The sequence below is a fragment of the Sebastes umbrosus genome, chromosome 3 (genome assembly GCF_015220745.1).
Source record: "Sebastes umbrosus isolate fSebUmb1 chromosome 3, fSebUmb1.pri, whole genome shotgun sequence".
In the NCBI taxonomy this organism is placed as follows: Eukaryota; Metazoa; Chordata; class Actinopteri; order Perciformes; family Sebastidae; genus Sebastes; species Sebastes umbrosus.
The window spans coordinates 3,860,946-3,933,034 of NC_051271.1; the positions used below are offsets into that span (position 1 = coordinate 3,860,946).

Genomic DNA, 72,089 nt, shown 5'->3' on the forward strand with positions numbered 1-72,089 from the left:
ACGGCCGTTTCCTAGCCCTAACTAAGTGCTTGTGTTGCCTTGATCTAACTTCCTGTTAAAACTGACGTTTATTTTGAAAGGACACTTAGCATGTACTGTAACAAGCGTATATAGCATGGATGTATTAAGAGAACTGGATACAGCGTTGGAGGCGGGGACCCGTTCATTCCTATGAAAGTTGCTCTGTGGCGCATGAAGACAAAATGGCTCGACTTCCGCCTGGAAAATTACCCGGATCTTGGGCACATGGAACATGCTCAGTAGCGTCCGCTCACGGGGTCCCAACGTCACGCTGTCGCCACGGCTTGCACTCCAGCCTTGATCTGGGTCTCATTCACATGAACGGCGGAAGGGAAATAACTCTGGATTCGGCTGTTAGTGCATTTTACAACTTTAAAACCTAATGATTTAAATAAGGGCTATAAGAATGTTCGCACTGGGAAGTTGATTTGAAAAATTATCCGCTGAGTTACAGACGTCTCTTTCCCAATGTTAGTCTATGGGAAAAAGTCTTTTTGGGCCCAATTGGCATCACGTGACGGACACGGAAGTTGTAGTACCGCCATTTGGTCACTACGAAAGTTGGGATCAACGACCGGCGCTCTTCCTGAGGGCTTGGTATATTGCCACGCCTTCCCTGGTCCGTCCAAAAGTAACTCAAGAGGGGTACCCCGTGCGTCGGTCTCCGATGCAGAGGGGCACTGACCAATGTGTTGACCCAAGACCTATAAACATACTTTGATGTTTGAAATCGATGGAGTAACATTCACTCCAAGGCCGACAGAGATAACTGAAGTGCAGACACAACTTTTGCATTACAAGTAATGTGACAAATAAACGGGGGGTATGAACAGCGATCTCCTGGGCGAAAATCCGGTGTTTTTGGAATCAACCCATCCACCCGCTCTCTATACTTCCTGGTTCATGATTACATAGATAACTTTCAAATTGATTTTGTGGGATATATTTGAATTACAGTGCATTACTTTTCATAGGTATAGCTACGAACGGTGGATGAGAGCCTGCAGTGCTAGCCTCAAAATTAACCCCACATCACCTAAATAGCTAAAAATGTCCATAATAGGGAAATTAATTAATTTGATTGATTTCTGAACATGTTTGTATCCGTGCAGGACTACATGTGTGTGTGTGTGTGTGTGTGTGTGTGTGTGTGTGTGGAAACTTCAGGGTCAGGATGTCTAACGGAGGGCTAAAACCCCAACAGCAGGATCCACCCAGAGAGACTCACGCAAGCCTATCAATGGAGCCATTGATACATGAAAGACCAGCGATGGATGGAGGGAGTGTGTGAGAGCGCCAGTGTGTGAGTGTGTTAGAGTGAGTGTGTGTCTGAGTGTGTGAGGGGGAAGAGATTTACGAGAACAAATCCGCCAGATGCAGAGTGTGAAGCAAGCTTCAGACATTCATGTTTGCCCGGGTCACGACCTGAGAGAGAGTTTGATTTTTCCATGACCTGCAGACATCAGGCGAATGTTTTCCTGCTGCCAAAACCATTTAACCCTCTTTCTTTTCCTTGACCCCTCCTCTAACTTTCATCCTTTTTATTTAGCCTCATTCACTTCAAGTTACTCAGGTGGACAACAAACTTTTAGGTTCTTCATGTATTCATAATGACCAATATCACAGTGAAACCCATGGAAAAAAGCTTGTTGTGTTTTGACTCACACACCTGAGGCTGGCAGGCAAACTCAACCGTGATAAATTAAACTATTAGCAAACGTTGCAAGAACTTCACCGTGTCTCAGCAGTTTCTGAAACACTCTTGTTAAAAGTGAAGGGAGCCCTTTAGAGTTTAACGACATGTTGCAAGTGAAGTTAACGCCATTCATTTGTGCCTCAAGTGCAATATAAAAATGAAGCACCAATTTAAATTCAACAGGATAGCTGACGTTCATTCATTATATAAATTCTCACATAAAAGCCATGGACTGTTTTTAAGAAGTGGACGTAGTCACCGTGACGGACTGCCGTTTTGAATCCTCAAGTTCAGCCTTTTGGCCGTCCCCATCTTGTTTTTTTGTCCGCCACCATCCCCTGCTTTAAGGTCTATTTGACTCTAAATGGAACCATAATTTACTAAATGAACATCATGCTGTATTGAAGAAGACTTGAAACTAGCGATTGAGACCATTAACTCATGTTTACAATGTTTACTGAGGTAATAAATCAAGTGAGAAGTAGGCTCATTTTCTCATAGACTTCTATACAATCAGACTTCTTTTTGCAACCAGAGGAGTCGCCCCCTGCTGACTGTTAGAAAGAATGCAAGTTTGAGGCACTTCAGCGTTGGCTTCACTTCTCAGACCCGGAGGTTGACCACTGATAAAAGCCGGTCTTTAATAAAGGGTAACTTTGCCAATTTTCAATCGTCAATGTAGCATATACCATCAAATGTGGATGGTATGTGCAAATGAATGATGTTTGGCTTCCATCTTCACAAACGTCACTAACATAACTTACAAAACAAAACATCGGCCTCCTTGTTGAAAGTCCTGTGTTCGTCACTATTTATTCTACGTCACTAGATCTGAGCATAGCATATTCATGTGGATGCGTTTACATTGCACTCAGTACAGACTACATGATGTACACATGACACGCCATAAAGCAAAAACACTGCTCTTATTGCACGCTTTTGCCTTTGTGCATTATTGTGTCACGCTTTTTTATGCGACCGGGGTGCAACATTTCATGCAGATGTTTCAAATTAAAAGATGTTAACGGTTGTATTTCTTCTAGAAGCATCGACACATGTCACTTTCTGTGTGCCAGGAAAGACAGACCTGACACAGAGTGTTTATAATGGCTGATTTACTGTAACTTAACTTTCAAGACATGGATCACCTGGGCTGAATAGATGAATCATTATTATGTCACTTTTGTATGTATCAGCAATAGATAGTTATGAAAAGATTGTGGTTAATCCGATTAAAGACCATTCAAACATGTTATTTTACCGCCACCACCGCGATCAATGACAATGCATCAGGTAGGTTTACAGTTGCTCTTTTTCTGAAGTCTTTCCTGCCCGTCTGTCACCTCTTCCTATCTGTCTCATCTGTGTTTCTGTTTGTCTATAGCTGCTAACTCTTACACAGTCAACTCTATCCATCCAGTCTGTGTGTGCGAGCAGCTGTCCATGTTTTGATTTTCACTTGTTGCTCCATGTTTCAGTGCTACCTGAACTGTGGCTGACACTCTCTCACACACACACATACACACACACACACACACACACACACACACACACACACACACATACAAAGAGATATGGAGGTGAAAATGCTGCCAGCGCTCATAAACATCACTGACGCTCCACATAAAAGAAGAAAAGGCAATAAGATAAATGTCAGCTGAGACTTCTCTGCATATGTCTGAGCCTGTTTTATCATCTCTAAATCTGGAAATACAGTAAACGGCATCAAGGATCTATCTGTGCAGTGTGTGTATTGTGTGTATTATGTGTGTAAAATAGGCGTTGAACAGTGTGTGTGTTCATGAAAGTTTCCTCATATTGCAGGTAATGAGAGAGAGAATTTAGTTTTGCTCCCAGTAGCCGTGTTAAGCCGTGTAAAGTTTGTTTGCTAGCACTGTACTGAAAATTGACTAAGGATGGATGGATGAAGTCATGGAGACATGTTGAATTAACACTTGTGTTGTTGCCACAAATCAATAAGTTGGCCCTCCATTTCTGAGCTCCATCTTACTACTACTATGTTTCACGTTTTGCATTAGCTCATGCATTAGCCGCGGCCTCCATGACAGGGTTGTGTCTAGAAGGGAGCCCACAAATTGCTAAATCAGATCGGAGAGCTGCAAAAACTTGCAAAAAACTCTTGCAAGACTCGCTGCCCGACGAACCTATCCTAACCTTAACCATTCAAGATCAACGCCTAACCTTAACTATCTTGCAAGAGTTTCCCCAGTCTGCTGGTTCCCTTCTAGCCACTACTACCCCATGACGGTGGTGGCTCTCCTTCCTTCTTCAGTCAGCTTGGTTCTCTATTGGCTATCATTCTTTCCCACGTGACGGCGTCATCGGCTGTCCTCGGGGTTCCCCACACACAACAGGATATCCCATCGTAAATACTGAACGTGTTTAATATTTATGATTTGAAATCGGTGCTGCCAGGATGGACTTCCGAGCCGGTTGGTGATGTAATAAACACTCTTAACATACCTCACACCACAGGAACATCTGGAGAGATCATCTTTAGAACCATCAAACAATCAGGGCTTTACCGACGATTACCAGAAGGAGGAATCAGACCCAGAATCAGCTTGATTCTCGTGTAGTGTGTACCCGGCATTAGCAGAGACTGTCTGTTGCAGAAAAATAACAACACTTTTAACAACCGAGGCCTGATACTGATACTACTAATTAAGTAACAGAGAGAAATACTTTATACGTAATACGCGGCTCTGCTCACTTATAGCTATTGATGGAGACAATAAGAGAAAGACAGAAGAAGAACAGACTGGGTTTACAAAAAAACAACAGTCATGGAGGAAGCGGGAGGGGAGGCAGGGGTTAACCCTTCATCTGAAGGCTATGGTCCAGATGTGTGTGTGTGTGTGTGTGTATGTGTGTGTGTGTGATTAGTAAACAAAATTACAGTTTGTGTCCATATGTGTGTATGTGGGGAATGATAATAGAGGCTCACTCAACATCAAACAGCGGGGTCTTTGGCCACCACAACAAACTACATAAACCTTTTTTAAGGCCTTTATTCACAACATTAGAGGTAAGGTGAAACTTTAATGATCCTCATAGAGGAATTAGGCTGCTGCAACAGCAAACACAACCAGGCTACATCAAAGTGCATTCGATATTATACTGTATACAGTAAGACCACAGCCAGAGAGGGTAATTTCAACATATATCAGTTTCAACATTACTACAGATTAAGGAACAATCCTGATGCTCTTAATCCTTTCTTTCTTTCTTTCTTTCTAATCACCCCGTCTATAAGCACCCATTTCAACGGTTATTTATTTTTATCAAAATATTGAGGATAATTATTTCACATTACCTGTGTTTCCATCAACATATATTTATGCACATTTTGAAGTATCGCATTAGAAAAGCTGTATGGAAACGGCAAAATTTGATAAAACTAAAAGTTTTTACGCTCCCTCGAGGTGGTTTTTGCCTTTGTCGAAAAAAGAGTTGATGCGTTGAATGAATTAAGGAAACGTCAGCTGCTGTCCCCATACTTGTCAACTTTGAGAACTCAAAACTAGGGAGGATTTCAAAACCAAAGTGAGGGGGTCCTCCCCCAGAAACATTAGAGTTTCAGAGACTTTATTTCCTGCATTCTGGAGACTTTTAAAGAATGACCATAACAAAATAATAAATACACTACAATCACACTTTTATGTTAAACAGGCCTACTTTTAATTTTACTTTTAATTCTCCGGAAAGAAAACTGAATAATTCGTCCCTCTGACGTGAATCTCTGGTATAAACTAATATAATAGTATAGTAATAGTATTTCTGTCTCTTAGTACTCTCCATTTCTCTCGGGACAACGGCACCACTGCGCTCTGAAACCCGTTATTTCGAATGTCTTGCACCATGCCACATCAACTTTGCTGATGCTGTGATGTGCGGCTTTTCATGGGTTTAGTTTCTATTGCCGTCCGGGTGGAAACAGTAAGGCTTATACACGCTGTACAGTGCCAGAAAGATGTTGAGATAACATTAAGGAAAAAGAAGGTGTGAAAAACTGACATAAATCGGGAGAAATGCGGGAGAATTGTGACCCTGGGGGGGAAACCGCGGGAGGGCCATGAAAAACGAGAGTCTCCCGGGAAAATGGAGAGGGTTGGCAAGTATGTCTGTCCCCTCTTTCCGGTACTGCATACCAGCACTGAATCTTTTAGTGGTGCAGAGTACCGGACCGTTCTGGCCTACTTTCTTAAAGACAGCTTCCTCAAATTGACCTTAGAGGTCAACGCTGTTTAGACAGGTCGGGTCAACAGCAGAGAGAAACCAACACAACCCCGACATGAAAGGTTTGTATGAACTTATTCCTGGTTCTCCTCCACCAGCTGGAGGAGAACCAGATGGTGGAGGATGGTTAATATGTAAACTGTGATAAACACTCCAGTGAGTTGACGAGGTCCGAGGAGTGGCCCGGCCTAAAATCCAACTTCAGCACACAACATGGACAGGTTCAAAACGTCCAAAAATGACAAAACTCTTTTAGGATTCAAGCCGAGCAGCTCACTGATGACGGGAGAAATGGGAATAGACGGTGGGATGGATGGTGTGATGTCAGCGCGGGTCAGGGATTAGGTTAGCGGAGTGAAGGATTTCCAGACGAGAGAGTAATCTAGACGTGTCGATATTCATCCTCTAAGGGGGAAAAAAATACCGGGCCGAGGAGATTATCCTGATGGTGATTGCGTAATCTCGGTGTGTGTTCGCGTGTGTGTGAGTTATGGTGAGCAGACGGCACAATTAGTCATTCACTCAGTCGTGCCCTCGGGCTGCGACCAGACACACACACACACACGTCACATCAGGCATGCAGCTACAGAGCTGCTGCTGCATGAACACTTTTACACACAGCAACGCGGTGATGAAAGAGCTGCGGTGTTACTTTCTCAGCTGAGGTTTGATGGGGAACTTGGATTTTCCCCTTTTCACTCCCTTCCTCTCACTTCGCCCCCTTTTTTTAATTCCTTCGCTTCCTTGTGCCTTCTTTCCTTCCCTCTCTCTCTCTCTCTCTCTCTCTCTCTCGCGCTCCCTTCTTCTTCTGTCCTTTCCCTAGTTGCTCCCTCTCCTCTTTCTACCATTGGTGTATTAAGAGAACTGGGTACAGCGTTGGAAGCGGGGCTCCGTTCATTCCTATGAAAGTTGCTCAGTGGCGCATGAAGCCAAAATGGCTCCACTTCCGAGTGGAAAAGTACCCGGATCTTCCGGCGATCTTCCGCATCCATTGGGCCCGTGGAGCAGACGAAGTCGCGTCTGCTCGATCAGGGGGTCACAGCCGTCACGCAGTCGTCACGGCCTGCTAACTCCGCCTCTCAGCCCTCGCTCCAGCCTCGGTCTGGGTCTCATTCACATGAACGGAGGAAGAGAAATAACTCTGGATTCAGCTATTAGTGCATTTTACAACTTTTAGGACCTAATGATTTAAATAAGAGATATTCAAGTGTTCGTTCTGGTCAGTTGATTCACCTCTGAGTTACAGACGTCTCTTTCCCAATGTAAGTCTACGGGAAAAAGTTTTTTTGGGCCCAATGGCATCAGGTGACGGACACGGAAGTTGTAGTACCGCCGTTTGGCCACTACGAACATTGGCGACCAATCAATGACCGGCGCTCTTCCTGGGGGCTTGCTCTCTACTTCTTTTCCTCAGTCCTCTTCACTGCTTTCATCCATCCCTCCATCTTTTTTCCTTCCTCTTCCTTCTTTCATTCCCTCTCAGCTCCTTCTCATCTTCCTTCATCCTTCCTACCTCGTTCCTTTCCTTTGCACGCTGTCCTACCACCATCTTTCTTTTTTTAATTACTTGCTTCTTCGCTCTTTCCATCCATTATTCTCTTTACCTATTCTCAATCCCCTCTTCTTGATGATTCCCTTCTTACTTTTGTATCAGCAATCCTTCCTCTCCCTTCGTCTTCTTCCCTCTAGTCCTTCCTTCTCCTGGCTCCTTTTCCCTTCTTTCATGCTTCACTCATCCTCCTCTTCTTTCCTCAGTTCTTCCATCTCTGCAATCCCTTTTTCCGTAATTCCAAAACCAGTCTTAACTTCAACCACTACAATCCCATTAAGGGAATTATCACATTATCCTGCTTGAGTCATGATGTCATTGCTTTTAAACATCTCTTTCCCAGTATTCCTCCTCCTCCTCCTCCTTCTCTCCTTCGTTCACACACTTCTCAGAGGTTTAGTTAGTGATGTCAGTGCGTTTGAATCCCTCCTTTTCTTCCATTGTCTCAGTGCTGTAAATTCCCCCCATCTGTTATGTTGAAAGTCTTTTCCATCACCTACAATGGGCCATTAAACACTAGAGTCTGTATGAGTGTAATATGAGAGGACTCTTTGGGAAAGAAATGACCTTATCATCCAGATGTATGTGTGTGATACTAAGTCAGACTTGCAGAAAAAATGTCCTTGTAAACTTTGTTAAATGTTTATGACATTGAAAACTTTTGGGAAAAATCCTGCCTTGTTTTTATGCTTTTAATTGAGTCGGGAAACATTCACATAAAATACAAATACAGTTCCCCATATTTCAGTAAAAGGATCATAACAAAGTGTAACTTTTAATGTCTTTAATGACTCGTCTGTCATCCTTCATCTCCTGGCAACCCGTTCTCACTCCCAACTCGTCAAATACCGCCGTTTGGTCAGCGCCCCTCTGCATCTGAAACCGATGCAGGGAGTCACCTTTTAGCAACAGTATGTGACGAACCGGGCTTTCAACTAACTCAATGTAAACCCACCCGCAGCGTTATTCGACGGTCGGAGCAAGTGACGTAGGATTAGTAGCGTGAGAGTCTGTTCAGCCCGGGGGGAGGGGTGATGGATGGGTCAAACAAACACAAGATTTTCAACTAATAGTTTGTGTCTCGTGTGAAACTAAAAGTAACATTGACTTATTTTGTCAATTAATGTCTTTAGTCTTTAGTCAAGTCACTCATCATTATTGTCAGTCACGTTAATTGCTGGTCAGTGAAGTTAACACTAACCACGGCTGTTTCCCTAATTAACAGCTCTCTCAAAGACGATAGTGAAACTATCACAACATGAGATATGAATCTACTGGCATCAAAACAGGGAAGGAAGTGATAACGTAGTAAAGCCCACCCCTTCTTGACTTGATTGGCTGCTTGGGCGAAGTGTGACATTGACAAGCTCTGTGCCTGGCGCTGATAAGTTGAGACTACTTTTACGCGCGTCTAAAAAAACGTTAGAATAACGCAGCGCAAGGCTGCGTTAGGGCTGCACCATGGATGTATTAAGAGAACTGGATACAGCGTTGGAGGCGGGGCTCCGTTCATTCCTATGAAAGTTGGTCAGTGGCGCATGAAGCCAAAATGGCTCCACTTCTCAGTGGAAAAGTACCCGGATCTTCTGGTGATCTTCTGCATCCATTGGACCCATGGAGCAGGCGCAGTAGATTCGGATGTTAGTGCATTTTACAACTTTTAGGACCTAATGAATTTTATGTAGATCCTTGCTTGTGTTGTACGAACTCTCAGATGTACCTCGCTTTGGACAAAACGTCCGCTAAATGATATTGTAGAATTGTAGAATAGTAGATAATTAAGTAATGGTTTAAATAAGGGCTATTCCAGTGTTCATACTGGGAAGTTGATTCACCTCAAATAAAATTATCCTCTGAGTTACAGACGTCTCTTTCCCAATGTAAGTCTATGGGAAAAAGTATTTTTGGGCCCAATGGCATCACGTGACGGACATGGAAGTTGCAGTACCGCTGTTTGGCCACAGAGAAAATTGGCATCAGTGTCCGGCACTTCCTGAGGAATTGGGCTGCACAACAGTGCTTTGAGCTAAATGCTCCCATCAGCCCCCACATCTCTTACTGGACTAACTGGTACAGATACAGTATGTGTTACTTAATGTGTGTGTGTGTGTGTGTGTACCTCTCTGCTAATCTGTACACAGCTGCTCCATTGATCTTGATGGGATCGTATGAAGATCGGGATTACCATTATTATTGGATTTAGAAGATTAGCACACACCTGCATAGCAGGACATTAGAGAGCTCCTACAGTGGTGTTTCTGTGTGTGTGTGTGTGTGTGTGTGTGTGTGTGTTTATGTGTATTACACACTAAACCATCTTGAAAGGGAGGGAGATGAAAGAAAATTTGGCCATTTGAGCCGCCATTTCAACGTTCAGCTTCCTGCTATTACGCTCCACCATCGATCAGTTCCTTCAAAGGGACAAAAGAGCAGAAAAGAGGCCAGCATTACTTTATTCATTCATCTGCCTCTATGTGGAGAGAAAAAGAAGAAGGCAGGACTGGTCTGTGGCCGTTTGGTGTGTTGTCGACGTTCAGAGGAAGTCGTCTCATGTAAACAGGAAACAGTGAGGACAGTGGATGTGACAGCGACGGGAGGAGTGTAAGTCAATCCAACATCAAACATCAAACACACTCATCCAAACAGAAATCAAAAAAGTTGAAGTGAAATTTGATTTCTCTACACTAACCCACTGTTTATGAAACATCAAAAATACTTTAACACATAGACGCATCCGGCGACCACTTTGTGTTCCGCCATCTAGCGCCCAGAAATGAGTCAGCATTTTAGTACTTCCTGTTCACTCGTCTGGAAGTCAATGGGTTTTTAGTTAGATGCCTGAAATAAGGACTGTGGTTAACACCAGCTGAAGAGATTTTATAGTTTTGTTCTACAACATAAAATACATCAATAAATACCTCACTCATGAATTTTGAAGCTTTTATGTGTCTTAAAAAAGGCAGTTGCTAACAAGTGGCTAAATGAGACTATTAAACGTCATCACACCGACTCGTCCTCCTTTACAGCCTCGTTGTGTTTATACTTCAAAAATCATCTTATTTTCTGCAATAATCCAAAACCCAATGAAACAATCCAGTTGGGTTTTTGTGGAGGGAACCTGGGCGATGCTAACTTCCTGGCTGGCCTACAGAAATACGTCATCCCTGGAGCCCTCTATTGGTAAGTGAGATCCAATAACACAACTGCATTTACTGCTTATCGTCATAGGTGCCACCAAAGAGAACGAAACAGAGATCTTTGAGATTGTAACTCCAATACATCCGTCCCGTTACAACATTCAACATTTGGCAGAAGTCATCAAGCCGAATGTTTGTATTTCTCTCGGAAAGTGGAAGCTAGTTAGCCAAGCTTGCTAAAGTTTGCACAAATTCCCACTGACCAAAAAGAAACATTTGTTTGTTATTTCCATGTTCTGCCAAACCTCCTTTAACACTTATAGAAAGCCTACAGAAACACATCAATCGTAACATTATATATAATTAATATCGGGCCAACATCAGGTGGCTGAGAACTGCTCAGGTTCTTCCTGAACTCCAAGACATCGTTGTCAAAAGTAACCTCACAAAGAAAGTAAAGGTAGAAAATTAACGTACAAGTGTCAAATAAATCGTGCACCAGGTAGCAGAGGAAAAAAAGAAATGCAGCAATAGAAATACACACACAGAGACACACCTTGGTGCTGGATTGACGTTTATAAAGTGTATATGGTTTCTGGCATGAGTACACACACACACACATGAAGCAGCACGCACCAGGAGGTATTAATATCAAAGAATGGAGGGAGCAGGGAGAGGAAGTCCCCTAAATCAGATAGTGTTTGTGGAGAAAGAGTGGAAACCCAATGCCCCTATTACCTTATCACATACTGTAGCACTGGGTTAGCTTATCACCGTGAGTGTGTGTGTGTGTGTGTGTGTGTGTTGCCTGGTTAGACTTTAAGTGAAGGTGCATTCCAGAAATAGTTTTACCTCGCAGTCATTTTCTCCTTCAGTCTCTCTCTCTCTTGTTCTTTCCTTCCTCCATCCCTCCATCTCCCCTCTTACATCTTTTATTAACCCCCTCACCTTCCTTACAGTTCTGACCCATATATATATATTTTTGTATCTTCCCTCTCTTTCCAGGACTCAAAAGAACGCTCCAAGTTTGGTGATTTAATTTTTTTCTGTGCCACCACAGTTAATAAAACCTTTTCCAACCAAGCTTAGTACAAGTTTTGGAGTTACATAATAATGATAATAAATAACGCAATTTCAGGTAAACACAGGTGTAATTGATCAAATGAATTATGGTCCCGTTCTATTTAGTGTGTCACGGCCATTTCAGTCAGCCAGCATGCACAATACCAGAGTTCTGACCCACCTAATGGAACAGGGTCATAATTAATGTTATTAATTACATCTGTGTTTATCCATGGATATATAAAGAGAACTGGATACAGCGTTGGAGGTGAGGCCCCGTTCATTCTTATGAAAGTTGCTCATTGGCGCATGAAGCCAAAATGGCTCGACTTCCGACTGGAAAAGTACCCGGATCTTTTGGCGATCTTCCGCATCCATTCGATAGAACGCAAATATCACGTGCCAAAAAAGCAACGTTCTTTATTTTTTGGAACGAGGTTGATTTTTCTGAGCTTTCGCACCACAAATAAAAGCATAGTCCATAGTCCGAACCAAGACGGCAAACTTCATTACTCCTTTCAATCTTCAGTTCCTACCTTTCACAATAAAAGCCCTAGACATATATATATTCGCAGGCGATCATTTGGCATTGTCGTGTCGTTTAAGGCCTTGAGAGTCTGCAGCCATCCTGGCTCTGTGAGGTTGTAGTTAGGCACAGTGTTGCTATAAGCTAAATGCTAATGTCAGCATGCTAATATTGTGGATGTTTAGCAGGTAATCTTTGCCATCTTAGTTAAGCGTGTTAGCATACTAACATTTGCTAATAAGCACTAAACCTAAAGTACAGCTGAGGGATGATGGGAATGTTATTAGTTCTGCAGGAATTTGGTCACAAACCAAAGAATTGGGCAGTTAAAATTTTACCTGCAGACAGGGTCTTAAATTAACACCCGCCACCCGCCAAATGCGGGTAAATTGTTGGCAGTGGCAGATAAACTCACTTTGGCAGGCAGAGAAAACACTACAGACGTCCTGTCGTCCCAGGGTCGAAAAAAATATGATCTGGGAGAATGAAAATTAATTTTTGGGGCGAATTTGGGACGAGAGTTGAAAGAAAACTACCCGGTACATTAGAATGAACGGTGATGAAAATGACTGCACGTTTGGTGTAGCTCGGTCTAATAATGAAATATGCAAGACCAGCCTGTTGCTGTCCTTCATTTGGTCTTGTTCATTAGAGAATCTTAACTGAATCACATCTCAGGTCTTAAATTTGCGGCTCCTGGACGAACACCATTCAGATTGTTCAGTGTAAAAAGATCGCTGCATGTTTGGAAGACAACCTACTTTAGCAGCTTTTCAGTATTCACCTGTTTTCTCAGTGTGAACTATATTCAAAATGGTAAGACAATGACCCTGACTATACGGGGTCACACAGACGCAGTGCACTGTAGTGTGTGTGTGAATGAATGAGTCTGTCCTGAGAGGTTAGTATTCCTCCTCTGCTGACGCATTTCCTCTGCTCCACATGTCCGTATAGACTTTTCTTAGAATCGCTGCAAAAACCACAACTGTGCAAATTTACACAGGAAAACCACCAAAACTTCCCCAGATGGCAAGTTTGGAGAAGTGGCTTTCCTTACGAGCGTGTGTGATTTGTGTATTTGCGTCTGGCATACGTGCTTTTCGAGCCCCGGCCGTGTGCTCATCTTTCTCACACCAGCTTGTGCTTTTTCTGTGACACTTATGACGCTTTGTTCCAAAATTAAGAACCCGAGTCCGAGTTCGTTTTTGTCTGTTTGCCCTCGTGTCGGGAAAGCAAAACCCCCGGCTGGAAAGAGCTGTGGTCGCGCCTCACTGAAAGTCGTTCAACTCTAAAGGTTAACTGCTGGAGCCGGAGACATGGGGAACACAGGTGCAGGAAAGTTTTGAGTTATTTCAGATCTCTGGATCTCTGAGTGCTGCAGTCTTTCTCATTTTAAACTGTGAAGAATAAGGAGAGGAAAGAAACAGCAGTTTTCAGATGGACGTACCGTACGGCTTCTTCTACATGACTGCAGCACAGATTGCACCTGTGACATTTCGGTTACACAACAGTCTCTCTAACCACAACCCCGTCACCTTATCTTAACCCTGATTCTTGCTACGAAAGTGTTTGGTATTACAGGATAATATGGGGTTCAATTTCCTAAATGCATCTTTGCAAAGACACATCTTTGTTCTGTGCACTGGTCCCCACATTTAACATTAAATAAAAGTAAAACTTGAAAACTGTGTTCTAATCGTGCATTTCTTATTTAAGGCTGTCGAAGTTAACGCGATGATAACACGTAAATGCAAATTTGTTTTAATGTCACTAATTTCTTTAACACATTAATGCAACTTGTGAATTTTAGGTTGTAGCGGGAAGATACTTTCCTCATATGAAACTAAAAAACCTGATGAATCCATCGGTACCAACCATGTCATACTAGCTTCTCGAGAAGGAGGTTAATTAACGTTCCAAATTTATGCTAAATTTTGGAGAGGAAAAACTGTCATGGCCATTTTCAAAGGTGTCCCTTGACCTCTGACCTTAAGATATGAGACTGAAAATGGGTTCTATGGGTACCCACGAGTCTCCCCTTTACAGACATGCCCACTTTATGATAATCACATGCAGTTTGAGGTAAGTCATAGTCAAGACAGCACACTGACACACTGACAGCTGTTGTTGCCTGTTGGGCTTTAGTCTGCCATGTTATGATTTGAGCATATTTTTATGCTAAATGCAGTACCTGTGAGGGTTTCTGGACAATATTTGTCATTGTTTTGTGTTGTTAATTGATTTCCAGTAATAAATATATAAATACATTTGTATAAATCAAGCATATTTACCCATACTTGCCAACCTTGAGACCTCTAAAATAGTTAGGCCCAGAGAAATTAGAGTTTCAGAGACTGTTTCCTGCATTCTGGTGACTTTTAAAGAATGAAAATAACAAAATAATAAGTACACTGCAACAGCATTTTTATGTTAAATAGGCCTATTTTAAATTTTACTTTTAATTCTCAGGAAAGAAAAATGAATAAGTCACTGCTCTGGCGTGAACTTGGCGCATGAATCTCTGGCATAAACTATTATTCATCAGTTTTTATTCATTTTTTGCTCCTGCTTGAGTATTTCTTTCTCTTAGTTCTCTTCATTTCTCTCTCTGTCTCTCACTCACTAAAGGTCCTTTCAGACACAATGCGACAACGGCACCACTGCGCTCTGAAACACGTTATTTCCAACGGCTTTTTGCTGCGCCACAACAGCTTTTCGCTGCGTGAATAAAAGCTCAACTTGGGCGCTGCATGCTGAGATGTGCGGCGAGCGCAGCTCAAATCGCGTTGTCAGGAATGACATTTGGTGTAGCTTTGTTGTCGTATAAGTGGACAGAAGAAGGGCTTATACATGCTCTAGTGTATAAGATGTGAAAAATGTTAATGAATTAATTTGCAATTAATCGCGATCAAATATTTTAAAAGGGGAAGCCAGTGCAGGTGGAGTGTGCATAATTTTGAAAGGGGATTTATTTTTCCACATTTTAATTTTGTTGGTTACTTGTGCATCCTCCAATCCTCATGTTGTTGTGAGGAAAGTCTTAAACCAGAGCAGAAAATTAAAACGTTCCCCCTGAGGGGAGCAGAGAGGTAGGTGGGCCTGGGTGAAGGAGCTGCTTCCCCCGTTTCAGGGCCATCATTTGCTTTTACAACGGAAAATCCTGTCAAAGCTCCGCCGCGCTAATTCACAGACAACGTAAACCAACATTGCTCCACACTCCAATGAAAGTCTCAAATCAATACTTCTTTTTTAAAATCTTGAAAGATGGAGGAGAAAGAAAGAAACCCTCATTCACGCCCTCCTTCTTCCTATAAGCTCTTGTCAGCAACACAGTGAACATGTCATGAAGGGCCTGTTTGATGTGTGACACCGAGACCTTATAGGAGACCTATGGAAAACGCTTGGTGGCCCGGTTGTGAAGGGATCACAGGGCGACGAACAACGGGAGGATTGAGAGTGGGTGGAAGAGGAGGAGGAGGTGGAGGAGGAGGAGAGGAAGAAAAAAGGGAGCGAGGAAGAGGAGGAGGAGTGTGCAAGGCTTCCAACCCCAAAGGGCAACCATCGTGAAGCTTCAGAAGACTTGGAGGAAGAAGAAATAGAGGATTATTTTATTTTTTTTGGAAGGTAGAGGAAGAGGACCCTCCTTCAGCAATACAAGGGGAAATTCCCACCACTTGAACGAACCACCCCTCAGATCAAAGTGTGTGTGTATGTGTGTGTATGTGTGTGTGTGTGTGTTTGTGTGTGTGTGTGAAGACGTGTTACACCTGTGAGCAGAGCCACCCGCACCTTAACAGGCGAGGAAAAGAGGAGCTCAAAGGTGGGAAGGAATGCAGGCTTTAAAAACTGTTCGTAAATATGACGCTGTCATGTTGCAGCACAACCAAGCAGACCCAGACTCTGTTTTCATGGTAATAACACACACGTTTACATACTGGATACACCTGTGTCTGTCTGAGCAGTGACTTCACCAGCAATTTCAACAGTTTTATAGACGGGTTTCTTGTATACAAACATTAACTGGGAGCGTGCGGCGCATTCAGGGGGCAAAAACCGCTCTGGCAGCCGCTGTAATCGACATAGATTTCTATACTAGACCCCTGCAGAGTCCGACTACCAGATACCATTATCATATAACGTATTAGTATGAGATTTGTTTATTATTATCACCTGTTATGAAATGGGTAACGTTAGATCAGACAGAAGTGTGATTTGGGAAACGATGGCGTCCTCTCCTCATTTTATTCTCATTGTTGCTTTGTGTCATGAGCATGCGCCAGAAACAACAACAAAGATGGCGGACTACTGGCTTTTTTACGTTTTGTTAGCACTGCTCGGACTAATTACTACTTTATATCTGAAAAATGTCCCAGTCACAGGAGGACAAAACAGGGACACATTAAACATTTTGAGGCCGAATGGCAATTGAAGGCGAGGTTTGGAGCACTCAGAAGGGCGATGGACAGAAACCTGAATGACCTCCCTTTCCTCATTTATGCATGTAAAGAGACAGTTCATGACAGGAATCCCAGCCCCCCCCCCCCACCAACAATAACTCTTATCCAACTGAATGTAATGAAGCCGAAGGAAAAGGGAGTGAGAAGGGTTGTAACACAATTCCTTGACCCTTAACTTGTGATCTCACTTGTGGCAACGTAAATATCACGGCGAGCATTTTGAGTCGTTTTGGCATTCGAGTTTGGACGGACATATTTTGTAAAACGAAGGTTGTGTGGTATATATATATATATATACCACACAACCTTTGTGATCCATATATATACATATATATATATGGAGGGGAAAATATCTGTTTTTAAAAATATCTGTATTCGTGTAGACGGGGCCTAAAACTCATGGATAATTTCTGTGGTGTATCTTTTTCTCTGATTTTCAAACCCTCTAAAACAACAGTGAGCATCCACCTTCACCTCATTAACACCAGATTGTCGCTCCCACAATTAACACAGTGTGTCAGAGTTGCATGTTCTCCCTGCAGTTCTTCATGCATCGTACTCTGTTGTTGTCTCTCCTTAACTCTATTTAAATATCAGTTGAGTTTATAAGACCGGCGGCGGCAGCACTGTATCTGCTTTGGGACACTCACTTATTATTGGCGTGTGTGCTCGTATGTGCATGTGTTTGCATATGTGGGTGGTGTCGGGAGGCGCTGTCTTCCTAATGTGTGTCAGGTCCTTTTCCTCTTTCATGTCAGATGTTATGAGACACTAAAGGAGGTCAAAAGTCAAATATTTTCAGTCTCTCTTTATTCTCTCTCTTCCAACAGTCATGAAACGCTGGCGAGTCCTTAACTCTTCTTGTGTGACGATAACGTTGGAATGTTTACTTTACTTATTCAGATGATGCAAATATGCTACGACATGCAACAGCAAAAACTCCTGCAACGTCTGAGTTATGATATGCTATTCTCCTCCAGGTATTAAATTGCTCATTTTAAAGCACCACCTGTGATCCCTACACTCAAGATTCAGTCCTGAAGTAGAGGGACTGGATCATACATGAACATGCTGAACTTGCAGAGAAGTGGCTTGTGCTTGGAGAGGGTCACAGACCTGAATCAAGTTTAATGAGTTAAATGAGCAGTCACCAAATTTGTCAGAGTTTAGGACTGATGCTTGCTGATCAATAAGTGTAAGGGATTGTCTTGTAATAGCGGGCATAGCTCAGTGGTAGAGCATTTGACTGCAGATCAAGAGGTCCCCAGTTCAACTCTGAGTGTCCTCTAGACTGTCTTTGTTATTAAAAAGCTCTTTGGTGGACAGGAAGTGACAGTTTTGATATCCGCATTCAAGCATGACTGTTCCTAAAGATTGTGCAATTTGGTAAAACACACATTTTTATTCAGTCAGGTCAGTTTAAGGGCTACGATCGTACGCAGGAACCAAAGACTGTGCTGACACCAGCACCAAACGAGCATCAACATGTGAGAATTATAGTTACATGTTTCATAGTCAAAATCTAGTTGTAAAAAGGACAGTTGATGGCCTCATTCGGAGTGGTGATCGTCTTTTAGCGGGAGCCCTATACGTGCTGTCTGGGTATTCTGTTGTGCTATTGTGAAATCTACACAGCTGGCCCAGTCAGCCCAGCTCGGAAGTCATGCTTGAATGAGGATATTAAAGCTGTCACTTCCTGTCCACCGAAAGAGCTTTTTTAAATAACAAAGGCAATCTAGGGGGCACCCAGAGTTGAACTGGGGACCTCTTGATCTGCAGTCAAATGCTCTACCGCTGAGCTATACCCCCACATTCATGGAAATAATCACCGCTATATGTGTCAGCAAAGCATTGATGACTATTGGCAAAACACGCTCAGTTCATATAACCCAATTCATTCCATATGCTTCAACATCGGGAGAGTTTACACTTTAAAGAAAAGGTAAAAGTAGCCACACCACCAGATCAGATTTGAACTGGAGACCTCTTGCCGTAAAATGCTCCACAAACTGAGCTGTACCCTCTGATAGTGAGGGGCTATTATGCTTATCGATCAACAGCATTGATCACTGAATCTAAAACTGTTGTACCCGTCATTTACCCAGGGATTAAAAAGTAACCCAACCGAGTAAAAGCATCAACTATGAATATGAATGAAGGAAGGATCCAGGACATTATTTGGTAAAGGATGAACAAACCTCAGACTTTAAGAGCCATGTTTGAATATGCTGCTGGGATCAGTGACGGCATTTTATGATGAATGATCGACCCCATGCTAGAAAGAAACGCTGCAAAAGTGCCCTCTTTGATGCCCGTATGGTAGATTAAATATGATACAGTGCTTCCCAACCTATTTTCCTTGAAGCCCCCCCTTACTCGTATCGTATCGTATTTTACAGCTAAACCGTGCACTACAAGATGTTTCTGAAAACATCTGAGGAGAGAAATAGGCATTAACGTAACATAATATTGATTCATATTTGATCAGCGCTGCCTAGTTTGACCGCTTGGTCGGAGTTCGTGAGTGATTGACAGCCGGCTCTCATAGACGGCAGCTGGACAGCAGACCTCAGATCAGCTCTGAATGCTTGAGCACCGGAGGACACAGAGGAACATGATTTTTTCCAGGTTACCTGTTTCTTGTACTACTGTCAGGATACAGCAACCGTTTTATAAAAACAACGTTTTTAAATCATGTTTGCTAATCTCGCCTACTTCAGCTTTAAATTAATATTCTTAAATGAATATAACTTGTCAGCTAAACGCCGACAAATATGGATATTTTGTTAGATAACAACATGATTTTTTAAAATCTTTTTTCATCAAATTTGGACTTTTGGACTTTACAACACTCTTGAGTTATAGGAAATGCTTAAATCACACGAGTTGGAAACATTCCTACGCAGCCACTACCGGAATCTAATTCTACTAATAGTAAAATATGAATAATATTAGTGTAGCCTGATCTTTGTCTGCTACAGTGCAGGAATACCAGGCTTAAACATAACGCGGTCTACTAAGTAGCAAATAAATATATTTTTTAATAGTTTTATATACAGACTTTTGTATAAATTATCCAGTAAAGAAAAAAACTTTAAAAAGTTATTGTGATTTTAGTTACACATTTTGACAACCACAGAGCAGACAAATCCTGGCGCACCCCGAGATCTTTGGCGCCCTCCTAAGGGGGGCCCTGACCCCAGGTTGGGAACCACTGCTCCAGAGTGCCCTTCCAGTGGAGAAAACGTGATGCAGTTCCATGTATACATGCTAGAAAGGTTTCTGAACGCTGGTGCCCCACCGCATGCAGCTGGTGTCCTCTCAGAGTCCTCCACTGGTACAGGTACACCTTAAATTGTACTATAAAACAACCGTTTCTCATTTAAGGTGCAATTTTCAGGGGGTTGCTCCACATTTTGCGACGGTTCACACCAGGTGTCAGATTATTTAAGGGATAAATAAACAGACTACAATATATTAAAGGGATTTAATTGGTTATTTCCATTTAAGATTTTTTTTTAAATTCTCAAAAAATATATATTTTTCTGTCATTTAATTTGAGCTAATCATATTTTTCCTACTAAGGGTATTTCAAAGGATTATCTGCATGTTTAAAGCTTGCAGCAAAAGTGCCTTCTTTGATGCCCGTATGGTTGATAAAATATGATAAAGTGCTCTCTACTGTGGCCCAAAGTGCAAGAAAACTTGCCCTTCTAGTCACGCCAAACGTGATGCTGAGCCATATCGGCATGAATACATGCTAGAAAGGTTTCTTGGCTCTGGTGCTCCACCACATGCAGCTAGTGACCTTTTTATATTTTTGTGCCCCTCAGACAACCTCTGGAGTCCACCTCTGAAAGACGGTGACGTACTGCTCAGCCTCCTGTTCTGGAAACTGTTGGTACTCATGCTGCAGTCAGGTGTTGTTGATAACAGAGTCCTTTATATATATGTCAGTACAGATGAAGTTGTTGTTGTCCAGTCATGCTGTCATGTGTTTATCACTAACTGAGTCATGGTACTGTACAGGTCCATATAAAGTCACAACAACTGCATCCGCTGTTGCCACGGTAATGAGGAAAAAACGTCTGCTGCATTTCTTCCTGTTTTCTCCAGCGGCCAAGAGGTCCAATTCCCTCATGAGCTGGACAGGGGGAAACCGGACACACACACACACACACACACACACACACACACACACACGCACACACACACACACACACATAGGGGATATACCAGTGCTACGTAATGTCACAATAGCTGAGGTACTGCACAAGAAGTCTAGACGTTTCCTATTATTCACGGGTCCTGGGCATACTTTCACAAGTGATTTACATCCATTGCGTCTAAAAGTGTGTGGAAGCAAATGATATGTTATGTAATAAATCTTCTTATATCTGTCACATGAATTCAGACGGGTGGTTTTCAAAGTAAAATATTTCAGCGTATTAAATTTAATGGTATTTACTTTTCAAGAATACGTTTTCAGTAGTGATTAAATTCTACAATCAGGTATTCAGCTGCTTATATGAATCTATGTTTATGGCCATTATTTGCTTCCATTATAAAGACATACCTATATCGTGTGTTTTTATATTTATCACATATAAAAGGGATTTCGTATGTGATATTACATGTGATAGTTTTCAAATGTGATGTCTTACATTCTACACGACACAGTGACATTTTGTAGGTTTCTTAAACGTGCTAAATACGGGATTTGGAGCATTTCTATTGCCTCTCAAGTGTCCTCTTAGTGTAACTTTGTGAAAGTAAAGTTTTGAGTCTGTCGATTATTAGTGTACAGAAATAAATGGAAACCAACGGCTGCTGATGAATGAGCTAAATCATGTAAAGCTGTTCATCCTTATGGAGGACGGAACCTGCCAAAATCAAAAATAAATTTATAAATAAATAAATGACTAAATAAATAAATGTCATTAAATGTAACAAAAAAATTATATAAAAAATAAATGTAGCCATTAATTAATTGATTGATTGTTTCAATTTGCTTCTTTATTTATCTTTGTATTAATACCTTTATTTATTTATGCTTCAGTTTAATTTTCCCCTTTATTTATTTATGTATTTATTTTTATTATTTAAAGAAAATACATAAATATGTAAATAAATACATACATTTTGAAATATATATAAAATAAATAAACATAAATGCAAAAATACATAAATAAAAAATAAATGAATAACTAAAAATAAATGCAAAAATAAATAACTACATTTAAATAAATAATAAAAATAAATACTTAAAAAAATAAACGGAAAATTAAACAAGAGTAAATAAATAAGGGAATTATTACAAGGATAAATAGATAAAGAAGCAAATTAAAAAAGAAATGTCAATTTATGTCACATTTTATCAATTAATTAATGGCTACATTTATTTTTTATATTATTTTTGCTACTTTTAATGACATATTTATTTATTTATCGAGTCATTTATTATTGATTTTGGCAGGTTCCGTCCTCCATATTGTACATCCTGACCCTGACAGAATGTGGTGTTAAAGGTGTGTAAGCATGTGTTGACTGTCTGGATGTGTGGGTGGGGGGGTATCTGAGGAGCAGCGTGTCCTCTCAGTCAGCTCTTCCTGTATTAATTAAAGGCAGTCCTCGGTATAAACCTGGTGACGGCCATGTTCCACAGCTGCTCCTCCACGCTCGCTGCCTCATTGTGCTGTTTGTATATTTAGCTGCTCTGTTCCACTTCCTCTACTGTTGACGTTGGGAAAACACACAACAATACGGCCGTGATTCTCCCTCTCAGCATCCTCCCCCCTTCTTCCTCCCTCACGCCTTCCCGCGACTCTCTCGCTCGACTCTGCTCTGCTCTCCCTCTCATCAAAGCGTCCTTTGAGAAAGAAACTGTGGAGTGATTCACAGAGCCACAACAATGCCAACGGGCAGCCATGTTTTTCCGGATCACACAGAGTGGTTTTATTAACACCAGTTCAAATACAATATGAGGGCCAAAAATGGAATAAGAGGCTGTGAAATCTAAATCAAGACCTGGGAGAGAAACACTGCCAGATATTACTCACAATTTGGCAAAGTTAACTTTACTATTCTTGGTTCCATTGTAACTCCTCCATCCATTAGTGGTCATATCAGCTGGTGGATGGCAAAGCGTACGGCTCACTTTATGGTTTAATAAACTAAGTGATGCTCAGATCACTGACTGATGTTGGATCAATGAGTTTTTGGGATCTCTCAACATCAGAAACCTTCTGCAGAACGGCCCATATGCGATGTAGTGGAAGTAAAACTTCATTGATCTAAGTTCACCCAGCTTACATATAAATTCATGGAATACCTGATTTATGTAATTATTGATGTTCGTCCTTTGCTGATATGATGTTGATAAAGCTCCTCTAGTCTAGACAATGCAGAATGAAACTGTATTTTCTTTGCCCAGCTATTCATTTCATCATACAATTAGGTTTTCTCCATGAATTTATTACCCTTTCACTGTAAAGGCCAGCTGTATCTCAGCCGCCGCCTATTCAGTGTTGAATCGGCGGGGGTGTCTGCATTTTGCAGCTGGTAATCGTGAAAGAATCTCATTAGTCTGACTTTCAGCGAAAAGTACGCAGTGTCTTGTAATCGTGTAAATGCTGTTGATTCAAGAATGAAGTGAATACATGTATTTTTTTGTCTGAAAAATGTAGAATTTTGGCACCAGATCTCATCTAAAGGTCACCGCAGAATAAACGTATCGACAGCAGCAGCCTTCAAACTAAAATGAGCTGAAGTGTCAACACAAAGATACTATAGAACAAATGTCTGAGGAGATTAATGCATATATATCAGATATCAGAATTTCATTACAGCCTATTTTATGCTTCTTAAAATATCTTCTTACTTAAATAACAGCATCTTTATACGGGCACGTTTTTATCCAAAGTGAGAAGTGCATTCATCTCCATTTTTCGAGACATTTTTCGGACATATGTCAGACTTTTCTTCTGCCTTTCTTCAGCCTTAAAGTATCTTGTTGCTTAAATAACAGCATCTTTATACAGGCATGTTTTTATCCAAAGTGAGAAGTGCATTCACCTCCAGAGGAACCAGAGCGAGAAGTCAATAAAAATGATTAGTCCATCATAATCTTGGACCTCTTATGCTTTTGTGCTTTTCCCCTTTCCTTTAGTGGGATATATCATTTTTTTTGTGCATGTAAAAGGTCTGCAAAGTTACATTAGTAACATTAAAACATGTGAACAACCTGGAAATAAGAATAATATGTCCTCTTTAAGAGATTAGATATATGCACTTTCAAAATAAATTGTACTGAGATTTTGTTGTTTTGAAGAAATTCAAAAAATAATGCTTTCCTGAAAATATAATTTATATTTTTGCAAGTTAGTGGTTGTTTGTGGCATGACCACTTATGATAGTTTCCCTGTGTTTTTGTTCATGACATCGCTGGGCTCAAATGTGACTTGGCTGTAAACAAAGTTTAAAATAATAATTGTTTCCCTGCCAAAGTGTTTGGTCAAGTCGAGTGTAAATAAACCGGAGCAGCTCCAACCCAAGCTCCTCTGCTATTGATCCTGTGGGATTTATCAGGGATAATCTGCACTACAGATCTAATATGGCCTGATTCAGACAGACTGGCCGACTAGACGGCAGCAGCATCGTGACCTGCGTTTGAACTCTGGAGGGAGTACAGCGGCTGTTTGCTTCATCCTGCAACTGGCTGCGGTGACAGAAGGAGGAAGCTGGCGAGAGGAGAGAGGAGGAAAGAAACTCACTCTGTTAATTAGATCAGGATACCGGACAGGAAGTTAATTAACACTCTCACACACATGCCCAGTGAGGTTTAAACTGGGAAGCAGTGAAGTGAGAGGAGAAGATGCAGCCTTCAAAGGAACTAAAACAGACAGATAGTCTGACTTGAACTAACCCAATATAACTAAATGTGACCGTCTGAAACCGCCTTCTGTACTGGTTGTCTGGTCAGGAGGAAAATGTGTCTGTTGCTTTAAACTCATTATAGCTTCTGAGAGTAGGTGAGTCTGAAACGATCAGTGCCATCTAAACACACTTACTAAGAGCACGTCCACATTAGGGGTTCAATTGGTAAAAAGCATCTTAAAATGGCGTTAAATGGCTAAAACAGCCTCCTGGAGTGTGTAAATCTTAAAATGTCCATTTTATTTCATCAGAAAATACCTTTTTTGACATTTTTCGGACCTATGTCAGACCTTTCTTCTGCCTTTCTTCTGGCTTTTTAAGGACATTTTTCGGGACATTTTTTCGGAATTTTCTTCGGCCTCCTTTCTGCCTTTTTTTTTAGACATTTTTGGCCTTTCTCAGACATTTTTCTGACTTTTTTCTGACTTTTTTTCGGACATATGTCAGACTTTTCTTTGGCCTTTCTTCTGCCTTCTTTCGGACATTGTCAGACTTTTTTCGTATTAATGTCGGCCTTTTCTTCTGCCTTTCTTCCTCCTTTTTAAGGACATTTTTCAATATTTTTTGGACATTTTTCGGGACATTTTTCAGTCTCAGTAGACAAACAGCGGTCCATGGGCCAAATGTGACTAACGACGTTTACATCAACTTCCATAAATCTACTGCAGATAATTACGTGAACACACGGCTCGCAGGAAAACTCAAAACTTGCGGCTCATGAAAATGACAATGTTGTCGCCTCTGTGCTTCCCACAGCACAAAAATAGTCTACGACATCACACACCTGTGACTCCCAGTGTCACACACAGCTGTGCATTTCACCTGCTCAAACACACACACACACACACACACACACACACACACACACACACACACACATGCACAGTTCATCTCCTTCCTCTCGGACATACTGCGAATTCCATGTTGCACATCGAGGACCGACAGCAAGCAACTCTGTAAACCTGATACCCTTTCAAGTTGTCACTCTCTCACACACACACACACACACACACACACACACACACACACACACACACACACATACTGTACAGTGCATGTACGCTGTTATTGAGATGAGGGGTCGCACTTCATCCTGTCAGTGACAGCAGCGTGTCCTGTCAGTCTGTCATAGCCTACACTGTGTGTGCATGAAGGAAAAAGGTCAGCGTTTACATTGGTACATGTCTGTGTGTGTGTGTGTGTGTGTGTGTGTGTGTGTGTGTAGTCCAGGAATAGCAGCACAGGGGTGCCTGCTTCCTCTGTCTTCCCTCTGCAGGGAGGAAGAATCTACCGTGACCCCCCGGCTTCCATGGCGACCCATCCAGTCCTGACCCTGACATGAAACTCTGGAAAACAGTTGCGGTCTACTTTGGATCTGGTCGGTGATGTCCTCAGTTCAAGACAAAACATATTTATGATGAGACACTTAGTCACAGAGACACACCAGCAAGAAGAGACAGCTAACACACAAAAGCTGTTGATGTTTTGTATGCATGAGGTCACACGTGTGTGTCCACATCTTTCTAACATCTGCACAATAACGTTTACTATACAGACTAATGTATGTTCAGATTATGTAAAGTTTGTCATTAAGGAGGGCTGTTTTCACATTCCTTTGCCCATTTTGTTAGAAATACTGTAACTGTAATGTAACATTAGATCTTTGAGATGTCATGGATAATATGTGGTACTAAAGAACCCTTTGAACCCGAAAAACACTTCTTGAAAGTCTAATAACACTGTCAGAGCTTTTAGACATTCAAAGTGTTGCCATGTTATCCATCAATGCGTCTTAACACAATGACCCTAACTTGCTTCTAACTACAGTCACACATTTTGCAATTAGGGCTGTCAAAGTTAATGCGATAATAACGCATTAACGTTAATTTTAACGCCACTAATTTCTTTAACACATTAACACAACTTGGGATTTTTAGGCTGTGGCAGGCTCAGTTTTAAAGCCAGAGTGAAGATACTGGTATCATATGAAACTAGAAAACCTAAAGAATCCATCGGTGCCAACCATCCCATACTAGGAAAATAACGCTCCAAACTTACGCTACATTTTGGCGAGAAAAAACTGTCATGTTCATTTTCAAAGGGGTCCCTTGACCTCTGACCTTCAGATATGTGAATGTAAATGGGTTCTATGGGTACCCACGAGTCTCCCCTTTACAGACATGCCCACTTTATGATAATCACATGCAGTTTGGGGCAAGTCATAGTCAAGTCAGCACACTGACACACTGACAGCTGTTGTTGCCTGTTGGGCTGCAGTTTGCCATGTTATGACTTGAGCATATTTTTAATGCTAAATGCAGTACCTGTGAGGGTTTCTGGACAGTATGTGTCATTGTTTTGTGTTGTTAATTGATTTATAATAATAAATATATACATACATTTGCATAAAGCAGTATATCTGTCCACTCCAATGTTGATAAGAGTATTAAATATTTGAAAAATCTCCCTTTAAGGTACATTTTGAACGATACAAAATGTATGATTAATTTGCAATTAATTTGGAATTAATCGCGATTAAATATTTTAATTGGTTGACAGCCCTATTGGCAATCCAATTGACTTCTGCATACATAAAACAACTCAACTACACATTACAAGTGACAAAAGAAACAAAACGGCCAGCGTGGCCAACAGCGTGTTGTTAAATAGGACTTGGAACTGGTTACGGCAATTTTTTTTATACGGAACAGAACAGGGTGAAACAAACACATATGATTGGTTGACGCTTCACCACTTTGATTTGTAGCCTTCATGTCACCGGCTTCCATTGAAAATAACTTGCAGCCTGTTGCTGTGTCGCTTATAACGTGAACACAGAATTACTGTAGCAGCAGTGCTGGTGTTTCTCTATTTTCAGATTCATTCTGAAATCCTCACAGGTCGTGTTGAAAACCCATATTGGACAAAGTATGCAGGGTGTTGTCACATCTCTTAAATGTATCTCTTTTTCATCTTAAACTCCTTTGATATTGTTTCTGTGTGGCACCTTTAATGTGTTTGATGTTTGAAAGACGAATCATTTCCGTACGAGACGGGCGGAGTCGACCCCCTGTTTGCACAATAGAAACAGCTGAGTGGTCAGTGAGTGGAGTAAAGTCATTCTCCTCCTCTTTGTTTTGCAACCCCCCCCCCCCACACACACACACACACAAACACACACAAACACACACACACACACACACACACACACACACACACACACACACACAACGTTCAACAACAATAATCCCAGCAGATTACAACAAACGCTAGTGTGTAGTTTTAGGAAAACCATTTGCCTCAGGTCTGACTCATTACTTGGAATTACTGATGATGTAATGCACTTTCTGCATTTTACATAAGAGGGAGAGAAACAGACTAAAATGCATTTTCACAACTAAAATCCACTGAAAGTTCTTAATATTATAATCCAATAGAGATTGCTCTTGTGTTTCTGGTCACAGCCCAGTCGCCAGGAGAAAACTGTTGGCATTGGACGTTTCATTCGGACAGAGCAGGTGACGTAGTTTTAAGAGCAAAAAGAGACACACTGGGCAGGTGGGAGGGGAGGTGGATGGGTCCAACAAACACAAGGCTTTCATCCAGGAGACCGCTGTTCGTGTCACGCTACAATCAGCTGTTCGTTCGTGTCCCGTGTTCACAACGTTCAGTGTCATTTTCCCTGTACAGACGTAGTAGTTTTACCATGTAGTGTGTTGCGTTATTATGTTGCTCGTTATTATTTAAACACATCTTCTTTTTGATCTGTTTCTAACCTTAACATGTAGTTTTGTTGCATAAACCCTAACTAATCGTTTCACAACGTTAACCACGTCGCTTTGTGTTTCTGCTAGCGTGATACAAGGCTGATATGAAATGTATTTATGAAACATATTTTGGTTCAGAAATGTCGCCATTCAACATATCCTGTGTTTTTCAAAACAACGCCAACATTATTTCCGGTGACGGGGTTGCTGATCAACAGTGTATTCAAGGTGACCTCATCTGATTTTAAAGGTGCAATCCATAATCCAAACGTAAACAAAAGGATGACCCCACCATTTTAAATCACCAAACTTCAAATAAAGTTCTTTAATTCACAGAAAAACTCAACTAAATCTAAATGTTTAATGTTTCTGCTAATGGAAAAGGTTTGTTTACTTCATCAATGTCTCTAATTTTTATTTTTTGTCTTTAGTTTAGTTTATGATTACTTGAAAAAAATAAACATTTAATTTATTAAATGATATTTCAGGTTATTATAACGCAGATAGGATTAATCAAACTTTCCCTTTAAGAGCACCCATGGGCGCTCAGGTCTCCTTGCTCCTAATAAGGAGGTGGTGAGTCCTGCCTTCGAGAGGAGAGGAACAGGGGCACAAATATAAGGACCAGAGTCAAGTCAGCCACATGAGAATGTAGACTTCCTGTAAGGAACTTTCAAAGTAAAACTTTAAATCACTTGCGGGCCACATTGTCAGCGTCTTCATGATTACAGAGATATAATGTGAACATAATATCTTAGAAGCAGAGAGTGATACGTGAATGTTTTCTTTTGGTTTCATTTCCAATTTACACAGTTTTATATTATCTTTGGAGTTCGTTTTAATGAAACATATATCTTTTGAATTAATCCATTTTTATTGTCATTAAGCCAACAGTACTTTTTATATTCTATAAATCACTTGAAGTGATGTCAGTCTGATGTAATCACCATACTCGTTTCTCTCATACACATTTAATGTGTTTGCTTACTGCGACAGAGACTCACTTTCACAACATGTTCATGCAAATTCCAATCTATTCTCTTATTTTGTCTTGTGTGGAATCGTTTATCACTGTTGTTGGTGCTGTTTTAATTTAGTGTTATTTATTTATTAGGTATTTATACAAGGAGAACTACTGGAGAGTCATTGGGTTTTTATATATAGCACTTTTAAAGACCTGATGGCTTTTATTCTGCTTTTACTCTGTTAATATCCTGTCGTCCACTTTTGATTGTGCTGCACCATCGCACTTTGTTCACTGTGTTACGTTCTATGTTTGTGATTGTTTTTGTAAGTCTGTCTTTGCACCTTGGTCAACGACATTTCGTTTTAACCGTGTACATTGTATGTGGAAAAATGACAATAAACTTGAACTTGTGTTTGCTACTGTGACTAAGACCCATTTTCACAACATATCCATGCAAATTCCAATCTACTCTTATTTTGAAAGCAAATATCGTCCCGTTTCCGGTATGCATGGGCTTTTCTCCGTGTGACTTGATGTGTGAAACTTCAGGAGGGGAGGCTCTGTTTATGTGTGGATAAAAAGCTGCTCACCGTTCAAAACGCAACCAGAGAGTGAGAAGCAGAAGCAGAAGAACCGGAGAGCAGTGAACAGTGAGACATACAAGGAGGAGCTACCTACCTATAAGAGACACGCTCTTAAATAAGACGGACAGGTTATACTTACAGTCCAGTGAATCGAGAGAGTTTTGCAGCGGAGCGTCCAGACAGAGAATTACGCACAAGCGCGCCGTTCCGTTCCAAGGTGAACCAACTTTTACGCACGGACTAGATTGGAGATGTGAGGAGAATGCTGCATTAGTGATATATTCTACTACGACTCCTGGAGTAAAGTGGATGCATGGAGCACTTTGACACATGTTGATGAATTATTATTATAATATTTTTTTTTAAAATCACACATTTGGAGACATTCTTGGAGTGTATTACCAGAGGCTTATTGGGACGCTGCAGACTTGCGATAATTGCATGGCTGTATTCTGCATTACGCACCTGTCCCACCGTTGACGTCTCTCCTATTGAGAGAGTTTCTTTCCTGGACACAGTCAGACGTCTAGCCTGCGCAGTGAGTCACCAGTGAGCAAACACTCGGACAAGACGCGCTTAAAGGCGGTGACACATTTGGGGATATTTCACAGTGCGTTGACTCGCACGACGACACCGGGACGAGGCTCTCGGTGCAGCCGGAGGGGGGGATTGGACACCGAGCTGCTCAATGCCCAGCCGGTCGCTTGCGGCTCCTCAGGCTGGGCGGCAACATGAGGTCCTGGGTCCTTCTGCTGCTGCTGGCTGCTCTCTCTGCAGCTCGTCTGAGGCTCGGCAGCGCTGAGGTAAGACCAGCAAACACATATGACCTCTAGTCGGTGAGGGGAAACTAACAGGCATGGTTTAAAGGCATGGTTGTACTCAATGACAGGCAATGAAATATTGATTCTAGGATAAAAGCTTTATGATGTAATGGTGGATAAAATGTGGTGCCAAGGTTAATAGTTCACTATCAGAGGAAACACATTTATATAGAATAGAATAGAAAGCTTTATTGTCATTGTATTAAATACAACGAGATTGCCACTTCTGGTCAGTGCTTTAAAACAAATACTTGACAAGACTAAACGAGGTAGATAAAACATATAACAGGTAAAACACACACAGTTATAAAGCAAATAAAAACAGATAAAGTAGATGTAATAAATACATATAAACAGAAGTGTTACACTAGAAGTATAAAATATAAAAATAGATGTAATGTAAACAGAGGTAATTGCACATGAGGTGTATATTGCATCAACGATATTGCATAGACAAATGTATTTTACATTCAGTGTATTAGTATTGCACAGATGTATTGTTTGTTCAGTGTCCGTGTGGCCAAGGGAAAGAAATTGTTAGATCTTGGATATGCTCTTTTACCTCTCTTATGACCCTATGTGAAGACACAACATGTCAATTTTGATCTGCAGCCTCCAATAAATCTCTGTCAGCTCTCTAATAATGAGTGCTGGGCCTCCACGACATCCCTGGACAAGTTGGAGGGAAGATTTCAGTGTGAGAGACAGACTGAAAGAGAAAACTAGAATAGATACTTTGATTAGTCGACTAATTGGTGGTTTTGGTCTTAAGTTGATGAAGATTTCTTTAGTCAATTAGTCGTTTTTTGGTGCCATTTTCATGCTGATTTTCCAATTTCCAAGAAACTTCTGAGCACATCTCTGGTAAACACCAGATTTCAAGTGATGCTTTTGTGTGATTCTTTGTGGAGAAACTCAGTTTTACAGTCGATTAAATCGCTTAGTCGACAAAATCCTATGAGTGTCAGTTGCCTAAGAATTTCTCTGGTAGAGGACTGCCCTACTATGAACCATGAAGTTCAACTGATGGAGATGTTGTTGATCTCTTTCGCTGACCTTTTACTGGCAATAATGAGATCGATTTCCAAAGAACAGAACAACAGGACAAACAGGTTGGAAGTTCATGTTCTGACTCAGATACGTCACACAGACTATGACAGTCATGGGACGATGGAGAACTTCCTTCACTCGTAAGGAGCATTTGACGCACGCCATCCCCCCCACCCTCCCCCCGTGGGGTGGGTTGGTTTGGTGTAACAGTTTAACTGCAGGGCAAAAGACAACGTGTGTGTGTGTGTGTGTGTGTGTGACAGCGTGTACGTCAGTCTATCCAGTTTTCTCTCTGTGACTCTGCAGCTTGTGCCGAATGACGGATCGGTTTCTCTCTGCGGTTCCTTTTCACGTTTCATCACAGTGATTCTCCTGAAGAGTCATAGATAGAGGAGGGAGAGAGGGGGAGGCAGGGCCTTGGCTGTCACACCAGTACATCACACCACACTGAGGTCCTGTTGTCACTCCACCACTGACTGATTTTCTCTGGGATCTATTCTTTCAGCTCACCTTCATGTTTCCACCAGACACTTGTTTCTTTAGCTTGCAGCCAGCAAATGGAAACTTTCAGGTGATCAAATCAACATTAGAAAAGAAAAAAGTCTGCACATTACTCTGTTCATGTGGCTCAAATAATATAATTGTTATGTGCATTTACATTGGTTCTCCTCTGTGCCAATGATGCTTATCCACTTACACCTCATCTAGACACACATGTAACCCACAGTGTTATCTTTCTTAAAAGACACGACTTTTGACATGATGTTGCAAAGTGTCTCACAAGTCCTGCTCGTTCATGTCCCATCTGCAACACTAGTCTGTCATGTTGGTGACGAGCTGTCAGATGACCTCTGTAAAACCCAGCAATGATACAGCATGTTGCGTAGCAATTAGAGCAGCCAGACCTTTAGCCTCTACGGTTAAGATTCAGCAACAAACACGACACAGTTAAGTCTAGATAAAGATAATTACTGGCTCAAAGAAACCAACAGTCTGTTGGTAAGAGATGAGATATGATCCGAGGTCTGTGGTGTCTCACACTTTGTGAGTATGAAAAGTAATGCAGTGTTAGTCGTATATATCGTATTGTATGAAATCCACGTAATCTTGAACCAGGAAGTATAAAGAGTGACAAAGTCTGCGTAGGGAGGCAACGCATCCTCAAACAACAGTTCGTCTGATATGTTACGAAAAAGTTAATCCTCCTTTTTCCTTCATTTTCATACAAATGTCCAGCAACACGTGTCAATTTCCACTCGTTACATGCATACAGTCTTTTCAAAATAATACTTCCGTCTTCACAGGAAACTAGTTAGGTTTAGGCAAGAAAGCTACTTAGTTAGGTTTAGGAAAAGATCGTGGTTTGGGTTAAAATAACTCCGTAAGTGGCGTTACTTAAGTACAAACTTACCTGACAAATAAATCAATGTTGAGTTCTGGTTTCACACGGGACATGAATTACACTCAAATTGATTTTGTGGGATATACACAAATTACAGTGCATTACTTTTAGCTACGAGCGGTGGATGAGACCAGCCTTGAGGAGGTCGGGGTGGATGGGTGGGTCAAAAAACACCTGACTTTCATCCAGGAGACCGCTGTTAGAGTCCCGTTAGGCCTGTTAGTGAAACCACAAGTTTCACACAGTTTGTCATGTAACTTCCGTACTTCAGTTACACCACTTCTGTAGTTATTTTAATCCAAACCATCTTCAATCCACAATCTTTTACTAAACCTAACTATTCCTGTGAAGACAGAAGTTTATTTTGAAAAGACTGTATGCATATAACATGCGGAAATTGACACGTGTTGCTGGACGTTCGTAGGAAAACGCACGAAAAATGAGGAATAACTTTTTGTAAGATATCATACGAACCGTTGTAAGAGGATAAGTGACTCACAGCGTCTCAAAGGCTCCACATCCTGAAGATGGTGGAACTGATGATCGGAGAACTCGTTGACATTCAGACAGTTACATTTCACACAAGATGGTACAAACACTCTGTAGTGTAGCACATTGAGCTGCAGAAGGCAGAAGCTCAGTGCCTTGAACAAGGGCACGTTGGCTGGAAACCGGCTGTTGTTGGAGTTAAACGTGTGTTCCTGAAACCTGCAGGTTATTAATCACGGAGACTCTAGCATGCTCGACTTCATGTGCACGATGAGTTAAACTGCAGCTTACTGTAGCCCGAACATCTTTTGGACAGATGTTTTTATTTAAAACAAAGAACGTATATTGCCAAGAAGTGAAAGTCAATCGATCAGCGCCCAGCAGCAGAGCTATGCTTCCGCCACTTTGGACTGAAAGTGACTACCGGACGCCGGTAATACATCCGCCTACAAAGTGCCGTACAAAAGTAAAACTTAATCATTTTTATTCTCATATTCTAATGAAATGACCTGTGTTGAACAATAAAATAATATAAATATAATAAGCGTTATCAGTCCAAAATGGCAGCAGCAGCTGTTAATAAACACACTGGAGTTTCGTCTCTTTGCTTCTATAGTCTTTGTTTAAAATAACGCTGAGCTGTCATGTGACCTGAGACTCTAATCTTCTTCTTGTCACACGATGTCTAGTCCAGTGACGGAAAAAATGAAGACATCTTTGACGTCTTACTTCTGCCACATCTGTCTGTGGAAAGGTTTGCAGTCACGCTCACACACAGATTATTCAGTAATGTCACTACAGGTTCACTGAGGTTGACATAATCCAGAAAACATGATCATAATTTATTATTTACTGTGCAGCTGCTGCGTCTATGAGCAATCCAATCAAACCTTACTGCTTATACAACGTGTTAACACACACACTCACTCTCTCACACACTCACACGTACACACACACACACACACACACACATACACACACACACACAGTTCATTTTTAAATCCATTTAAACAGATCTGGAGACAGATACAAACACACAAAAGCACTCACACATGAGGTCAGACCTCAACGGTTTCATCATCTGCTGTTCAAATGTTACATCAACACACACTATAACACACACACACACACACACACACATACACACACACACACACAGCTGATTGGTGAGCAGGTTGTAGTCTGACTATTGTCTGTGCGGGTCAGTTTGGATGATGTGCCGCCGACCGGTTTGATCCATTTTACATAAGAACAACAACTAATCTGCCGAGCCGGGGATTTCACAGACTTTGTGTAGCAGTGTGTGTGTCCTTGTGTGTGTGCACACATCTGGGTGCATGGCCGGGTGTAGCTGCGTAAGTGTTAGTGGACATATGTGCTTGTGTTTCTGTGTGTGTGTGCATGTGTGACAGATAGAAAAGCGCAGTGGTGCATAAGAGTATTTGTTAGTAAGCTCCGTGTGGTGCAGTATCAGAGGAAAAATCTATTCAGAGTCCAGTGGACAGTTTGAAATGATGATAATGAGGAATAATAATGAAGAAAGTCATATGGATTGTGGATCACAGTTACTTATTTTTCTAAAAAAGGATAGAAAATAACAAAATCAATAGATGAAAATGATACAGATGTAAAAAAGGTTTGTTAGAATCAGGGCTGTAGAAGTGGAGATTGGTGCTGTCGCTTTATTGTTAGGTTTTAGTTTTTTTAGTTTTAAAACTAATTAAATACTTGCTTATTGTTAAATGCAGAACACAGAAGGGCAACGAGGCACAGCATTGTTTTTCAGCTGCAACGCTTTGGTTGCGTCTGGTCGCTATGAAGGCTGAAGCTCGTATGGAGAGAGGACGGACCCACCGGTCTATCTGTATTCATTTCTCCTCCGTTGTTGTTCAAGACTTGTAGTGACGGTTGGTCTTTGTCCCTCCTCCATTGTGATTGGACGTCCGGGTAAAACGTGACAGTGACGAGCGCAGCATGTTTTCAACTCTCAACCAGAAAAAAAACACCAAACGTGCAGCGGTCAGCGCTGAATAGACACTCAGCGGCTCGTCATGATGCTGGAGTTTATAGCATAAATACACAGCGCTCCCATCGCAAAGAATTTAAAAAGAAAAAACGTGAACACAGCGGTTGCTTGGTCCTTGGCTCGTCAATAGCGCGGTATTGCAATATTGTGGTTATAGCGACAGCCCTAGTGGAAACACAATGTAATATGTGTCAAATGTGTTGCCGTGGTGACATGAATTAAGATAAATCTCATGCACAGTCTGCATGTGAGCATCTCACTGTGTCTGTAAATAAAGACACTTAACGGCTGGAATCAATATCATTTCTGACTTATTTTCAACTTCCTGTAACGCCAAATTACAATAATGATATTCTTAGAAAGCATGGGAAACATTGCAAATGTTTTGCAGATGGTTGACTTGACTTGACAAATATACAATAAATCTAGACCAACTGTTAATGAAGCAGTGAGACTCAAACATGTCTGTGATTGTGCTGCTTCACAGTAAAAGACCTCCAGCGATGCCTCCTCGCATTTAAATTAGACTCCCAGCAGCTGGAAGGCTTTTACTTTGAAGCCCCTGACGATATGGCAGCTAACACTATCAGCTAGCCTGGGATGCTAACTGTTTACTCCAAATGGCCAGTGTTAGTTGAGCCTTTTGGGGCACTTTTGTGATATTGAATCAGTTTGGACTGGACTGTAATATGTTGAAGAGGAAGTCTTACTTAAATGATTATCGAAGTAGTACCAGTTGTTTCAGCTCTTGTGGATCAACGTACATCCTCTTACAACGGTTAGTATGACATCTTACTAAAAGTTATTAATCGTTTTTTGTGCGTTCTCCTACGAAGGTCCAGCAACACGGGTCAATTTCTGCTTGTTACGTGCATACAGTCTTTTCAAAATAAACTTCCGTCTTCACAGGAAACAACTCAGTTAGGTTTAGACAACAAAACTACTCAGTTAGGTTTAGACAACAAAACTACTTAGTTAGGTTTAGGAAAAGATGGCGGTTTGGTTTAAAATAACTACTGAAGTAGCGTTACTTTAGTACAGGAGTTACGTGACAAGTAAATCAACGTTGACTTCTGGTTTCACACGGGACATAAACAGCGGTCTCCTGGTGAAAGTCTGGTGTTTTTTGACACCTCTCTTTATACTTCCTGGTTCACGTGGATTAAATACAAATTGATTCCTTGGGATATATACGAATTACAGTGCATTACTTTTCATGATATAGCTACGAACGTCGAGCTGTGTTTGTGCTTATTGTGGACGTTCACATTGCCGTTATATAGAAGAACTCCCTGAGGGTTTCAGAGCCTTTTGGTGGTGTTACTCCTCACTCAGCCCTCAGACTTCCTCCTCTTTTCTTTCCTCCCGTCTGCTCCTCTCCTCTGTCGTCTTTCCATCCATCATCTGTACCCTCCTCTCTGCAGCCGGGTGGGAATCTATCTGTTCTGCTGGTGTGTGTGTGTGTGTGTGCAGCGCGTTAATGCGACAGTGTGTTGGCCCTCTGCCATGTCTCTGATAAAAGAAGGTGTGTGTTGTGACAGCGGGGCGTGATTGTGAGTCACCCGTCACACATTCAGAGTTTGTGTGCGTTTACTTTTCGAGTCTGCGTCTCTCTTTGATAACATGTTTGTATATTTAAGACTGTGTGTGTGTGTGTGTGTGTGTGTGTGTGTGTGAGAGAGAGTCAGCTGGCCACATAATTACATTCCATTACATTCACCTTTCTCCTCAAACATTCCTTACAATCTCTTTGCCTTCCAGGCTTCCTTCAAGGCCCCATGCTGTGTGTGTTTTTGCACAAGCGTGCGTGTGTGTGTGACCTGCTTGTAGATCGTGACATCCTACCAGACAATCTCGACCCTAAAGAGCTTATAGCTACGCAAACTCACGCAGTGTAAGATATGAAAAATGCCAAACTTTTCATAAAAACATTTACAAGCTTCACAGAGACGGAAAACATCAAAGTTAATGCAAATTTGTTTTAATGCCATTAAATTCTTTGACACATTAATGCAACTTTGGATTTTTAGTTTGCAGCAGGGTCGGTTTTAAAGCTAGAGTGAAGATACTGGCATCATATGAAACTAGAAAACCTAAAGAATGCATTGGTACCAACCGTGTCATACTAGCTTGTCGAGAAGGAGGCTAAATACTAGGGCTGGGACGATTCACCTATCTCCCGATTCGATACTATCACGATACTTGGGTGCCGACTCGATATGTATTGCATTCGATATTACGATTTATTGTGATTTTTATTGTGATTTATTTGTGAAATTTAATTTTCAGCACGTATGTAGTCAGAGATGTCCTGAAGTCTTTTTCATTTCGGCTCATTGTGGTTTGTTTTGGTTGATGAATACAGAACGGATATGACGTCACGTCACTCAGACTACAACAATAAAAGCGCTAACTTCCTTCTACCTTCATTTGACTACTACTGTATTAACGTGGTTGACACAACGTGAGGTTGTATTTATTTATAAACGTGCGACAATTTCAGACGAAAAATACGGACTTGGTGTGCAAAGACGTTCAGATGGCAAATAAGGAACTTGATGTCAGATCCATTCTGGGAGATTCAGCTCTTCTGCTTAAACCACTATTATTAGCTTGTTGTCCAGTTCTTGGGCCTTTTTTTAAACCAGCAGTTTGTTGTTTTGAGGAACTACTTCATGTCTGTGTGCTCCACTCTCTAATTTCTCTAATGTGTGTGTTTCTGCACATGATAATGATAGCATGTTGCTGAGTGAAAACTGTCTCTGTGTGTGAGTGTGTGTGTGCGAGGCTCTCTGGACAAATTGGGCGGACAGTTAAGTGGTTAAGCATCTGTATGTGAACTGGAAAAGAGGGGGCGAGTGTGTGTGTGTGTGTGTGTGTGTGTGTGTTTGCTTAACTAGGTCAGCCAATGGCTCGTGAAAGTCATCCAGGTGTCCTGAGCCGCCGCCGCCGCCGCCCACAAAGCAGACATACAGAGAAGAGGGGAACTAGATGAAAAATTGACTTAGAGACAGACATAAAATGATAATAAAAAGGCTCAACAATAAGGATTGCCCACTTACCCGGGGCAAGTAAAATACCACTTTCTTGCAAAAAAGAAAAATAATTAAACGCATTGTTTTTTCCCGGATCTGATGATGGAAGTAGCTAAGGAGTGAGCCCTCTCGTTTCCTTCTCATCTCCGTTGAGAGATGCACATGCTCAGTACTGATCTGGCGCTCGTGAGAAAATGGCGGCGGGTAAAGACAAAGTTTATGAGCTAAAGCGCAAGCGAGCATTTCAATTATCCTGGAAACAGGAGTTTAGTTGGGTGGCGTCAGAGGATGAAGGCGAAACTCCAGATTCACTAACTTAAATAAAGATAAAACACGACAATTAACTTTGGTCTTTGTTGTTGATAACCACTAATAAATAAAACTATTTCTATAGATAAAATATGAAAATATTAACATTGAACGCTGTTTTAGATCCAAAACCTCCAAAAAATGAACAAAAATAAAATCCTAAAAAATATCCATGTCTTCTGTTTTAAAGATTGCATGTACCATCAGTTTGAAATCTTATGTGTCAGTATAAGAAATTGTATATTGAGATATTCGTAAAGTACATTTTCTGGTGTTCAGAGATCAATCACCACGACATTCCTGTAAATCCTATATTGTCAGACCAGTTTATTGATTGGTTACATCGTCTTATAGTCTATAGTATGTAGTCATATCGCCCGATTACTCTGTGTGGTATTCTTGGTAATGACGAAGAAATGCAGCTGTATCAGATTTTCTCCTAGAATGGTTGTTCCAGAAGAAGTGCATCAAAATTTGTATACATCCCATGAAATCAATGCGTGTTTAATACAAAATACAAAATGCGACAAAGTGCGTGAAGCAGGTGACTAAACATCCAATGAAGTTCCCGCTCCACCGGAGAGACTAAAATTAGCAGCAGACAAAAACATTCGATCTTTGAGGAGCGACAAAGAGACTGTAAATTAAGACATGGAACAAACCTAAATGCCATATGTGCATCTCTTTTTCCACATTGTTTTTGTTCAGTCGACGTTTGACTGACCCTTTTTGAATGATTTAATCTCGTTGCAGCCTCTTCTTCTGCAGTGGTTTAACGGCATGTGACTGGAGATTAGCGGGAAATTGATGCAGGATTAAATGCAGGTGTTGCAGATCATCATTTTAATCTCCATCATGTTATCACATTAACTGAGCCGCGGTTGTCCAGTATAATCGCTCTCATTTATAGCTTGATTTTACCCCTCAGATTATAACGGTAGTAGTGCAGTAGAAACCTAGTTTGAGTGTTACAAGAAAGTAGGTTTGGTTTGGGCTAATATTATACATTTTATATTATATTATTTATTATACAAGTTATATATTCAATCAAACAATCCAGGTATCATAAAACTTGAATGCAGAAAGTGATCAGACTGTTGATGCTCCTGATCATTTTAATGGAAAAATCATGTCAGTAATAGAGTTGGCACATCACACTTTATTTCCCATTAAAATCAAAGGGAGCATCTACAGTGAACTGAAGCCGTTATATCGCTGTCTTCGAAGCCACCAGACTCCATTCACAAAAACAGTAATTTAACCTCTCAGAACACGGGAGTTTCTGGTCTACCGCTGCATCGATCGGTTAGTCTGTTTGTGTTATTGTGTGACTTTATGATCTGAACTAACGTGGCGTCCACAGCAGTATTTTAGCTTAGCTTCCTGTCGGTACTCCTGTCTGCTTCTCCAAACTGGGAGCACGCCGACCGCCATCTAAGTTACTGTATGTAACGTTAATACACTGACTATAAGGATGCATATATATACTGTCAAGTAGCAGCGTCGTCATGCAGAAACCTCCGTCAGGTCACGATGTGGGAAAAAGTTTTTAGAAGACTTGAAGGGAAAATAACATTTTGACGCTAAAACATTATTTGATTGAAATTTGAATGTTTTTATTTGACTATATAAGGAACACCATTGGGAAGACACAGAATGATATAAAAACCTCAAAACACTAAATAATAATGGACCCACCCTTTAAATATATAATTCCTCTGACTAGCTGTAAGATCAACACTTACATGTTGTATCTTGATGGAAGTGAGAAAATGAATGCTTTTACTTTTCTCTCCTTTATCCAAAACTATTTTCTTCTCACATTCTCAACACACCCTAATTTGTTTTGGCCTCCTTCTGGCATGTGGCTATTTTAAATGGTGTTCCAGCCGCTCTGAGATCGTATCAACTAACAGCCAACCAAAGACTACAGGACGCTGAGTAATCTGCCTCTGATCTCCATAAAGAAACCACACGAGTCCTTCCTTAAAACCAAAACACTGGATCCGTAAAGAATCCCTACAACGCCGTTCCTTAAAAGTTCATCAATTATCCTCTTATTTAATAACTGATTTTACAGTTAACTTTTATGTTCTTTGATTGATGATTTCACAATAAATGCTTGACCTAATCTGTGATTCAACACAAGATATTGACCTTTTTCTTGATGTCTGGTGCTAAAACATGTTAAACTGAGAGAATGAGGGTGTGGTAGAGAGAGGCTAGTTTCCTGTATTAACAACGGGAGCAACTGCGGTGTTTGTGGGTAAACAGACGGGGGAGAGAGTGACAACAGCAACAACAAACACCAATCACAACCATCATTTCCTTCCTCTGCAGGAGGCAGTGAAACTGGAGCAAGTGTTGACTGGAGAGAGATGAGATATTATACATCAGCCCGTCTCGCTCCCCCCTTCACACTTTCTCTTTTGATTTTCCAGGATTACATGAACTTTGTAAAAACAAGTCTTGCAAAGATTTATAAAAATATCATTCTGTGCTTATGTAACTTTTAGAGATATTTGCATATCAGTGAATGCATTTGAGCACAAATACAAAAACAATGTGACAATGGAGTTTTTTTTAATTGATGGGGACCACCTGAATGCCCCATCTAACAACAGATGGTGCACAATGGTGCATTTCTTAGACCCTGCCGGTCCATTATGATGTATTTGTTCTAGAAATGCTGATTTAAAGGGGACATATCATGAAAAACTCACTTTTTCAGTGCTTGTTCACGTCCATCTGGGTATCTGGAGTTCCTACCAACCCACAAACTGTGAAATAGGACGATCCTATGTAACATGCAGTCTCATTAGAATATACTGCCCACAGCTTGAGAACTGCCTTTGCACCATATTTTTCTCTCAAGCCAATCAGAGCACACTGGGCTTTTTAAAGAGAACATTAAAGCATGTAAACATGTTCTAGTAGAAACCCAAAATACAAGTATGAACCTGGAAATGAGCACAATATGTCTCCTTTCAGGCTGTTCTCATACACTGTACGAAAAGTAATGCTCTGTAATTGGTATATAAAATGCATCAACTGTTTGTTGATGTGTCTCCACAGGGTGATCCTCTGCCTTCGTCGCTGGTCGACCTGGTGAGGAACTCTCCCATCTCCTCTGTGGACGACCTGAAGCTACTGCTGCAGCTGGAGACCAACGCAATAGGTACTAATGACCACACACAGACATACACACACACAGAGACACACACATACACAGACACACACACATACTAATAACAAAGACGTGGAGGAGGGAAGCGTCTACAGAGGCCTGAAGAGATAGGAATGCAGCAAGGGAGAGCATCAGCAGCCAGGGACCATGTTAAGGCAATATTTACCCGAGACAGCAGCAAGAATGATGAAGCAGCTTTATAATGACGGGTACTCACTACACGAGAGTCAAGCTGATTTTGGGCCTGATTCCTCCCGACCATTGTCAGTAAAGCCCTGATCGTTTGATGGTTCTAAAGATTATCTCTCCAGATATTCCTGTGGTGTGAGGTATCATAAATATTAAACATGTTCAGTATTTACGATGGGATCTCCTGTTGTGTGTGCGGGGAACCCCGAAGACAGCCGATGACGCCGTCACGTGGGAAAGAACGATAGCCAATAGTGCTAAACGTGAAGCATAAAGTAGTAGTAAGATGGAGCTCAGAAATGGAGGACCAACTTATTGATTTGTGGCAACAACACGAGTGTTTATTTAACGTGTCTCCATGACTTCATCCATCCATCCTTCGTCAATTTTCAGTACAAAGTAAGAACTAACATCTCTAATTCTCCCCGCCCGTCGTCCCACATGTTTGTTTACACTAAAGTCACGTTTGATCACGAGAGATTTTGCAAGATTTCTTTCTTAGTGTGTGCTGCTGTTTTGACCAAATCGTTGCTCTCCACACACTACAGGAACAAAATGTCGTTATGTGTGGAGTCTCTCACATTTTCAACATCTGGTAAGATTTGAAAAATCTTTTAGGAGAGAGAGAGTAGCTGTGACCTCGGTGTGTTTTGGACAAACTGAGACAGAGAGAGAGAGAGAGAGAGAGAGAGAAACTTCCAGCTCACAAGGTCACTGCATTGTTCTCCTGCTCTGGATTCCTCTCCAAGTTTTGAAATATGGATGTGTGTGACAGAAACAGACCCCCCCCTTCTCTCTCTACGCCTCCAACCCCAAAACAGAGTCCAAACAAACAGTCAGACGCCTACACAACTAGCTTGGCAGCTTGATTAAAAAATTCATTAATCTTATCCCTCAGAAGAACCAAGTCACACATACATATATTAATAGACAGCCTCTTTGATCACTCCATATGCATAAATCACACGGTGACATAACAGCGACCACAGAGAGGAACCAACAGAGGGAAGGATCCTCAGAAACAGGCCACGAGGAAGTGACTCACACTGGAGTTTTTTTAATCAAGAAACTTTTTGTTTTTTAGTTTCGGTGCAAGTTTATGAAGGGTCTGAGTACGAGGCAGCAGATGAATGATTTATGTGATGGATCTGTGTGTTGTCATCATTAGCGTTCTGTTCGTGGTCATATTTTGTTGCTTGTCATCAGAAATTTAACTTCATCTGTAGTTCATTTGTAGCTTCCTCTACTTGAGATAACTTCTTTTTTGCAATTCTGTCATCTCCCCTGCAGCCCTGCATTGTGTTTTATAACACTCATTTGAAAAGATTTACTGGACATATACTTTAACAGAATTAAATGGGTCACATGTTAATACACGAAAGAGGAAGGAAGGAGTCTCACAAAACATGTTGGCACAGATCAATGCTCAGATGAAATTAGAAAGTAGCTTCTGAGAACAATAAGAGACCGTTCTCTTTCTGCACCATGCAGTTAATTAGGGCCAATAGGCAACCGAATGACACACACGCACGCACGCACGCACGCACGCACGCACGCACGCACGCACGCACGCACGCACGCACGCACGCACGCACGCACGCACGCACGCACGCACGCACGCACACACACACACACACACACACACACACACACACACACACACACACACACACACACACACACAGTGACCAAAAGCAATCTGCACCAGGGATATAATTAGGACTACGGGGCAACCGTATGAAATAACAACATATGTAAGAGTGCAAACACGCACACTCACAGAGTCACACATGAGCTATATTTAACATCTCATATCTCTCCTCAACAGTATTCTTGACAGCGCCGGGACAAATTGCGGCAGAAAATAGCCTAATTGTTTTAGTGGGAGGAGAAAAAAATGGCTTCCTTTGTGCAGTGAACAATGAGCTTTGCTAAAAACTGCCCCAGCAGCCTCATAGGCTTTACACATTTCTGTCATTGCTTGTAGAAGTGCTGCCCTGTTTCAGATAAAAGTTGACTTTATTGACTCTGTGTTTGTGTTTTTGTCCCTCTCCCTTCTAATCTCCACTCCTCCTCTTTTTTTTTCTGCAGAAGAGGAAGAAGACGAGCATGATATTCTCACAAACCACACCCGTGGCCGATACACTAGAAGTCTTGGTAGGTTTCCGCATCTATTTGTGTCCCTTCCTGTGTCTTTTTCTATCCGTCCGCTTCTGCCATCTGTCTCTCAACACTTCTTGTCATTCCGACCAAACTCCCTGTCTCTTATTCTCGTCTCCCTCTCCTCTCCTCCCCTTCCAGTGGAGGCGCAGCCAGCCCAGCAGGCGGCGTGTAAAATTCGGACGGAGGTGATGGAGGTGACGAGGTCCATGCTGGACCGCAGCAACGCCAACTTCATGTTGTGGCCGCCCTGCGTGGAGGTGCAGCGATGTTCGGGCTGCTGCAACACCAGGGTGCTGCAGTGTGTCCCCACCGTCACCTCCAGCAGATACCTGCAGGTACCCGCTGCACACACAGCTGCCATGAAGGAGCTTTAGGCTACATCCACACTAATATGTTTTCATTTTAAAACGCATTACGTTTATGCCTAGCGTCCACACTACTCCGGCGTCCTCAAGCCCGTAAAACGGTGACGTTTAAAAAACGCTGCTGACCCTTTTTTTGTTTTAAAACTCCGGGGTTGTTTCTGAGCACAAAAACTCAGAAGCTTCAAAAAGCTCTGTGTTTTTAATACGATAGCCTCGAGTGATGATCTGCACACTTGGGCAATTGTTGCAAGTGAATATGCAGAACCTGATTCTTTACATGATGTAACTTTGAGAACAAGTACTTCAACGAAAATTACACAGTAGAAGACTTGGCATAAAACAACCAATCAAATTGCTCTGCTGCTTGTTGCAACATGCACAGCAACAGTATGTTCAGTGAAGTGAAACAAAACAATCATCATTGATTATAGTTTGCATGGTTTCTGTGGTATATTTCATCATGTCTGGACCGAGCCCCCAGGAAGAGCGCCACACTTTGTGGCCAAACGGCGGTACGACAACTTCCGTGTCCGTCACGTGATGCTATTGGGCCCAAAAAGGCTTTTCCCCATAGACTTACATCGGGAAAGAGACGTCTGTAAATTCAACCAAACAGGAAGTCAGATATTGTTTGCTGATGTTTTTGTTCTTTCTGCTTCTTCAGGTGATAAAGATCCAGTACATCAACAGGAAAGCCCACTACGACAAAGCCATCATCTCAGTGGATGACCACGTCAGCTGCAGGTGCCAGCCTCCCTCTTCTTCCTCCTCGTCTGTTCCAATCCCTCGCTCCCCCATTCAGAGCAACCCCAACCCACCTCCTCCACCACCTCAGCAGCCACCCCCATCCTCCCACCTTCCCCTGCCCCTCCCCCGGGCCGTCCATCCAGCTCCGCCAAAGACTCACGCTTCCAAGGCCGACCTCCATCGCCACGACGACCTGAAGCACAACCAGCAGCGCTACCACCCCGAGGAGCGTGAGCCGGTGGCGAGGCAGTGGCAGCAGGGCAGCTACACCCAGCTGGTGCACTGGACGCAGCCCAGGGTGCACCAGCCGATCGCCGGGGTGCTTGGGCCAGTCAGCGGCTGGCCGTCTGAAGCGAGGGCGGAGCATAGCGTCATGGGAGGTACACCGCAGGTCGGGCACGGGAGCGGGAATGACGGGAGCAGGGAGGAGAGCGGCGTGCATGTAGCAAACAGCGGTGGGGAAGTGCAACATCCTGATCACATGCAGAGGCAGCAGCAGTTGCTGCAGCATCAGCAAAGACAGCAGTTTCAGCAGCAGTATCAGTTTCATCATCAACCGCGTTATCCACAGCAGGACCAAGAGCTGAGGACACAACATCTGCTCAACACTCCCCAATCAGACAGCGCCTCTCTGCCTGACAGCCCAACCCAGCCAAACCCCACCCCTCCTATGAGCACCCATCAGAAAGACTCAGTGACCAGCCAAAAAATCACAGAGGTCACAAAACACACACAGACTGAGACTGTAACAACCAGTCAGAAAGAAGGGACCGGGAGGGAGGAGAGTGGGTCGGCTATTAGCGGGGACTCGGCCGGGGCAGAGCTGGCCAATCAGAGGAAGGAAAAAGACTCAGAACTGACCAGCGGGGTCAGTCATTTAACGGAGGAGGAGAGGAGACAGAAAGCTCTGGAGATGATACAGAGGGAGACTCATCTTCATCCACATCATCCTCAGCAGAGACCAAAGCCGACCACATTTAAAACAGGTACCGCTCAGCTGTGTGAGAATGTGTGTTAGTGTGAATGAAAGATGGTTCTAAACATTACTTTTGCTGAATGTATTTTTATATCAGGTGGTCCAAAAATGACAGATTGGACCTTTAAGTTATGAAAGAGGCAGTTCAGTGATTTTTCCTTAAACCTGCAGTAGGCAGTATATTTTTGGCATCATTGGGCTTCCATAACAACATTTCAGCATATTTTAATTCAAGAGTTCTGAGAGATAACTAGACTTCTGCACCTCCTCATGGCTCTGTTTTCAGGCTTTAGAAAATCTAGCTTGTGACGGGAGACTTTGACCAATCACAGGTCATTTCAGAGAGAGAGCGCGTTCCTATTGGCTGTGCTCCCGCTGGTGGGCGGCACTTGGTATTTACTTAAATTATCTCAACATGGTCACAAACTTTCTCATTTTACAGCTAAACAATGCACTACAAGATGCTTCTGAACACATCTGAGGAAAGAAATAGACATTACAGTAACAGAATATTGATTCATATTTGATCAGCACTGCCTAGTTTGACCGTTTGGTCTGAGTTCGCCAGTTCAGAGACGGCAAGGCTCCAGCTCAGCTCTGCAACTTGCGATTTGTAGGTTGTAATGGGCTCAGTTTTAAAGCTAGAGTTAAGATACTGGTATCATATGAAACTAAAAAATTGAAGGTATCCATTGGCAACCATGTCATACTAGCTTGTCGCAAAGGAGGCTAAATAACGCTCTAAACTTGCGTTAAATTTTGGCGAGGAAAAACTGGCATGGCCATTTTCAAAATGAGTCCCTTGACCTCTGACCTCCAGATATGTGAATGTAAATGGGTTCTATGGGTACCCACGAGGCTCCCCTTTACAGACATGCCCACTTTATGATAATCACATGCAGTTTGGGGACAAGTCATAGTCAAGTCAGCACACTGACACACTGACAGCTGTTGTTGCCTGTTGGGCTGCAGTTTGCCATGTTATGATTTGAGCATATATTTTATGCTAAATGCAGTACCTGTGAGGGTTTCTGGACAATATTTGTCATCGTTTTGTGTTGTTAATTGATTTCCAATAATAAATACGTACATACATTTGCATAAAGCATCGTATTTGCCCACTCCCATGTTGATAAGAGTTTTAAATACTTGACAAATCTCCCTTTAAGGTATTAATTGCAATTAAATATTTTAATCAATTGACAGACAGAGTAACGTTTCACTAGGCAGACACAAAGCTGACAACCTTGCAGCTAAACTAAATGGTGTGGTGGAGACTTTTACTTGGAAAGTGGCTGCATGTGTCCGGAACAATAAACGCAGCATTGGGCTGCTAACTCTCCCAGACGGGTGAACTGGGGACTCGTTTGTTGTGCTTATACACTGCAGCTGGCGCACTGCTGAATGCAACGCACTAACTTTGTCGGTTAATGGTTATTAATCGGTGAACGAGGGTCGGCCCCTATCTCAAAGCGCTTTACACTACATGTCAGCATTCCCATTCACACATTCAGACACTGATGGCACAGTCTTCGGTAGCAATTTGGGGTTCAGTATCTTGCTCAAGGACACTTCGACATGTGACCGGAGGAGTCGGGGATCAAACCACCGACCCTCCGATTGGTGGACGACCTGCTCTACCCTCTGAGCCACAAATCATTTGTTAATCACTAACAAATACTTAGAATAATATAGTATATAATATGTTATATGCGAGACGGAGGGAGGGGGCAACCACTGCTATGTGTATGTCATGTGTGTACTGTCTCTGTGTTAGAGACATGTCTCCTATTTGAGCTTTTAATATATGAGAGAATCAATGGGCGAGTTTCCCAGACAGGAAGCAGCCCACCGTACACGCATGACTAAACATCATGGCCACATGTGTCCTGCTATTCTTCCTCGGCCCCCCGAGAGCTGAGACTTCCCACTGCTCCATGTTTGACTCAAACCTGCAGGGCTTCATTATGCAGACTTCAAGGTTATCAGCTGCCCTTCAGAGTGCAGTCAGAGCCACTACAGGAGCTATTCCTTCTATCTAGCGTTCTTCTATCCTGCTCTGTGTTTTTGTTGTTTGTTTATGGTCCTCCAGTAACAGTATCGAGTCCTTAAGATGAACTGCTTTCATGATCAATATTGACTGTTGCTATGCAGTGGGACACAAACCTCCTGTGTCTAAGTCAGATGCTTTAGTGTCACACTTCCTCCTGCGCTGCTGCTGCTTTTAGCTGTTTTTGTTGTGAGTTTCCTGAGGACAGTCTTATTATTATTTTTTTGCTAATCTGTCACACATGACAACACTTATCACATTTCAATGTATATTTAGGGAAAGATGTAAAGATGAAAGACTCTGCGTTAACTTTGTTTCCTCTACCTTCTCTTCTGGTTTCTTCCAGCCCTCTCTACTGCGGCTCCCATCTCGCCCGCGGCCCGCCTGGCCCCGTTCCGTCCAGCTTCGCCTCGCCGCAGGAGGAAACACCGCAAACGCATCAGCAAAGCAGCCATCAGAGCCATGATCATGTAGAGCTGCAGGTGAGAGAATGAGAAAAAAATAATTTCTTCATTATGAAAATCATAAAAAATGAATCAACCGCTGATTAAAGTCACTGTTCTCTTAGTCTGACTCACTGGATGTAGTCTGTGGGTATCAGCCTGCCATTGGCCGCCTATTTCATCCGGCATTGTCCTCCTAATCCGCGGTCTATTTTGCACCGTCGCTGCATCCTGTGCTAAGCACCGCTCAAGACGACTGCCAGGGTATTTTCCCCCTCTACCAGACTGATATTCTTAGATATCAATGAAATAGTAAACTGAGTCTTAGATCAGGCCTGGGCGCCTCCCTTGGGAGGTGTTCCAGGCACGACCAGCTGGGAGGAGACCACGGGGAAGACCCAGGACTAGGTGGAGAGATTATATCTCTACTCTGGCCTGGGAACGCCTCGGGATCCCCCAGTCAGAGCTGGTTAATGTGGCCCGGGAAAGGGAAGTTTGGGGTCCCCTGCTGGAGCTGTTGCCCCCGCGACCCAATCCCGGATAAGCGGTTGAAGATGGATGGATGGATGGAGTCTTAGATCCACCTGCAGCTTCACAAATACGTTTCTTCCTGCTGTTAAACTGTGAGGCTGAATGCCAGAATAAGAATATGTGAATTTGCTAGAGTTGCACCGATCCGACTTTTTCAGCCCTGATAGCGATACCTGGGCTTTGGGTATTGGCCGATACCGAGTACCGATCCGATTGTCAGTGTGTCAGTGTGTCAGTGTGCTGACTTGACTATAACTTGCCCCAAACTGCACGTGATTATCATAAAGTGGGCATGTTTGTAAAGGGGAGCCTCGTGGGTACCCATAGAACCCATTTACATTCACATATCTTGAGGTCAGAGGTCAAGGGACCCCTTTGAAAATGGCCATGACCGTTTTTCCTGTCAAGTTTGGAGCGTTATTTAGCCTCCTTTGTGACAAGCTAGTATGACATGGTTGGTACCGATGGATTCCTTTGATTTTTTCTAGTTCCATAGTCTACCAGTATCTTCAGTCTAGCTTTAAAATCTAAAAGGTTGAGGTCAAGGGACCACTTTGAAAATGACTATGACAGGTTTTTCCTCGCCAAAATTTAGCAAAGCCTCCTACAACCTAAAATTTTGCAAGTTGCATTAATGCGTTAAAGGAATTTGTGGCGTTGAAATTAATTTGCGTTAAAAGCCCTAATTGTAAGATTAATTTATTCATGTGTAGACATTAATTGAAAAATAACATATTTATCTTGTGATTTTGTCTTTTTCTCTGACAGGAAATGGTAAAGCTAACCAAAAGCCAGACAAATTGCACCAAAGGAATACGGAGAGACGAGAAACGTGGGACTCCTGAATGTGGGATGATTGACGCTGTGGACGGACACTAACGTTGACGGACAGACAGTGCCACTGGCCTCAACGGACAGCTTCAGAGGAAGTCACCTGTCCTGCTCCAGAGCTGCCCGCAGAGCGTCCAGCTTCATGGATAAAATAAAAGTGCAATCTTATAAACTCTTTGGGACGGAGGATATTTGTCACACTAAGACACTGGATTTGATTTGTAGGAACAACAAATCGAGGGAAGCTTGTCAGACGCTAGACTGGTGGTCTCTTCCTGCAGTTGGCAGCCATTGATTGGTTGCGTACACACTTGTGACTCCTAGCTGAACTACTGATTGGTCCACGAATGGAGAACTTGACTGTGACTTGGGTTAAGAAGTCATTATTGGGGGGCTAAATGTGGAGAACTGGATTTCTACACTGGGATGATAACTGGAAACCGGAGAGTGCAGCTCAGGCCTCAATGCCAAACATTACTGTTATCCTACAATGTCTGAATCTAACTGTATCTAACACTGGAGTAGCCATACACTGATCATACTACGTGCTCTACCGTGTACTGTAGCTTCATGTAACTGGAACATATTGATAACCTGCTCATTTTGTACTACTGCCAGATCAAAATGGAATAACAACCAAATGCCTGCCTAGATAAAATGCTATGAATATCCACATTAAAGCAAGTCTTAAAGACCTGGCTGTTAGAGATCGCTGTGAGCCAGTTATAGCCAACACTGTATGTAGAAATGCTTTTAGAAAATTATTTCTGGGGGGGGGGGAGAAAACTTTATTTCTTAACTTATTTAAAAAAAAGGAGGATATGAAATCCTCCAGTTCTCAAGTGTAATTATTGTTGCAGATTATAATTATTGGTTGTACAACTGTTACTGTTATGAATGTTATTTTTAATAAAAAATAAAAATGTTCAACGAATGTTCAGTTTGTTTATCACTGTCTTCTTGTGTGCATGCATATGTGTATCTGTGTGATTAAGCAGGCAACATTAACAGTAAATGCATGTATATGAGTGCATGTTAAGTGTGCGTGCATGTGTGCTTAGCTGTGTACGTACACTCTTACAGTAGTCTCCTCTGCTAGTCTTTGACCTGCGACTGAACGTCCTGCAGCTCTGTCACGCAAAGCAAGGCAGGGGTCAGCAGAAATGTCTGGTTGCTATAGGAACTCGCCGTCGGACACGTCAACAGAGAAGTATCGTATGTTGAAAGAGAGACGAGGGAGGAGGGGGGGGTTTCAGTCCAGGAATGGACAGAAGATGAACGACGGAGAGGCAGAAAGAGAGGGAGAAGGCCCAGTTAGGGGAAGGAGGTGGAGGGAGATGAAACATCACAGCAAGAAAGACAGCAGGGACAGAAGTAATGGTAATGAGGCTAATAAAAGAGTCTATAAAAAGGCTATAAAGTATATGAAAGAGTAGCGAGCATAAGACAGAGGCCTGCCTGAAAGATATATTAAGAAAGAAGAGGCCCTTTAAATGTCATTCTGTTGTGTAACGGGGTTTCCCCTGCAAAGCTAATTCAGTCAGCAAATTCTTTTCTTTAAGAATGATGACTCAGCGTGTACTTTACCAGGCCTCGAGGTACATAAACACACTTTCAGACTGCCTGGAAAGTTTGAAGGGATAGTTTGAATGGATGGACCAACCTGGTATCACCAAATGGAGTTACGAATAACACGCCAATTTCTCAAGTCATTTCACACTGCGGCAATATTAGACGTTCAGAGAAAGTGCTCCAGAAGTCAGGTGACGGAGTATAAAGCAGTGATTCTCAAAGAGGGGTCCGTGGCACTTAGAATAGAAGCTTTGATATGATTGTGGCACATCAAGTCAATCTGTCATGAATCAGTCACTTCACTCAGGGTGCAAGAGATTGCTCCTGCTGCTGCTTAGCTTAGCTTATTAGCCTGCTAGCTACCTGGCGAAAATAAGATGACAGTCTTCAGGTGCCTGCGACCGAAGCCATGAAGCCAGCCAAGCTAAAGCGACATCTGATTACAAAGCACATGGAATGTCAGGGCAAAACAAAGTGGTGTTAACATGATTCTAAAGTATTTCGGTTGAAAGGTTTTATAATACAAATAGTTCCAATGGCATCCAATTTGTAGTGAGCATTACGCTTAATCGGTGGGTGTTACGATTATGAGGAGGTCCTTCGAACATTTTCTCCCCTTTAAAGGGTCCCTGGCCCCAAAAAGGTTTTTTTTATTCACTAGTTAACAACATGTTTAAAACTGCGACCGTGCGTCAAACTCATTTTCTCAGAGCTTGTGCAAATACATCTGGGTATCTGGAGTGCCTTCCAACCCACAAACTGTGAAATAAGACAACCCAGTCAGTTTTTTGTGGGTTGCCTGGATCAGAAAACATGTAATTCAACAAGCCAATTAGATCTGGCTCCTCTTCCTATGTCACATACATGCTCATCAGTATAGTGTATACCGCCCACAGCTTGAAAACCACCTCTGCAAAGTGCACCATATTTTTCTCTAAAGCCAATCAGAGCAGATTGGGCTTTTTAAAGAGACAGGCACTAAAACGGAGCGTTTCAGACAGAGGGTGAATACAGGTATTTCCAGACAGACAGGATGAGAAAAATAATATGTTTTTGGAACATTAAAGCATGTAAACATGTTCTAGTAAAAACACAAAAATACAAATATGAACCTGGAAATGAGCACGATATGTCCCCTTTAAAAGTGGCTTGCTATTTATATGCCTTCCCATGAGATCACGTTGGTTGGACATGAAAAAAGTCACAGTTTTCAATGCTGTAATTGTACTGTAACTATTTTTAAAGCATCACAAGTCATGCCAGAGGCTGTAATTCTGAGTCACAGTGAAGTATTCACCAATAGAAATCTGAATGGTGATCTCTAACACAAAGATAAACACTAAAGTTACAGCGATTAATAAGGAGGAAGAGGAATACGATTTGTATCCAATGCTGTTTTAAAGCAAATAAGGGACAGGATGTTTGTTCCTCGAGTGGAACATGATGGAGAGATTAGTGTCTCTGAGCAACAGATGAGGAGTTTGGATGAAGAGGTGAATTTGTGCAACACCAGTGTCAAACCTGCCGTCCATAATGTTCAAAAAACAACAACAAACGGTCCAGATATCATCAACTTGGTATTTCATTACTTGAAAAATGTATTTAAAATGATTTATTTTGGTTACTTGGATCCAATGTGACAGAAAAAGTGCAATCAATCACATTAGATGTTGTAAATACAGTAGTGCAGTGAGTGAACCAGACTGTTCATGAAGCTTGATGGAGAGTAATGAAGTACATTTACTCAAGTACTGTACTTTACTAGAGTATTTATATTCTCAGCTATTTATTACTCACGTATCCCGTTTTCCTTCTTGTTTTAATCTTTTCCCTCCGTTTTTCTTGTCTCCTTTTTTTGTTGTTTCCTCAAAAAATGTCCATCTCCCTTTAATTTTTTCCTTCTTCACTTCTTCTCATTCTTCAATTCTTCTTCTTTTTTCAATTCTTCTTCTTCGTCTTCTTCAATTCATCTTCTTCAACTTGTCTTCTTCGTCTTTTTAAGTTCTTCTTCGTCATTTCATCGTCTTCTTTTTTTATGTCTTCATCTTCTTTAATTCCTCTGCTTCATCGTCTTCAATTCGTCTTTTTCATCGTCTTCAATTAGTCTTCTTCAGTTAGTCTTCTACTTAAATTTGTCTTCATTTTCTTCAATTCGTCTTCTTCAATTCCTCTACTTCATCTTTTTCAGGTCTTCTTCTGCATTTCACCTTCTTCATCAATTCGTCGTCTTCTTTTTCAATTTGTCTTCTTTGTCTTCTTCAATTTGTCTTCTTCAATTTGTCTCCTTCATCGTCTTCAATTCGTCTTTTTCATCGTCTTCAATTTGTCTTCTTCAATTAGTCTTCTTCTACTTCAATTTGTCTTCATCTTCTTCAATTCCTCTACTTCAATTAGTCTTCTTCATCTTTTTCAGTTCTTATTCTTCAATTCGTCTTTTTCGTCAATTCGTCTTCTTCAATTCTTCTTCTTCTCTCTTCTCCTCCTGTAAGTCATGACCCTGCAGTTGGTCCACCAGCCAAAAGGCATCTAGGTGTGAGGTTGTGTGGTGTAATGAACCAACGAGGGTGAGCCAAAGTTCAGCCAGGTCACCGAGGCCAGACAGACGCTCTGCTACTGATGGACTGTGGTGTGTGTGTGTGTGTGTGTGTGTGTGTGTGTGTGTGTGTGTGTGTGTGCATGTGGCTGCCTGCCATACCTGCGGTGTCCCTCTGACGAGTGTGTGCGACTGTGTCTGTGTGTTGTGAAACAAATGGAGAGTGTGTCCTCTGGCACTGGTGTCCCCGTGTGAGTGGCTTAATGAGCTGGTAGCTGGCAGCCAATCACGGTCACCGGCAACCTCCGAGGTCACACCGTGGCGTCGTGTGTAAACAGTGCGGTGGGTCCGCCTACGTTTGACGCACACCTGACAAGACACACACACACACTCGGTGGCGAGGTCACAGTGGTTAGGGCACAGTTTTAGCACAGAAGCACACACAGATGCTTACATGCATTTACGCAGACGGGATGCAGTCACACACACACACAGACACACACACACCCACACACACACACACACACACACACACACAGACAGACAGACACACCTTCCTGACTCACTGTGTGTTTGTGTTTATGTGTGTGTGAGGTGTCATCCCTTTCACCTGAGGGGAGACACAAAGACACAATTAATTCGCCCTCAGAATGACTCACTATGAGCTGAACATGCACTTACAACATACACATACACACACACACACACACACACACACCCTGTTCTGTGTCTCATCTTACTCACTTTTTTTCATATATCTCAAACATTCCTGTAAAACCAGCATAATTATCTAAAGTCTGAACAGCAGTTTGAACAGCGGGGTAAAAAAAAGAAAAAACACAGAGCAGAGAAGAGGAACAATCAGGATAAGATTTCTAATAAAAATAAAAAACCTATTTGCAGGTTTTCATACCAGAAATGACTAAATACAGAGTTTGCATGAGGCCAATAAGCACACGACTACATCACGAAGTCTGTTTGTGATGTCGTATCCGTCAAACAAAACAAACCAGCTGGCAGCAGCGAACAGAAACGAAAAAGTATAAAACGGCGGAGGGTCAGCGTGGATACGACCCGCACCCTCACATTTTAAATCCAAAGTGGTAAACACTACACATCCAGTAAAGTATGAAAACGCTTTGGGTTTCACACATTGCAGGAAAAGCAGAGCTAGACATCACGGCTAAAGCTGCATGCTAACTCTGTCATGGACAGGAAACGTTATCGTATTGCGGTAACGTGCAGTCAAGCTGGCCGTCAACTCTCATCTCCGTGGTCATATGGGCCAACGCTACAACTGTAGCGCACCCATATACTGACATTTATGTTAAATGCATTCAAACGGCCCTGATGGAGCTGACCATGGATGTATAAAGAGAACGGAGCTGACGGGAGAGCTAGAGACGTCCTTGGAGAAGTTAGTGGAAGTATACACGTGTGACTACGTCTGGTTTTCAAAATAAGGTTTTAAAGGGAACTGTATATACAAAATACATATATGGAAATAAGATTGATTGGATTATATTCACCAGAAGTATAAAACATTACATGTAAATTAAAAAGAAAATATCATTAATTGTGACGGAAATGTCTTTATTCTATATTTTTTTGGGGTGCTGGAAAAAATTTAATAAATAATTCCTGACAATGATCCTGATATATTTGACTTCAGGACATCTCTGACTACATACATGCTGAAAATCAAACATTTTGACTGTATTAATTTAGATATTTTTCAAAGTAAAAGTCCCTAGAAGTGTATGATTCAACTTTTTCCCCACAGTCTAGTGTTAAAAAAGTTGACAAAAATCATAATAAATTGTAATATTGAATCGCAATACTTATCGAATCGGAACCCAAGTATCGTGATAGTACTGAATCGGGATATAGGTGAATCGTCCCAGCCCTACTGTGAACCACACTGAAGAAGTTTAATTTGATGCATATTTGAATTTTGATTGTTCACTCATTTGTTACTCAATTGTAAAGAAAATCCATCTTGTCGTCATTGTCATTTATTTCATTTGTTTGGACAGACATTCATTAAACCCGTCGTCCTGGCGGGTTAGAAGTTTTGGCTCGGTCTGCGTCTTATTGTGACAGACTGTGTCAATATTATCTGTCTGTCCCAACGGGGAAGTGAATCTCCCAGAGTCCGTTTGTTTCACTCTCTGGAGGAAACCCAGATGACCACCCCACCCCACCGACAACACACACACACACAAACACACACATACACTCTCCCTCGGCCACAATAGTGTTGTCATGTGGTGAGGGAGTGTTTGCATGGGCAGGGCTGGGAGTTTGGTCTCCCTGTTGTTTGCTGTGGGGGTGTTGTGGCTCCATGTGCGGCCTTCGTCTACCCCCCTACGCTTTGTCCTCAGTCCGCCCTCTGTCACAGGACACACACATGCACACCCATGTGCATGTTTTTCTGAACAAACATTGGCAAGTTTGACTCTCAAACACCAAGACAACTAGAAAACACATTCTGGCTTTGCTTTGGACACTCGCTGAGAAGCTGGATCTGACCGTAGGGAGCTGTCTTCATTTCAAATCTGCACCTTTGCATTTCTGTGTGTCAATCTGCCACCTCACATAACCCGTAACTTTAACCATCACAACTGCATACCTAACCCCAACCCTTACCTTAAACTTGAGATGTTTTATGTGAAAGTCAAGTTTCAAGTCTTATCAAAGCAGGTCTCTAGTTCTAAGTTGCTAAGTGCATTCATTTTATATTCATTTTGCCCCCAATCCGCCTCATTTTGTGCAGCTTTGGAAACAGCTCAAAAATAACAAATTGCTGCTGAAAGTGTCATCAAATTCAAGGTATTTAGGGGGTCAGATCCCAAGTAAGTCAAGTAGAGCTGCAGCGATTAATCAATCATTCGATCAGTTGTCAAAAGGGCTGTCAAATTGTCTGATTTCTTTAACGCATTAACGCAACTTGCGTTACGCAAAATTTTGGAGAGGAAAAACTGGCATGGTCGTTTTCAAAGGGGTCCCTTGACCTCAACCTTTTAGGTTGTAGCGGGCTCAGTTTTAAAGCTAGAGTCAAGATACTGATAGACTATGGAACTACAAAATCTAAGGAATCCATCGCTACCAACCATGTCATGCTAGCTTGTCAGAAAGGAGGCTAAATAACGTTCCAAACTTGCGCTACATTTTGGCGAGGAAAAACTGTCATGGTCATTTTCAAAGAGGTCTCTTGACCTCTGACCTCAAGATATGTGAATGAAAATGGGTTCTATGGGTACCCACGAGTCTTCCCTTTTCAGACATGCCCACTTTATGATCATCACATGCAGTTTTGGGTCAAGTTATAGTCAAGTCAGCACACTGACACACTGACAGCTGTTGTTGCCCGTTGGGCTGCAGTTTGCCATGTTATGATTTGAGCATATTTCTTTATGCTAAATGCAGTACCTGTGAGGGTTTCTGGATGATATCTGTCATTGTTTTGTGTTGTTAATTGATTTCCAATAATAAATATATACATACATTTACAAGAGAATTAAATACGTGACAAATCTCCCTTTAAGATTCATTTTGAACAGATAAAATTGTGCAATTAATTGCGATTAAATATTTTAATCGACAGCCCTAGTTGTCAACTATTAAATGAACTGGCAACTATTTTCATAATCGATTAATCTGTTTCAGTAATTCTTAAACTTTTCTCGATGACAGTAAACTGAATATCTTTGAGTTGTGGACAAAACAAGACATTTGAGCATGCCATATTGGGATTTGGGAAACACTGCTATTTTTTCACTATTTTCTGACAGTTTATAAACCAAACAACTAATCGGTTATCGAGAAAATAAGCAGATTAATTGAATAAAACAATCATTAGTTGAAGCCCAAAAGTCAACTCTCTATGAAGTCAAAGTCCAATTCAGTCAATAATTTATGTGACTTAGATCTGGTGAGATTCTGAGTCCTAAAAAAAAAGTCTTAAACCCTCAAAATCTCCTCTGAAGAAGTAAAAACCACCCAAAATAACTCCCATAACCAGGTCCTCCCAAAGACTGCACAAAGCACACATACAAACGTCATCATTCTAGCTCCACACACAATAGCTCGGTGCTCAGTCTTCCCGCACATCATCCTGCACAATTTCCTGTTATTATCTTACAGGGAGCTGAAGTCATAATTACTGGACTGTGTGTGTGTGTGTGTGTGTGTGTCAGTGTGTGTGTGTGTGTGTGTGAGAGACAGAAAATCAATAGAGAGAAAGATAATTTTTCTCTCCCATAAACACAAGTTACACTTTCTGTCTCCATTTCCGCACATTGTTGGTGACATTAAAAGACGGTTTCTTTTCGCCTCGTCTATATAATGAATATGTTTTTTTGTCCACAGGGAAATTAACTTGGCTCCACCGGTAGCTCGGTTCACAGGGTCTGCACCGGGTTTTGACCGTGCCCTCATGCTGGGTCTGAAAATACCTGAAGAGAGTTTATTTGCTCTGGGACCCTCAGTCAGTTGTTCATTAACCCTGATTTCAGTCCAGAGCTGGAGCCAGCAGATCCCAGGACAGCTAGAAGTATTTTAAGAACGGGTTTATTTGTCCCAGGGCTCTTGGTTACGGTAACTAGGCATTAGCTCATTTCCAGATATCCAGTTTACAGAAGTGAAACAAGAAGTGCGTGCTCGTCCATTTCTTCTCCTCGTCCTTTTGTTCGCGGAGAAGTGCTAAGATCCATTTTTCCACCTCTCCTATATTCCCTCTTTTTTTTCATCACGCTGCTTTACACTTGTCCTTCACATGAAAACAGCAACACAGAAAGAGGAAATGTTCTTTCCCCTCTAACCAGAAGTATATATTTGTCTCTGGTTTCTAGCGGGGTGTGGTGTAATGTGACATCCGTGTTGCAACATTTTGCATGTACTCACATCCTCAAAACACACACATGCACTTTTCTGGATGGTTTCCTATGCAGATGTCTCACCATTGAAAATATTTTGAGGCTAAATAACCGAACATAACCTCAATTAGTGTTTATATCAGTCGTTTGGTTCCTTTTCTTTCTATCATACTTGCCAACCCTCTCGGTGACTTCCATATTTCATCGCCCTCTCTCAGTTTCCTCCCGGGGATTACAATTTCTCCCATTTTTCTACTGATTTTCACACCTTTTTTCCTTTTCGTTATCTCAACCTGTTTGCCCTACTCTTTCCACTCGGACGACAATAGAGCTTCACCAAATGTTGTTTCCAGCAGAAAGAGAGCTGCTTGTGACCATAGATAAACTGTATATATATATATACACTCACTATACTCACTTTATTAGGCACACCTGTTCAATTGCTTGTTAACACAAATAGCTAATCAGCCAATCACATGGCAGCAACTCAATGCATTTAGGCATCTAGACGCGGTGAAGACGACTTGCTGAAGTTCAAACCGAGCATCAGAATGGGGAAGAAAGGGGATTTAAGTGACTTTGAACGTGGCATGGTTGTTGGTGCCAGACGAGCTGGTCTGAGTATTTCAAAAACTGCTGATCTACTGAGATTTTCACGCACAACCATCTCTAGGGTTTACAGAGAATGGTCCGAACAAGAGAACATATCCAGTGAGCGGCAGTTGTGTGGACGGAAATGCCTTGTTGATGTCAGAGGTGAGAGGAGAATGGGCAGAGTGGTTCGAGATGATAGAAAGGCAACAGTAACTCAAATAACCACTCGTTACAACCAAGGTATGCAGAATACCATCTCTGAACGCACAACACGTCCAACCTTGAAGCAGATGGGCTACAGCAGCAGAAGACCACCCGGTACTAGCAAGGTGTACCTAATAAAGTGGCCGGTGAGTGTATATATGTACTGTATACTGCATACTTTTGTGTGCTTTGGTTCTGAGGCAGGTTTTCATGGTTTGGCTTCAACCCCTTCATCCCAATGAAGGGAATCTCAATGCTACAGCATACAATGATATTTTAAAAAATGGTTAGGTTTCAACTTTGCACAACAGTTTCAGGAGGAACCTTTTCTGTTTCAACAGGACAATGTATGTGTGCACAAAGCGAGGGCCATAAAGAAACGGTTTCCAGAGTTTGGTGTAAGTTAATGGCCTGCAGAGAGCCCTGACTTTATGTTTCAGATGAACTGGAACACCGACCGCGAGCCAGGCCTTATCGGCCAACATCAGTGCTCCACCTCACTAATGACTTAAAGGCCGCTAGCTAGTTCAGACAGTAATCTCAAGTTCACCTGGCATTCTCTTCTCACTGCAAGATATAGGCTATCCAATGCACCAAACATCAACTGCACATATTCTACATGAATGTATCCTCTTGGGCTGCAACTAACGATTGTTTTCATTGTCGATTAATAGGTTCATTTCTTTTCTCGATTAATCGTTTCGAGTATGACAAGAGAGAAAGTCCACTACGGATAGATGGGTCAAACAAACACGGACTTTCACCCAGAAGACCGCTGTTCAGAGTCTGAAATTAAGTTTTTTCCTCACCTGCCACTGTGGCAGGTCGAAATATGGAATATATCATGTAACTTTGATCCCTGATGACTTTAAATTTAGTAATTGCTTTTTAAAATAATATGTGTTGATATAAGGAAAAGCTATCTGACATGGTTTGTACCTGCCATAGCCAACATTTACCCTGTTATTTGGCAGGTGGCAGATGCTAATTTCATTCCCTGTTTGTGTCCCATGTGAAACCAAAGTAAACGCTGACTTTACACTTGTTATGTAAGAAAGTCCGCTAAGGTTGGGTTTTGCTTATTTGGGCAAGTTACGTTGTTTCAGTTGTATCAGTTGTATCAGTTGCTGTAGTCCCATCATCCAGAATGATATAAAATAAAAGTGTTTGGGACGCAATAAACTCATCATCGACGCGTCCCTATTTTTCCTGATAATGCTACATTGTGAACAACAAATCCGTGTTGTAATCGGCAGGACGAGAGCGAGTTAAGGCTAGATGTTTGGTCTATAAAATGTCAGAAAACGGTGAAAACTGTCGATCAGTGTTTCCCAACGCCCACGATGACGTCCTCAAATGTCTTGTTTTGTCCACAACTCAAAGATATTCAGTTTACTGTCATAGAGAAATAAAGAAACCAGAAGATATTCACATTTAAGAAGCTCGAATCAAAGAATTTTCTCTTTTTTTTCTTAAAAGATTACTACTATCAAAATAATTGGCGATTCATTTAATAGTTGACGACCAGTCGATTAATCGTTGCAGCTCTAGTATCCTCATACAACAGTTCACATGATATCTTATAACAAGTTGTTCCACATTTTTTGTTCGTTCACCTACGAATATCCAGCAACACATACAGTATATGAATTGATTTTGCGGGACATATACGAATTACAGTACATCACTTCTCAAAGGTATAGCTACGAACAGTGTATGAGAACAGCCTGTCTACATTCACATTATAATCTATTCCACCACTTGAGTTGTCTGACTGAAAAGCTCTTGCGGCTGAATGGGAGTAAATCCCTGCAGCCAGGCTCCAAAATCTGGTGGGAAGCTTCCCAGCAGAGCGGAGCCGCTGTTATCAGAGCAGATTAATGCCCATAATTATAAAATGAGATAGTTAAACCATCACATATGGGTGTAATGACGTACATTACTGTATGTTGTCTTCATCAGTGATCATATTTCTGACTGGGTCAAAAACAGAAAAGGATTTAAAAAAAAATCTTTGTACCTTATTTTGAAATAAGTCTGCTGCAGTTTTCCTTTTCTTTTTTTTCACCCACTCACCTCCTCATCACTCACTCTTTTTTTTGTTATCAATCCTACCTAACACTCAGCACTCTCACTGTGTAATGACCCTGATCTCTCTCTCTCTCTCTCACTCCCTGTCACTCTCTAATCCGCTGTTGTCCTCGCTGGCCCAGTGCTTATTATGCTGTAGCTCAGTTGCCCTGTCATTCCCTTTTTCTTATAGGACGTGTGTGTGCATGTGGTGTCCCATTTTCTGTGTGTGTGTGAGCGTGTTTTTCTCTCTGATTAAAGAGTGCTCAGTGCTGATTCAGCACATCTAGTCGCTTAAACCATCAACGATCGAGTCACATGCTATTAAACACTTGAATTTACATCTAGAGACTGCAGCTCTTTATACGATAAACTGAGAGCTTTTGTACACAATGTGTGCGTGTATAAAAACAAAACATTTACATGCTTCATGATGTTCATTTTGTGTCCGTGCACAAAGTCAAACTGCATTTGATGTCTGAATTAGGGTGTTTATATTCGGTGTATTTTGGGGCACATGGTAATGCATCGCTATTGTCTGTGTACTCGTTTGTATGAATGCTTGTGCACGGTCTACTGTATGTGTGTGTGTGTGAATGTGTGTGTGTGTGTATATGCATGTGCCTGCATATCATCAGTGTGAGGTCAGTACAGTGGAAACTCTGACAGTGGAGGTGTGCCGCAGCCTCGGAGGCTTTTTTAGCTTATGTAAGAAGAGTAGGTGTATCTGTTTATTATACACGCCCAATGCACAAACACACATAAACACACATTAAAGGCAGGGTTGACGATGTTCTCCAGTAGACACTATTTGTTCTATTGGTTGAAATGGTCTTTACACCCCGACAGCGATCCATTACTGATGAGCTCTGAAAAAGGACCGGAAAAGAGCCGTCATCTGTAGCTGCTGTAATCCTGTAAAAACGTCTACCAATCACTGCCTCGAGGTCCGCTTGGAAAGAACCAATCAGATACCTCCCTGCCTCCCTGCTCGTACTCTACTCTTGGCATGCACCAGCCTGAACTCAAAGCGCGTTGCCGCCGCACGTTTACTGGAGAATGGAAGAGAAAACTAGTAGTACTTGTTATGAGGTAGCGTTGAGTTGAGGTCCTCTCTCCGCTCTGTTTCTGTGAAGTAGTTACGATGCGGCCGTGCGGGGGGTGGGAGGGGTGGAGGGGGGCGTTGCCTTGGAAGGAGCCCCGAGGGGAGAGGGGGGTGGGTTTAGACGGAGCTCCTGAGGCGATGACACTTTCAAATTATGCTAGCTTTCCAACATCGTCGACCCTAGCTTTAACATGGATGGGATTAACACAAACTGGGCGATACGAGACAAAGACCGACAAACATCTTATCACATTGGGTGAACGACGGGTGGACGTAGTGCAACGAGCGACCGTCATTGAAAGTTACGTGTTATAGTAACGACAAGCGAGAAAATCTACTAAGGGTGGACGGATCAAACCAACACAGGACTTTCACCCAGGAGCCCGCAGTTTGTGTCCCGTGTGAAACCAAAATGTGAATGTTGACTTTGTGCTTGTTACGTAACGTTACTAAAGAAAGTCCGCTAAGGGCAGTTGTTGTTTATTAAAGGTAGTTGCGTTGTTGCAGTTGTTACGTGACTAACGGCATCCCGTCGTCACGGGGATGACAGAAGATGCGTTTGGGACACAGTAAACTCACTATCAACGCCTCCAGGGAACGCACCCTATTTTTCCCTGATAATGCTGCATTGTGAACAACAAATCCATGTTGAAATCGGCAGGACGAGAGTGAGTTAACGGTAGTTGTTTGGTCTATAAAATGTCAGAAAATGGGGAAAACTTTCGATCAGTATTTCCCAAAGCCCAAGATGACGTCCTCAAATGTCTTGTTTTGTCCACAACGCATAGATATTCAGTTTACTGTCACAGAGGAGGAAAGAAACCAGAAAATATTCACATTTAAGAAGCTAAAATCAGACTTGAAATTTACTTTTTTTTTTTTTAAACGATAAATCGATTATCAAAATAGTTTGAAATTATTAACAGCTACTAAGAAACTGTCATTTTAACTTTTCCCAATTTATCTCCCAGTTGTTGCCAACTCCTTCTTTTCACCTGCCATTAGGAGTCTTCACCAGCAGGGGGTGTAACACGTGGGATTAAAGAGACATTATGCTAAATGTCAGGTCAGACTGAACTAAAAGAGGTCGACTGTCTGATTCTAACAAACGCCTCACTTCAAACAGATCATCAGCCATTTAACACTTCACCACTACACTTATCAGTCCTTCTCCTTTTCACTTGTTATCTCTCTGTCTCTCTCCCACGATGACAGCTGAAAAAATAGCACGACAGGCTTTTCAAAAAGTCACAAGTCAACACTCAACATCCTCCCTTTCTTCCCCCCCCTCGCAGCAGTACCACCGCTCCCCCCCCCCCACCCTGCCTCCCTCTGTCTGTTTCTCTGGATGTTGACAATGGCATTTTCTGTGAGAAAGTGACTAAGACTCAAAGAATGTGCGTCTGTGTGTGTCCCTCCGTACTGTCACAGGCTGTCAGGGCCACAGACAGAGAGATGAGTCTGACAAAATGACAGCAGGACTGGAGTTCAGTCTGCCAGCGGGACCAGGCCGAGGTCACGGGCATGCTGGGACTGCTGAGAAGGAGAAAACAAAGACGGCTGCTTTGATTGTTAAAGTGAGCGAGAGAGCACTTCAAAAAGAGTGATTCAAGAAAGTCATAATATCTTATGTTAGCGCTGATTATGTTTAGTTTGTATTAACAAGATAAATAATCTTGTCAAGCACCATTCGTTAAAATACTTCAAGGTAGCTGGTCTTGATTTTCCATATATATATATATATATATATATATATGTTTACATATACATAATATATTTTTCTATTTCCATTTGTGAGTGTCAACACATGTTGTCACATTGAGGCAGCAATAACTGTTTTTTTCAGCCATATATATACAGTATACACCGATCAGCCATAACATTAATACCACTGACAGGTGAAGTGAATAACATGGATTATCTGGTTACAATGGCACCTGGCAGTGGGGGGGATATATTAGACAGCAAGTGAACATTTTGAACTTTGGACTTTGTGTTGGAAGCTGAAAAAATGGGCCAGCGTAAGGATGTGAGCAACTTTGACAAGGGCCAAATTGTGCTGGCTAGACGACTTGGTCAGAGCATCTCCAGAACTGCAGCTCTTGTGGGATGTTCCCGGTCTGCAGTGGTCAGGACTAGGGATGTCACGAGAACCGATACTTCGGTACCAAGTCGATGTCAACATTTAAAAAAAATGACGGGAATCTTTTTCTACAGTACCGAAGGTACCGTACGATGCCTGTAACGGTCATTGGTAGTGATGTGACAGTGAGGAAAATGTTCCCAATAAACTTGTGACAACACCGGTGTCACCGATTACACCGGATATTTTATATGAAAAGATGACATGTCAATATGTGCAGAGCGCTGACTCTGATCTTTACCGTCGGGTGGCGGTGTGTCTGGCCTCTCCGGTAGCGCTTTTGCTGCGGGGCTCCGCTGCGGGTGTCTACTTGGCGCCGCTGCTCCGTGCACAATGGTATCGAGAATCATGGAAAATCACTGGTATTGATATCGACTACTAGATTTCTGGTATCGTGACCTCCCTAGTCAGGACCTACCAAAAGTGGTCCAAGGAAGGAAAACTGGTGAACCGGCGACAGGGTCAGACCCGAGGCTCATTGATGCACGTGGGGAGCGAAGGCTGGCCCGTGTTGTCTGATCTAATAGAAGAGCTACTGGAGCTCAAACTGCTGAAAAGGTTAATGCTGTTTGTGATAGAAAGCTGTCAGAACACACAGTGCATCGCAGTTTGACCGGTCAGGGTGCCCATGCTGTCCTAATGTTATGGCTGATCGGTGTATATACAGTTATATAAGTAAATCTCTCTTTAGGTTACAAAATATCTTGCTTGTTTGTTGAAGGGGATGATTTGCTACAGATGCTTTATAAGGAGAGAAAGAAATATGTTTTAGCAAGGGCATGCTAGTTCAATTTACTGCCAGAAAACATTAATGCCCGCATAGCTGCAGTATGTTTGTACAGAGTGGGCATGTGTGAATGTGTGTTTGGGCAAACACTGACGTGTGTTTTGCATCGCAGCAGTGTTTTCCAGCTTCTGAGACAGGAAGTGCTACCTTAGCGACATGAGGAAAACACAGGAAGTACAAACTGCGTGCCTCGAATTCCAGCAAATTCTTACAGCCGTGATGGAGCGAGAGAGAGAGAGAGAGAGAGAGAGAGAGAGAGAGAACAATGAGCAGCACACAGTTTCACAAAAAAGACACAAATGTTCAAACTGGAGTCACACAGATGGCTAGACACGCACAAAAGGTCAATTATGAAGCCGTGGAAAGAAAAGACAATTATGGTGGATAATATGGGCGAATACGCACATATCTGCAGAAACAGTCACAGCAAGAATGTCTTTCCTCTCTCACAGCAATGATAAAAACAATGTACAAATACATGCATGTGTAAGAAAAAAAATTGTAGTATTATGAGAATAAAGTCATAATATTATAAAGTAAGAATTTTACGTGTTATTTTTTTTTTTTCTCATAAAGTTATGACTTTATTCTCATAAGATTTTTTTTCTCGTTACGTTATGACTTTATTCTCATAATATTACGACTTTTTTCTCATAATATTCTGACGTTATTCTCGAAATCTCAAATTTTTTTCCCTCAATGTGGCCCTAATACTCCGTAGTACATTTTCTCTTTGGCCCTCACTGCATTAGACTTATATACTATAAACTTAGACTATAAACTGTGTTACCTTCATCACAATGCTCAAATGTTTTGCGGCTCCAGACAGATTATTATTTTTTTGTTGCCTAAAATGTCTCTTTTGATAGTAAAGGTCGCTGACCCCTGGATTAGACTAACCATTTTTACATAAAGAAAAGTAATGATTTCACTTCACTTTTCATCCTTTGGAGGAAGAAGAGGTAAAACTCCTGCTTCACCTGCAGCATGCAGAAGAATACAGTTGCTCTGAATACTACTAAACAGTGTTGCTGCGAGTTTTTCTCTTCTCCATGCACCTTGGAAGTAGGTGAATTTGTGCCGGATATCCCTCCTCTGCTTCTGCATCCTTTAAAAGGAACTCGGTACATTTTTAGGAACTTTGCCCAGACGGTCAACATGAGTGATGAGAGTACTTAAGTTAAAGTCCTCCATGTGTCCCTGGTCTATTATCTGCAGACATTAGTGCAGAAATAGCATTCTGTGTTGGAAGAAATACAAAAAAAAAAAAACTTATCACTGGACCTACTGTCGGTTTTGGTGAAATCTATTTTTGTCTGTTTGTGTTGTAATTGGTAGGTCCAATTTAAATTTAAATTTAGAAGTAACGGGAGAACGGGAGTTTGGTTCAGGTCTGTTTGAATAAGTTTTTTTGGCCCCCCTCCTCCTCTTCCTCCTCCTCCTCCTCCTCCTCCTCCTCCTCCTTCTCCTCGTCCTCCTCCTCCTCCTCCTCCTCGTGGCCTTGTATCACCTCTCTCACCCGTCTTCTGTCTCTCACTCCATCGCTCTTCCTCCCCTCCTCTCTCTCTGTGCTCTCTCAGCCTCGCTGTTTGTCAGCAGAGCTTGTGGGTGACGTTATTATGTTGGCATAGATTATGTCGGCCCAAACTCTGGCTGGATTTACTCCTCTGCTGCTGCTTCTGCTGCTCCCCTCCCTCTCTCAATTATTATCTTTCTCCTCTTTCTGAGCTGCCTCCCTTCCTTCCTCTGCATCCCTCTTTACCTCCCTCACTTTCACTTCCCTGTCTCTTCAGCACTCCTTCATTATCCTGCTCCCCTCTTGTCCCCTCTTGACCTCCTCTCTACCTGTTTTTTATTTTTTCCTCCCTCTCTCCTGACTCCCTTCCTGTCCTCCTCTCCCTTGACTGCTCATAACACCTTTCACCTCTCCCTCCTCCCCATCTCTCTCTCTCTCTCCATTTGTCCTCTCTCCTTCCATCTGCGTCCCTTTCTGCACAACATGACTAAATGTATGTGGACACCCGAACATTATGTGATTGTTGAATAGGTTGAGGTTACTGTATTTGTACCCATAGGTAAAATTGGTTTTCAGTAAAAAGACAAGGTATCCATCGTGACACATTACAGACACAGACAACAGACAAACATGATAGAAATGCTCAAGGCTCCAGTGATCACTAAAACCATTAATATACAATGAATAAATATGAATAAATTAATAAATAAGCAAGCGTTGCTTCTATAGCATCTGTACAGTGTTGCTACAACTAGTTCACCTGAGTGATAGCTGCTGGAACAAAGCTGTTTTTATACCACTTTGTTCTAGACCGTGGGACACTAAACCTCTGTCCAAGATTGATTCAATAAAAGCATAATAAAATAAGGTCATCACAGTCACAACAGACACGGGTTCCTCTTTTTGCACACAGCTTCATAATAGCTTCAGAGTTGAGCTTTGAGTCAATAATTGTCCCAAGATATTTATTAGTTTGCACACATTCCACTGTCTGATTGTTGATTGATATGGCTTCATGTGTGTAGGGCATGTCTTCTAAAATCAATTATCATATCTTTGGTTTTAGATATGTTTAATTGAAGATAGGACTCCTCACACCACCTGACAAAGTCGTCCATGACCGAGCCATAATTCTAAAACTCATCACTGTATTGACCTTAGCTAGGGCTGTATACTGGTAAGAATCTGGCGATAAGATATGTATCATGATACAGGGGTAATGATTCAATATATTGCGATTACTGTATTCCGATTTTTTTCAAATCTAAATTTTAGGAAAACTGTCAGAGTATAAAAGATCCATCACCATAAAATCTGAGTAGAAAATGTCACGATGTGACACTGTGGCTATGGCTACTATGGGGACTAACATCTTTATGAATGAATATTATTGGACTGAATGGATCCACAAGTCTCTAAACCTGACAAAGTAGTTTTATTTTGAAAAGACTGGAGTGTAAATTGACGATTGATTCATGATTCAACATTTTCCCATAATCTAGTGTTAAAAAAGTTAACAAAAATCACAATAAATCATAATATCGAATCGCAATACTTAAAAAATCCCAATACATATCGAATCGACACCAAAGTATCGTGATAGTATCGAATCGGGAGATATCGTCCCAGCCCCAGTGTGCAGGCCAGTCAAGTTCCTCCACACCAAACCAGACTAAAAGTACATGAAAATAACGTGGACAGCACTGGTGACCACATACTTTTGGCCACATTGTGTGTTTACCTTTAATCTCTCTCTTTCACCATCCTCCCTCTTATCTCCCCCTCCTTTATCTCTGCACCACGCACTTTAAAACTCTTTGAGAAAAGTTTTGCTACTCGTCTTGCTCTACCTGCATCCCTCTCTCCCCCCGTCTTCCTCCCTCTCCTCTCCCTCCCTCTCCTCCCTGTTCTGACAGTGTGATCCATGGGGGCATTATCTTTCCATTATCTGTCCATCCCATAATCGTTTCCCTCACCTCGCCCGGCGTCTCTGGAGAATATTAATCAGCTCACAGACAGGTCTAATCACTGCTCTGGGGCTATAACGGGAGCTGCAGTCCATCAGGCCTAACCACACACACACACACACGGTTTCTCTCCCTCTGTGTTCACGGAAATCATAAAATAAAAAGTCTATTATCAAAACTGATACACACAAGCACATGCAATCTGTCAGGTAAACCCCTACCTTCACACAACATGTGCAAGTTATATGTTACATTAGTGTGGTGTCAGTGGTATAAATCAGGCAGAGCAGCATTAGCAGCATCAGTTAGTGTTCAGTTACTGATTGAAACAGGCAAAACATGTGACCTTTGAGACACTGCAGATAGATAATGGCTGTTCTACAGGCCTAGCAGCTACCACCAAACATCTTGGGCTTTTGAATATGTTTGTGGAAATAGTTAAGTCGCTGGGTGATTCACCATATTTCTAGGTTTTAATAATTGTATGATCAGTTCTCAGCTTTAACAGGCTTGGTCTCAAATGAACTACAACCACAAACATGTCAGGTGTTTGTTTATACTTGCGCGAGACACCGTGGCGCGGGCCTCCGTAGATGGCGCACACACTACAAGCATGCACAGAGGCGTTTATACTCGTTGCAGTATGCTCCGAAACGCCATGGAGGCATACAAACAAAATATTCTGTGGATAAGCAAGAAGTCAACGAGTGGTACCGGAGAAGAAAGTAGAATGCCTGGCAACTGTAGTAAACACTAAACACCAACGTACAGTACGTACCGCCAAATATTGCATTTGTCAAAAATTGTCCAAGTCAAAATGACTTTTTGTCTCGGTGCTTCCCCTCGGGTCGCCACTCTTTCCATGAGACCTTTTTATTTTAACTTTTACAAAACAATCTCTGATATTCTTTCACAGCCTGCAGCAGAAAGCCTCTTCTTTATCCAGTGTGTTGCCTATTTCTTTCCAAGTATTTGATGTCATGTGACTGTTCCTGAGCCCTCTGGCCCTCAGCGGGTGTATTTCTTCCATGGTGGTGCGCCAAGACCGGCTCTAGATCGGCTTGGGAAAGCCAGAGGCGAAGGTGACGCTTTACAACACCCCTCGCCCGGACCTCACCGCTTAGCGCTCGCTGTGCCCCTCTCTCCCTGCCGTGTCATCACCGTTTATGATTAAATAGTTTTCAAGAGTACAAAGTTCTTCATAGATCTAGCCTCGTAATGTTGCTCTCAAAAGTGCACCAGATTGATGCATCTAACTTTAAAACTTACGATACAAAATGTTCTTTCTAAATGCATGATGTTTTCCGAGGTCAGTGAGTAATTGAGTTAAATAATGGTGATCTAAATTGTGACCACAATAATCGCGATGGAGTGGCCCTGTTTGGTGTCAGCAGTACAGGCAGTCTGATGGTTCGGGGGATGTTTTCCTGGCACACATCAGGACCCCTGATACCCACTGAAGAACATCTGAACATCTTTACTCACATACTATGCACTCCATACTCAATATGTGGTTGAACTGTGGCTCAACGTACTTTTGTGTTTTTCATCACTTCCTGAGAGCCTCCTTGCCAGTTGGAGACGTGTAACCATGGTAACACGTGCCAACCTCGTGACAAAAACGATTATTTGTGAGAATTAAAGTCTGAAAGTGAAATCGAATACTTACAGTTAAACTGAAGCGTTACTGACGTTACAGAGCTGTCCGTCAACGTCTGTTATAAACGTTGTCGTCATACCGCATTGCATTGTGGGATATTTATGCCGCCATAGTGTCCAGCATTGCATACTGTAATATTTCACCGGAATATTATGCAATAGTAGTAAAAAAGTATGCAACTCATGTACTATTGGTTTCATACTAAGGTTTTGGACTGTTACATGTTAGTATGGATCTTCAGATGTGTTCAGTTTGTCCACAAGATGGACACTTGCTGAATCAAGAGTGTGTCACACATACATTTACAATTGTAAAGCTGTCAAACGGGAGACAAACGGGGGATTTTAGGCGATATGAATAAAATATAAACGTGACTTGACTTGATAACACAGTCAGCAAGTCCAGGGATGTTTAGTCTCTAAATGGTTCCAGGGAATCTCACAGCATTTTACTGCCGTTTTATTGCTTTTATTTCAGTGATTTTTA

General features: G+C 41.9%; 1 protein-coding gene, 1 long non-coding RNA gene and 2 other non-coding genes across 4 annotated transcripts; 2 read left to right on the plus strand and 2 right to left on the minus strand.

The window, feature by feature from the left end:
- Nucleotides 1–17,924: 17,924 nt before the first annotated feature.
- trnac-gca lies at nt 17,925–17,996 on the plus strand. Its single transcript has one exon. It is a non-coding gene; the product is annotated as a tRNA-Cys (tRNA).
- Nucleotides 17,997–18,445: 449 nt separating this feature from the next.
- On the minus strand, nt 18,446–18,517 carry trnac-gca. The gene has a single exon. It is a non-coding gene; the product is annotated as a tRNA-Cys (tRNA).
- Nucleotides 18,518–23,484: 4,967 nt separating this feature from the next.
- On the minus strand, nt 23,485–37,496 carry LOC119484713. The gene is made up of 3 exons (XR_005206103.1): nt 36,514–37,496; nt 33,512–33,516; nt 23,485–23,494 (listed from the first exon to the last, which is right to left on the minus strand). It is a non-coding gene; the product is annotated as an uncharacterized LOC119484713 (long non-coding RNA).
- Nucleotides 29,972–51,507, plus strand: si:ch211-79m20.1 (bromodomain-containing protein 4). Its single transcript, XM_037763686.1, has 7 exons — nt 29,972–30,764; nt 42,169–42,271; nt 44,561–44,626; nt 44,771–44,967; nt 45,662–46,730; nt 49,117–49,252; nt 50,513–51,507. The coding sequence occupies exons 1-6, from the start codon at nt 30,693–30,695 to the stop codon at nt 49,242–49,244; spliced, it is 1,635 nt and encodes a 544-aa protein (XP_037619614.1). The 5' UTR covers nt 29,972–30,692; the 3' UTR covers nt 49,245–49,252; nt 50,513–51,507.
- The last annotated feature ends 20,582 nt before the right edge of the window (nt 51,508–72,089 follow it).

What these genes read in the sequence shown, in the direction of transcription:
- si:ch211-79m20.1 (XM_037763686.1), top strand. Translation starts at nt 30,693, where the DNA reads ATGAGGTCCTGGGTCCTTCTGCTGCTGCTGGCTGCTCTCTCTGCAGCT. An exon ending in TGAGGCTCGGCAGCGCTGAG is followed by an intron (nt 30,765 to 42,168) that starts GTAAGACCAGCA and finishes GTGTCTCCACAG; the next exon opens with GGTGATCCTCTGCCTTCGTC. An exon ending in GCTGGAGACCAACGCAATAG is followed by an intron (nt 42,272 to 44,560) that starts GTACTAATGACC and finishes TTTTTTCTGCAG; the next exon opens with AAGAGGAAGAAGACGAGCAT.